Here is a 72089-nt window from a genome sequence, read left to right on the forward strand (position 1 = left end):
CAGTTTTTATTTTTAAACTGAACAATTCCTTTAAAACCTTCAGTTGTCCAGTGCTCAAGTAGTCGCATGAATCTCACACACCAACAGGATATCAGTGCATCCCAAGACTGCCATGCACCAAACCATTACTACAGCTTATACGAAAACCACTCTCAAACTGATGTACCAAAACATTACGAAGAAATATTATCAGATATCAATATCCATTCCATGGTGTCAAACTAATTTGTAGCTCTTAACGTACAAGCGCTTAGTAAATCGTTCTTGTTTCACGTGCCACTCAAAAGATGGCGAATTTTACACACCGGAATTGTTACTTTCCCTCTTCTTACGTAGGCCTTTTGGATATTCGTCAGCGCCTAGACACCGGAAGTTCAGACTGTCAGTCGGATGTTATGGAGCAGGCTAAAATGGCTTCGCCCAAGAGCGCCCCAAAAGATGCTCAGGTACAACAGGCGATGTTATCGTATAATGCGGTGTTAGTGTACACAGGAGGCGAGTGATTATACTGTTGTATTAAGCAGCAGCGTACGGGTGCCGGCCTCGGAAAGCTGCGTTCCTTCTCCACACTTTTCTTTCGCTGCACCAATGTGATTAAGTTATCAAATATTGGCCTATACATGAGCTGCAGTCGCACTGGTTTCCTCAGTAGCTTTTTATTTTGGCAGCTTGTGAGACTTGAAACAATGTAGCGCAAAGATTTAATCCGATCCTTTCTGCTACATTGTTTCTGGAGTCAGAATCTGAGGTGCAGAGATTATGAATAGTCTGATATATATGCTGCTGGCAGTCACAGTTACATTTCCAGTAAACTTTGCCACCATTTTATTGTGCGACATAACCTCTTTCATTTAGTTGGGTGCAAGAGTTGTGTAGATCCTGTGAGCGCATATATTTTTTATGTTTATTAATATGTCTGTTCATATAGAAAAGCATCACCAATGACGAAATGTATAACCGCAACACCTTAAACCTAAATTTTACTACATAACCTCACACAGGCAACTTCAGGCGACTATGGAAAATGCATCGCCTCGTGTGCATTAGCGCAGGCTTTTCATTGTAACCTATGGGAAAACACGCTGAGGCTGTTTGGGGAGATTGTCGCTCAGAAGACGAGGCGATTAGTCGCCAGGCGACAAAATCTCCCCGAATCTCCTCGTGTGAACTAAACCTAATTGGCATGAAAGCTTTTCATGTCACTGATTTGTTTGGAAAACTTGATGGAGCAAAATGTGATTTTCTTTTTTTTTTTTTTTTAATTTGAAGAATAACTGTACTGGTGTCTGTGGTGGATATGAATGATAAAAATGGGAAGGGAATGCAACATTGCTGTGCAGGTATCTTAGCGTTGGCTGTACATGGGCAGATAATGCTGCCAACCTGGCATGTTCAGATTATGCACAGTTTCCTTGTTACATAGCTACATAGTTAAATTGGGTTGAAAAAAGACAAAGTCCATCAAGTTCAACCCCTCCAAATGAAAACCCAGCATCCATACACACACCCCTCCATACCTTCACATAAATTCTATATACCCATACCTATACTAACTATAGAGTTTAGTATCACAATAGCCTTTGATATTCTGTCTGTCCAAGAAATCATCCAAGTAATTCTTAAAGGCATTAACTGAATCAGCCATCACAGAGTCGGACTGGGGGGCCCATCAGGGCTCCGGCCGCAGGGCCCCCTCCGCCACCCCCCTGCTGCACTGCCGGCCAGCTTGTATGCGCGTATGAGTGAGTGTGCATGTGCATATATGCGTGTGAGAACACGTATGTGTGTATGAGCGAGTGCACATTCTCAAGCGAGTGCACACAAGTGCACTGTGGTGCAAAAAAGGAAAAAGAAGGCAGGGTGAGGATTTGGGTTGGCGGGGCCCCCAAGAGCCTGGGTCCCACCCGGTTTTTTCCCGGTGTCCCTCCGACCCTGAGCCATCACAACATCACCCGGCAGTGCATTCCCACAACCTCACTGTCCTCACTGTGAAGAACCCCCTACGTTGCTTCAAATGAAAGTTCTTTTCTTCTAGTCTAAAGGGGTGGCCTCTGGTACAGTGATCCACTTTATGGGTAAAAAGGTCCCCTGCTATTTGTCTATAATGTCCTCTAATGTACTTGTAAAGTGTAATCATGTCCCCTCGCAAGCGCCTTTTTTCCAGAGAAAACAACCCCAACCTTGACAGTCTCCCCTCATAATTTAAGTCTTCCGTCCCTCTAACCAATTTAGTTGCACTTAGTCTCTGCACTCTCTCCAGCTCATTTATCTCCCTCTTAAGGACTGGAGTCCAAAACTGCACTGCATACTCCAGATGAGGCCTCACCAGGGACCTATAAAGAGGCATAATTATGTTTTCATCCCTTGAGTTAAAGACCTTTTTCATGCAAGACAGAACTTTATTTGCTTTAGTAGCCACAGAATGACACTGCCCAGAATTAGACAACTTGTTATCTACAAAAACCCCTAGATCTTTCTCATTTGTGTTTTTCCACTCTTTGTTTTAAAATCTAAAGGTTTATAAGTCTTTCTTTTAATTTGCAGGTGATGGCCCAGATTTTGAAGGACATGGGGATTACGGAGTATGAACCTAGAGTAATTAACCAGATGTTGGAATTCACATACCGTAAGTAATGCAAAGGGGCAGACACTGTTTTGTTTTTTTAACGCTTTGTAGTGTTTATGTGAGATTTGTTCGTTAAACAAAGTGAAATCTCTGGCATCTGCCTGTCACTGCATGTACAGAGGGGACCAGCCTTAAAGGAGAAGGACAATTGTTCTTGCAGTTGGGGGTGCCAAATGTTAGGCACCCCCAAGTGATTATATTTACTTACCTGAAACCCTGGGCCGGTGCTCCGAAAACTGCACCGGCCCGGGGTTATACAGGTGAGCACCACAGAGCGATCCTCTTCTGTCTTCATGTTTCTTCGCGCAGCTGCGCATGCACAGTAGAACAAAAAGCTGAACTTTAACTAAACAATCATCTATTTCGTTCAACTGCGCCTGTGCCTGCCCCAGGAAATTTGAAGAAAGAAGAAGCCGGAAGAGGATCGATCTGAGGTGCTCACTGGAATAACCCTGGGCTGGTGCAGTTTACTGCTGATAGGAGCACCGGCCCGGGGTTTCAGGTATGTCAATACAATCACTTGGTGATGCCTAACATTTGGCACCCCCCAAGTGCAAAGAGACTTTCCTTCTCCTTTAAAGAGAATTTTTGGTTGGTGCCATTAATGTTGATTATTAAAAGAACAGTTCAGTAAAAAAATAAAAAAACTGTGTAAATAGGCTGTGCAAAATAAAGAATGTTTCTAAAGTAGTAACCGGAATTAGAACACAACTTCCTTCTTTTCAGCTCTCAGTTAGTCATCAACTTTAAGGGGGGCCACGTGGGACATAACTGTTCAGTGAGTTTGCAATTGATCCTCAGCATTCAGCTCAGATTCAAAAGCAAACAGTGGAAACCAAGAGAGCTGCAAAACAGGAAGTAGTGTTCTGGCTATTATGTTACACATCCACTCACTCCAGTCTTTATACATTACATCTTTGTCTAACTAACTATATTGAAAATATTTTTTTATTTTGCACAGCCTATCTGTTGACCCAGTTTTATTTTTATATTGAACAATTCCTTTAAGTACTAGAGTCACACAGTATATGTTTTTTCCCACCAGCTGAGAGTGTGGCATTATACAAATACTTTATACCATCTTATTCAGGCTTTTAGTTTGTTGGGCATGGATTTGCCTTTCAGAATTAATATCGGTACATAAGGGATTCTAGGTTTTCAAACAGGTATGCACCTAATTCAGGATTCTGCTGGATTCTGTTACATTTTTGCAGGATTTCAGGTTGGGTGGATCCAGTGCTTAGATAAACTAAACCCAAACCCTAAAAGTCATATGACAACTAAAGGCAATGATTTTTAATGTATTTTATTAACTAAATACAAATTAGAGTTCACATTTAGTTCTGGCAAAGCTTCAGTATTTGGCTGAACCAAAACAATGGATTCAGTGTATCGGAGGTTGGAGGGAGGAGTGTTGTCATATTTTTTTTTTTTTATGAAAAGAGCAATGTGGGGCCATTTAAATGAAATTCTAATAAGTTACATTTGATTTCAGTGGATGCTGATACATTTTATAGGCACTATACTGCTGATTATACTGAAGTATACTGATTTTCAATTACTTGTTTAAAGCCAGAGTATTTTTCAATTTGTTTTATTTGTGTCTTTTTAAGGATATGTAACAACAATATTGGAGGATGCAAAGATTTACTCTAGTCATGCCAAAAAATCAGATGTTGATGCAGATGACGTAAGACTTGCAATTCAGTGTAGAACTGACCAGTCATTTACATCTCCTCCTCCACGAGATGTAAGTATACGATTTCTAGTTTGTTGTTTGTTCTAAGAACAATTACAAATAATGATCTCAAAAAATCCAATGGTTTTATAATTGTACAACTGTAATGCAGTATTTCTTACAACCACATTTTTAAACCTTTAGCTCAAAAATAGAGTTCCATAGTTACAAGGATGTTTAATATGAGGTATCCAGGCAGGTTCATTACTTACGTATGTATTACTATATTTTATAAAGTACTATTAGGATATGCAGTGTTGTATAACTTTACCATGTAGATAAGCCAGATCTATGTACTTGTTACAGGGATAAAAACTGATGTTTCTTTTCTGTTCATGCAGTTTTTACTAGATATTGCACGACAAAAGAACCAAACACCTCTGCCATTAATCAAACCATATGCTGGACCAAGGTTGCCACCGGATAGATACTGCTTGACTGCCCCAAACTATCGTCTTAAAACAGTACAGAAGAAGGTAACTATGCCCAATGCTAGGTGCTGCTTTTAGTTTGAGCAAATTTAGAGTCTGGACAGAAATTATTAAAATAAATATGCTGAAGATTTAGTGTCTTGCCTGTTTGAGCAAGGAGTTATAGAAGACAGCAGGTGGAAGAGATTGATAAAGAAGGAGGTAAAATGAGTCATGTACAGTATAGATTGATTTACTGTTTTCTTGTAAAGATGTTGCTATTATGCTTGGAAGTTTGTAGATTTAGCTCTTTAGAGAGCTTTTGAAAGCCAAAAGTATTCACCAAATACTATATATATATATATATATATATATATATATATATATATATATATATATATATATATATATATATATATATATATATATATATATATATATATATTTCTCTTGCCTACATTGGGGGACACAGGCACCATGGGGATGAAGATCCTGTTGCTTGGAGGATGGACACTAAACGGTTAATAAGCTCCTCCTCCTGCACTGGTTCTCATACCCTGCCTACTTCCTTTCCCCTCAGTTTTACTTTAGTGTCCTCAGAAGGAGGACGGATGCTACTGGCTGGGAGCAATGGTGCCGATTTATTCATGTGCCATGCCAGCAGTAGGGCCTGAGTTTACTTTCCCGAGCCCCCACCAGCCGAATAATGTTGTGCCCTGATTGCCTTCCCGCTCTACGGAGGTCTGCAGGCAGAGGCTCCCTCAACACCCTGGGGCTGCTGGTTCCCGCTCCACGGAGGCTGCACCAGCAGCCCAGAACGGGGTACGCACCAAAATAGGGCAGGAAGGCTGGCAACGAAAGGGGTAAGTGTTTATTGTCCCCTTTCACCCCCTTATACTTTCCCTTCATGTGCGCGTTCCCCAGCAGGAGCAGAGTCGGGTAGGATAGTTTTCTTACCCGCTCTGGCGTTAGTGTCTGTTCTCGCGTTGGGTCCGGCCGCCATCTTGGAAGCGTCGGCGGCCATTTTACTTGGGGGCATGCTGCGCGATCGTGTTCCCTCTCTTGGACGCATGCGTCTCTTCCGGCGGCCATCTTGGAAGAGGGCGTCGGCGGAGGTGCTCTCTGCGGCGGCCATTTTCTTTGGGGGCATATGGCGCAATAGATTTCCCTGCCCTTACCAACGCGTACGTCACTTCCGGCCGCCATCTTGGGACACGAGCTGGATCAGCGCAACTTGCTCTCTTTACCTCAGCAACCTGAGTAAGTACGTTTTCTGTACTTCCCTAGGCAGTCTACTTAGTTGATACTAAGCTATGTCATTTTCACCCATGCAGGTAGCCCTACAGGGACAGCCCAGGTGACACAGGACTTCTCAGTTCCCTGCCTGCTTCCTTTTCTTAAGGAAGGGCAAACTTTCTATAACATGACTGATAGAGTAGAGGAAATGCCTTCTGCTAAGCGACAGCCTAAGTCCCGCACCCCATCTCAAATTGCATTCCTTGCATGCTCGTCATGTAAAACAAAATTTGATATTGCCTCTTCTGACCCAAAGTGTGTAGCTTGTAGTACTGGTAGTATACCTGCTCCTAGCTTACCCAATGCAGCCCTACAATCCGGCTCAGCGATAGCTTCGGCTTCTCAGGCGAGCTCGGAATCTGAATTGGTGCGTACACTTTCCCTCTCACTGGCTGGTCTACAGAATCTAGCCAGGATTCCTGAGACTTTAGACAAAGTTTTGGAACACCTCTCTAGTCAGCCACAAAGGATGAGCGTGCAGGCTACTACTTCTAAGCGGTTTCGTTCCCCGACACCTGAGTCTCCTGAAGAGGAAGAGTCAGGGGAAGAGGGGCAAGTGTTGTCCGGGGAGGAGTCGGACCAGGAGCAGGATACTCCCAGGTCACAAAGGGAGGTAGAATCACTGATACAGTTGGTGTTACAAACATTAAACATTGAAGACACAGCAGCTACAGCTGAGCCTAGCAAGAATATTTTCAAAAGGCAGAAGAAAACTTCATATGTTTTCCCGGCTTATGAGCACTTAGATGACATTGTTAAGGCTCAGTGGAAAGTTCCAGACCGCAAGCTCCAACTGTCTAAACGCTTTTCACAGTCCTATCCATTTCCTCCGGAAAATACAGACCTCTGGTCCTCCCCACCAGTGGTGGATCCTCCAGTGTCACGTCTTTCTAGGAACACAACCATACCTGTCGCTGACGCAGCTTCTTTTAAAGACCCAATAGACAAGCGTCTAGAGGGATTCTGTAAGGCCATTTTCTCAGCAGCAGGAGCGGCGCTTCAACCAATCTTTGCCACAGCGTGGGTGTCAAGAGCAATAGAGATATGGGTTGAGCAGGTAGCACAGCTTATTGGGTCTGAGGACCCGTCTACGGATCTTTTATTGTCACAAATAGCTGATGCAAATTCCTATATCTGCGAAGCAGCATTGGATGCAGCAAAACTCATTGCCGGAGCTTCAGCACAGTCTATTGCAGCCAGACGTTTTCTATGGTTGAAGAACTGGGCTGCAGATCTCACATCAAAAAGATCACTAGTCAGTCTTCCGTTTGTGGGGAAACAACTTTTTGGAGCAGAGCTCGACAAGATTATATCACAAGCGACGGGTGGAAAAAGTACCTTGTTACCACAAAACAGACCCAAGCGCACCACATTTAAGAGAAGACCTTTTCTGCGGCCCTTTCGTCAAGGTCAGGGCCAAAGGCAGAGAACACAAACGGAAAAGCACCAATCTTCCAGCCGTTCCAGATACCCAATCAAACAAGGCCACAACTGGTCTTCAAACAGACAAACCGCCAAATCTTCGCAGGAGAAACCCGCCTCCGCATGAGGAGGTGCCCACCCCCGAGAGTGTCTTCGTAGGCGGACGCCTAAGAAACTTTCGGGAGGTGTGGGAACAAAGGGTCCAAGACCCTTGGGTCCTGAAGGTAGTCTCCCACGGCTATCTCATAGACTTTATACAAATTCCTCCAAGAAGATTCTTTGTGTCACGTCTGCCCTCGAGGGAACCAAAGCGTTCAGCATTTCGAAAAGTTCTCAAAGATCTCACGAGCTCAGGGGTCATACAGCAGGTTCCACCTCTAGACAGGGGCAGAGGTTTTTATTCCAACTTGTTCATCGTGCCCAAAAAGGACGGATCCTACCGTCCTGTGCTGGATCTAAAGGCAGTAAACAAATATGTCAAGCGTCAACATTTCAAGATGGAATCCATTCAATCGGTTCTGCTGTCCCTGGAGAAGGGAGAATTTATGACAGTTATAGATATCAAGGACGCATATCTTCACGTGCCAATACACCCCAACCACTACAGATTCCTTCGTTTCTTCGCTGCAGGAGAACATTGGCAATTTGTGGCGCTTCCATTCGGCCTATCCTCAGCCCCGCGAGTCTTTACAAAGGTCATGGCAGCAGCTCTAGCAGATTTGAGGCTGCAGGGAATAGGAGTCATACCATACTTGGACGACCTACTAGTCAAGACTCCGTCCCACTTTTTAACGACAAACCACTTACAGACCGTGGTAGAAAGATTGACCCAATTAGGTTGGATCATCAATTACAAGAAGTCGATGTTCAATCCAACGCAAAGGACAGAATACCTGTGTCTGATGTTGGACACGTCGCTGGGAAAAGCTTTTCTCCCACCTGCTAAGATATCCATCTTTCGCACAAGATTAATGATCATTCAGAAGGAGAGATATGTACCACTCAGGGTAGCTATGAGAGCACTGGGGACAATGGTAGCAGCTATTCCAGCTGTACCGTATGCCCAGTTACACACCAGACCATTGCAGAGACTAATTCTATTACATCAAAGAAAGATGTGTTCAGAGCTAGACCGCAGGATACTAATAACAGTTCCGGTTCAAGCGTCAATGAAGTGGTGGCTTCAACCATCAACATTGCAATCAGACAAGCTGTTCCCCAATCATACATGGACAGTAGTAACAACAGATGCCAGCTTACAGGGGTGGGGAGGAGTACTGGAACAACACACCGTACAGGGCAGATGGAGCCCAGCGGAAGGGTCTCTCCCAATCAACATCCTAGAGCTCAGGGCAATATGGCTCTCCTTGTCACACTGGACCCACAATCTCAAGGGTCGACCAGTGCGAATTCAGTCGGACAACATGACGGCAGTGGCCTACATAAACCATCAGGGAGGCACAAGAAGCCAGGCGGCGCTGGCCGAAGCACAAAGGATACTTCTTTGGGCAGAAGAGAATGTGCCAGCCATCTCCGCAGTACACATTCCAGGAGTAGACAACTGGATAGCAGACTTCCTCAGTCGGGAGACAGTAGATCAGGGCGAGTGGAGTCTGCATCCGGAAGTGTTCCAAGAGATAGTAAGAAGGTGGGGTATACCAGAAGTGGACCTAATGGCGTCAAGATACAACAACAAGCTGCCAAGCTTTATGGCAAGAAGCAAGGATCCTCTAGCAGTAGCAGTGGACGCGCTAGTAGCACCTTGGCCGTTTCACAGGGTATACGTGTTCCCACCTCTCGCTCTAATTCCAAGAGTCATCAGACGAATAAGGGAAGAGAGAGTAGAGGCGATACTGGTGGCTCCATTCTGGCCCCGCAGACCTTGGTTCGCAGAGATCATGCGGCTAGCAGCGGACACTCCATTTCGGTTTCCAGTCAGGGACGATCTGTTAACACAGGGTCCTATCGTTCACCCGAATTCTCCACGGCTGGATTTAACGGCGTGGCTCTTGAGGCCTTGATACTCTCCAGGTCAGGAGTTCCACAGGAGGCCTTACCTACCTTATTGAAGGCCAGAAAGCCTGTATCTGCACGGATTTACCATAGGATATGGAAGACCTTCATCTCATGGTGCGAGACTAACTCCAAAGACCCACAGATCCTAAACGAAGCAAACGTACTGTGTTTTCTGCAGGAGGGACTGGATAAGGGTCTAGCCATCAGTTCCTTGAAGGTCCAAGTATCTGCACTATCTATTTTCTTCCAACACCAGTTGGCGCTGCGGCCTAACATTAAGACTTTCATGCAGGGGGCTCTTCGACAGGCACCACCATACCGTCACCCGATACCTCCATGGGATCTTAACTTAGTACTCTCAGCAATGCAAGAACAGCCTTTTGAGCCTATTATGGACATTCCCTTACTTATTCTGACTATTAAGACAGTATTTTTATTAGCCATCACGTCGGCTAGAAGAGTGTCAGAGTTGGCAGCATTATCGTGTAAGGTGCCGTTTACAATTTTCCATAAGGACAAGGTAATTCTAAGGCCGACACCGGATTTCTTGCCTAAGGTGGTGTCCGAGTTTCATCTAAACCAGGACATCGTAGTGCCTTCCTTCTGTCCTCATCCCAAGACACAGATGGAGAAAAAGCTGCACAAGTTAGACGTGGTCCGTACGTTAAGTATTTATGTATCCGTTACCAAAAGTATAAGAACTGACAGTCTTTTCATCATTCCGGAGGGACCAAGAAAGGGCCTCCGGGCATCGAAGGCAACGATTTCCAGATGGATCAGGTCGGCCATCTCAAAGGCTTATGTAGCAAGGGATAGGCCTCCACCCTTCGGAATTCGAGCTCACTCGACCAGGTCGATGAGTACTTCCTGGGCAGTACGCCACCAGGCTTCCGCTGAACAGGTTTGTAGAGCTGCAGTGTGGTCTTCAGTACACACTTTTTCCAGGTTCTACAAGATACACACTTTCTCCTCAGCTGAGGCAAGCTTTGGGAGAAAGGTGCTACAGACAGTTGTAAGCTGAGCACTGGGGTGCAAAGTCCCGCCCTCATGGGTAGCTTTGGGACGTCCCCATGGTGCCTGTGTCCCCCAATCTAGGCAAGAGAAAAATAGATTTTTGTACTTACCGTTAAATCCTTTTCTCTTGTCCTACATTGGGGGACACAGGCCTTCCCTCCCTGATTAGGTTAAAAATTTAAATTCTTCTAGCACACTGTATAGGTGTGAATGTATATAGTTCAAGGGGGTGTGAGTTCCTCTTCTGTTTGCACGTGGTGATAGTAGGGTTGTCCTTCCTTCTTCGGCCCGAAAACTGAGGGGAAAGGAAGTAGGCAGGGTATGAGAACCAGTGCAGGAGGAGGAGCTTATTAACCGTTTAGTGTCCATCCTCCAAGCAACAGGATCCTCACCCCCATGGTGCCTGTGTCCCCCAATGTAGGACAAGAGAAAAGGATTTAACGGTAAGTACAAAAATCTATTTATATATATATATATATATATATATATATATATATATATATATATATATATATATATATATATATATATATATATATATATATATATATATATATATATATATATATATATATATAAATATATATATAAATCTGAAAATATTTTCTGAAAACTACTCCGATCAAATCCGCATGGGTATTTTCCCCTTATTTATCTATACATTTTTCCGACAATTACCTGTGCAGGGAAAAAACAATGATGCATCGAAAATCCAATGATGCAAATTTTTCAGATTTTCTGCCCGAAAAATCCATAAAATCTTTGGATTATTGCACGAAACCCAGCACAGATCAGGATATCTTCGGGACTTGTCCCACTGACTCCTACATGAACTCAGCTGGTCTCAGTTGAAGTACTTTTTTATTCGAACTTTTAACCCCCTCTGGGTTTAATAAATTCCTAAAAATGTGAGGTTTTTTTTCCCACTAAAAATTTGGATTTTATAGTAAAAAGTTTTTGGCTTTCAGACTTTAATAAATAACCCCCTAAATCTTGTTTTATAATTAACCTGCCAAAAAGAATTATTTATTAGTAATGCTGGATACTGATACATAACTGTAGCCTGGCTTGATTTATATTTTGGTGGATAGTGTTTCTAATAACTTCTAACTAACTCTTCTATTTTTAATAGATTTCCTCTTCAGCAGGAAGAATAACCGTACCAAGATTAAGTATGGGGGCTGTAACCAGCAGACCAAGCACCCCAACTTTAGGTATGCTATTTTCTTGGGCCTGCTAATGCTTTTGCTTCACGAATTTCACGATTTTATCGGAATTTTCACCCCAAAACTTTGGGGTATTGCACAAAAACCCAGCGCACATCAAAAAATCATTTGGACTTCTCCCATTGACTTATATGCAATCTTGCCAGATTTTCAGATTCTGGGTTTAATCAATTCCAAAAAATTTGCGAACACATTTTGAACTTCCTTTTTTTTTTTTTTTTTTTTTTTTATAAAAACAAGATTTGCTTGAATAGTTAAGAAGATATAATATATGTGTGGTAATATAACAGCTGGTGATGAGAAATGCACAGTTCAGGATTTGTTTTTATTTGCTAACTTCATGAATGAACTGTTGCAGTCCTTAGTTATTTATACAGGTTAGTGAGATAAAATAGATCCATTCATACATATTAAACGGGTTGTTCACCTTCAAACACTTTTAAAGGTTTCAGATTGTTCACCAGAAATAAAGACTTTTTCAAATTACTTTCTATTTGTGACCATTTTTCTAATATTGAAGTGTAAAGCAGCTTTGCGGGGGTTTTGCAGACACTTTATCTGTTCTAAATTGATACATTTAGTTGATACATTTCCTATCTTTGTCCCTGCTGAGCAGAATCCCTGAGTTCCATTAAAGGCTGCTGTTAGAATTGATACAATAGTTGCTAATATTCCACAGATGCTACTGAGAAATGTAGCAACTAATTGTATCTATTAAATGTAGCTACTGTAATTTTATCAGTTCAGATGCTTCTGGAATACTGAGCTGCTTTTTTTTTTTACAGGTGTGAATAATCTGAAAACAAATTAACTATATAAACGGCTTTAAGAAGGGGTTGGATAGCATTTTAGCAAGTGAGGGAATACAGGGTTATGGGAGGTAGCTCATAGTACAAGTTGATCCAGGGACTAGTCCGATTGCCATCTTTGAGTCAGGAAGAAATTTTTCCCCCCTCTGAGTCAAATTGGGGAGGCTTCAGATGGGGTTTTTGCCTTCCTTTGGATCAACTGGCAGGCAGGTTATATATAGAGACTTAAAAGGTTGAACTTGATAGACGTGTGTCTTTTTTTCAATCTAACTTACAATGTTACTATGTTAAATTTTAGATGTACCTTGGTTGTATATGCTTATGTGAAGTACAGCACATGTATTCAGTACTATAATTTGTATACATCTAGGAACACCATCTGCACAAACCGTTTCTGTTTCTAAATTGGGCACGCCTGTGTCACTAACTAGTCAGAGGTTTACCGTACAGATCCCAACCTCACAGACATCAGTTAAAACAGGTTAGTAACATTTTTATTTTATTTTTTTTCTTCAATGACCGGAAATAATACAGACATTATAGTGAATAGCGTTGTGCTTCCTTATTATACAATTCTGCTATAGTTTTCTTGTTTAAGACAATGGTGCCAGATGTGGATTTCGGCCATCATCAGTGGACAAATGCCGTAAATCACACCATTGTGTGCAATAAGCATTTATTGTTACATTCAGTGTCGGACTTGGACACCAGGGGCCCACCCAAAAACCTTAGCATAGGGGCCCACCATAAAACCTTAGCATAGGGCCTACCATAAAACCTTAGACCAGGGGTCCACTCTCATTACTAATATTCTTTATCTCCTCAATCAACCTCTATTCTCCCAGTTTGTTTTCTTTACATACTATAATCTATTATTCCATCTATTTAGCCTCTTTGTTCTCATAGAATAGGGAATGGCCAGGAAATAGGCCAAAAGTTTCGCAGCATGAGGGCCCGCTGACACCTGGGCCCACCGGGAATTTTCCTGGTATCCCGGTGGGCCAGTCCAACACTGGTTACATTTTATTACTTATCTTTCTATATACTTCTTGTCTTAGGGCTCTTACTGACGAGCGGTTGAAGCTGCGCTCCCCTGTGTTCCGTTTTTTAGCGTTCAGCCGCAGGGGGAATGCAGCCCCAATTTTCAATGGGGCTGTACTTACACAGGCGCGTGTAGGCGCCGAAGGCAGGAAAAATGCAGCATGTTGCGTCTCAACCTGCGTTCGGCGCCTACACGCGCCTGTGTGAGTACAGCCCCATTGATAAAAGCTAAATGTGTCTATTCCTGCACTCCCCTGCGGCTGTACGCTGAAAAACGGAACGCAGGGGAGCGCAGCTTCAACCGCTCATCGGTAAGAGCCCTTATACATATCTGTGTATCTCATTCAAACCACTGCCTGGTTGTTAGCCTAAATTGCACCCTAGCAGCCAGAACACTGTTGAAATCCCAAAATGGAGAACTGCTGAACAAAAAATGAAATATTTCACAAAAAAAAAACTCAATAATAAATGAAGTCAAATTGCATATTGTCTCAGAATATCAGTCTACCCAAGTGCTGTCCAATTGGTGGCCCACAACCTCCTCCTTGTGTGGTCCCTCACATGAAAGTCTGTCCATTGTGATTCCTTACCTTTTGTAAATTGAAAAGGGTATCAGTATTGAGATTAACTGCTCCCTCCATTGTTTACACCTCAAATTCAGACAGTAAACTCCTGCATTGTTCATACCTGTAATCCCCTCCTTTATTATTCACACTTGTAACACCTCTATTGTTCACACCCCTAAAGCCCTGTACTGTTCACATCACAGACCGAAACTGCCCACATTGTTCACCACCATTTGTTTTTTCTGGTGTATTACCACCAATAATGTGGACACATGAGTGTGGGTTAAATGGGCGTGATTTAAATGGGTATGTTCTAAAACAGGGAAAGGTCAACACTAGCGTCCATTATCGGCCCTCCAGCACGTAAACCAGAACAATTCCGGCCCTTCTTACCACAAAAGTTGGACAGCACTGGTCTACAACATACTAAAAAATTCTAAAAGTTCATTTAAAGGTGAACGACCCCTTAAAAGGGGAACTCTACAGAAAAAAAAGACCAGTTTCAAATACGCTTTATTTCTAACTTCTTTGTAATTATTCATATGTGTTTGTTCTTTTCTAGCTACTCCAACTACTACCACAGTTCAGAATGTTCTCATTAACCCCTCCCTAATTGGCTCAAAGAATATTCTCATTACAACAAACATGGTGTCATCACAGAATACAGCTAATGAATCCAACTCGCTAAAGCGCAAACACGAGGATGAAGAAGATTATGATGCAATGTAATAAGTTATTTAATATTTCTGCTTTTTTTGTGGGGGGGGTAATCTGGACAATTTTTTTGAGAGCACTATATTATTACTATAATCAGGACTTTGCTGGATGTGGACGGGAGAAACATTCAAGGGAACATCATTTAATGAATAATGCAAGTGCTTGTGCATTTTGTAGAAACAAATACAATTAAACATTCTTTTTTTTTCTGTTTGAGGTTTTTGGTTTTATGGAATCATGTCCTGTATTATTTTCTTTATGTGTGCCACTTTTTCAGCCGTCGCTAGAAATAAGTATACGGCTGTGGCGTACTCTTAGTTATGGAACATAAACATAATAAAATAAGATGCCCAGTTGACAGCTGGAAATGGACATGTTTGCTTGAGACCTCGACCTGGAACTTGTGTCCTTTTCAAACTTTATTTTAATTTAAATATTTAAATTTAATATTTCCCATGCAGCAAAACAAATTTACTTTTACAATAATTAAGACTGAATTATAACTGCCTTTAAAAGCAAGGCTGTGTGGCAAAATGTATTTTCTGCAACATTATATTATTACCATTTTAAGTGCAAGTTTTTAAAATATTCATCTAGTGTTTATATAATATATGTGCTAAAATATTCAGCAGTGCCTGACAACAGAAGGCATATGACTCATACTGATTACATACCAATACTGACGGAGAAGAGGGTCCTACTCATTACGTCTTATACTCCAAAAGATGTTAATATATTATACATAGAATTTGGCTAAACATCATTAATTGAACTAGTTCCTGTAAATTAAGCACTGATGTAAATATTCAACCTAACAGCCCTTAGATGGAAATGATGGTGATTTTCCAGAAAGGATTTTTTTTATTATTATTTTTGTCAGAGAAATGATAATAGCGGCATCCACTCAAACAGATATTAAAGTGATACTGACAGGGAGTTAGATTTGGGCAGAGACTTTATGGCAACATTTTAAGAAGCATGCAAAGTCAATTTTATGGTAGATGTTAAAAAAGGTTCAATTTCTAGTGTCACTATCTGTCGCTTTCTACATGAGCCTATGTAGTAGTAGTATAGTGTATATCTCCTTTTTAAGGCAAACTAAACATTCTGGAAAAAAAGATAATTTGGCCATTACTAGGCTATAATCAAAGAATCTTATCAAATTGGAATGTACATGTCTGGAAGGATTCTAAATATAACACTGAGTGTAAAAGACACAGGTCTGTCTGTTTATTGGGTAATAGAACCATTTCTATTTCTGTGGTGTTTATACAAAGGGCCTGTAGGTGTCACTGTGCACAAGAGTTATGCTGTGTACAAAGTACTTTCTAGACTGTTAATACTGAAAGTATCAGAGTTTAAGTCTAATGGCTGCATGAGCCTGCTAATAAAGCACAGTTATACTCTACTCATCCTCGGCTACCCAAAACATAGCCATTTGCGACAAGATGTCTCTTCTACCTCTGCAGCAGCCCCCTGCACCTTTTCTTCCAAACCCTGGTGAGCCTACCATTCCTTTTACTGCTTGGATTTGTATGTTTGAAAATTACATTATTGCTGCTGACCAAGGGGAGATTTCTGCTGCTAGAAAGCGTGCTTTACTTATTCACTGCCTGGGAGCAGAGGGACAGCGTATATTCTATACATTACCATTACCTGATGATATTTATAAAACTGCTTTTACTGCTATAGAGAACTTTTTCGCGCCAAGAGTAAATGTGGTTGCTGAAAGATATAAATTCCTCAAATGTGGACAATGTAATGGTGAATCCACAGAACCTGAGAGTTTGGGAATCTAAGAGACCAAATAGTGGAAAAAACAAACTCACCTCGTGTTAGAGAGAGACTGCTCCTAGAGCAGGATTTAACCCTTGCAAAGGCTATTACAGGTGCTAGCCAAATTGAAACAGCAGTGGACTCTCAATCAGAGAGCTGCTGGGAATGTACAGACTGTGAATTCAGCACTGTGGCCTAATAATTCACAGGCAAAATACAGTGCTAAGGAAATGGGTTCACCTACACTGTAAACTATGCAGCAAATGCAAATAAAAAAATACTGCTTTCGCTGTGCTTCAACACAACACACTGCAAATCATGTTACATGTCCCGCAAAAGCTGTATAGTGCTGCAAAACATAATAATTTCCATTTCATTTCTGTGTGCTTTTTTGTTTGTGTGTGAACCCCTACTCCTACATATTTGTCATGCCTGAGATTAAGGTGGTCATGTGCGTTACAACAAACTCTTTATCTGATGAATCAGCACTATCAATGACCGATGATTGAAGGCACCTGATCAAAAGATCGACGAGATATCCACGTCTTCTGCAGATAATCAGCTCATCTCCTGCCATACAAGCACCGAATATCTTACAAAATTCGTTTTTCGAATGTTTTATACAATATTATCATTGCGTTTATGGCCACCTTTACTCTACAAGAGAGAGAAAAGAAACAATGTTTAGTAAACCACAGCTTGTTATAGAAGCCTTTCAAGTATGTCAGATTTATAGTGGTGTAAGTTAACAGGTATTAATCTGACACTTTTACTCTTCATGGGAACAATTCACAAAGTAGGGAATGAATGTTCTTTAAAAGGAATCTTTACAGCACAACTATTCTGTCAGATGTTCTTGTGCTATTGGTTCACGTTTCATTTGCCTAATAACTTTCTTAGAAGCAAATACTAAAAAAGTACCTAGCAGAACATTTTTGCACATTTAAAGGGCTTGTTCACCTTTAAAATAATGTGTAGTATGACAAATAGAGTGCTATTCAGAGACAATTTGGAATTGATCATCACTTTATATTATTTAAGGTTTTTGAAGTATTGAGCTTGTTGTTCAGCAGTTTTCGTGTTTGGAATTTTAGCATCTCTCTGGCTGCAGGGGTCCAAAATACCCTAGCAACCAGGTAGTGGTTTGAATGAGAGACCAGAATATGAACAAAAGAGTGCCTTAATAGAAAGATAAGTAAAAACATGTAACAATATAATTTTATCAAAGAGCAAAGCATTTTTTGGCTTTTGGGGTCGGTTACCTCCATTTGAATGGTGAAAAGTGCCAGAAGAGAAAAGCATATAAATCAAACACTGAAAGATGAAGACCAATTGAAAATTAAGAATTGGCCATTCTTTAACATACAAAAAAAACATAAAGGTGAACTACCTCTTTAAATGGTGTATACTTCTTTTAGGTGCCAAGGTCACTTTAATAACTACTAGCAAACGGATACTGTCCCATCCTTTTGTTGTTTAGTTGCATAGTGTTAATGGTATTGCCTGGCAATTTGATTAATGAAGTGATATGGCATGTGGAGGAGCTCATGCTTCCTTAGTTCTTCCTTGCTGCATTAGAAGATGAAGTAGAAAAGCAGCAACTTTTTTAGGTCAAGTTTTCACAACTCAATTTCACTTTCACGTTGAAGAAAATGAAAAAAAATTGTCAGAATCAAGCTGACCTTTAGAAATGCAGTGCAGCAGTTTAATCTTGCATCGTTTATTGCCAAATAGAGAGGCCTCATGTTAGAAGAACCAGGAAGAACCCACTACTGAAACATAAGAGAGCCTGACTTGAGTTTACAAAACACACATGAACCAACTTCAATCCTTTTTGGAGAATGTGCTATGGATAGATAAGACAATAGTCTCACCTCTTTTTTTTTTTAATGAAACCTTCAAAGAAATGGAAACTGTCTCTACAGTCAAACATGGAGGAGGTTTGCTTTTTTGGGGGGGTTGCTTTGCTGCCCCTGTAACTGGTATCTTAAGTCTGTTTATGGCAGGAGATTACCAAAGCAAGAACCATGTCCAGATCTAAATTTCCCTGAATGCTTGTGGAGAGATCATTCTCAAATCTGAAGCAGTTTGCAAAGTAAGAGTAAGCCAACCTTTAGTAAAAAGATGTAGATAGTGCTTGAATGGCAATATGAAGCACTTGTTTTCTTGAGGGTGTGCAACCAAATATTAAGTGCCAATCTCCGCTGGACGAAAAATGTCGGGACTCTCCACACATGAAAATCGTACGTATCCTCGGATCTTTGCGTCTATGGCCATCTTAACTGCCATTCAGGCTGGGACCCACTCCAATCGCTCACCCAAAGGGGGGCAGCCTCACAATTTTGGAATCACTGCCTCACCGGTCAGTTGTGTCATGGCCTTGCTAATTTCTTGCAGCCTGATGAAGTATTTTCCTGTGTGGGAATGGCTACATAGTAATATAAAGGTAGGCCAACAGAGATAAATTGTATGTAGTTTTGTCTCCAAGGATTGGATTGGTGTATGTGAGCTCAGGAGACCCCCAAACACTGACACAATGTGGCTCATTATATCAGGATCATCTACAAATTACTTTCTCCTTGCATGTCTGGGTAAGAAAAATAGATGTGTTACCGGTATATGCCTTTTTTAAGGGATGTAAAAATGCTAGTACAGTGTATCAGTCAAACAAATAAGATCTTAAATCTGTATTTCTATACTTTGGATTTCCAGACTTTGTTGCAGGGTGATTTTAGTTCCAGTCTGAATATGTCTTTGAGTAAAAAATGAAATCCAGTTATTAAGTATGGGGTTGGATCTTGTTTACACTATTAATTGTTCAGAAACAGTGAGTTTCCAATACATTAACATACTTTCTAATTTATATGCATGAAAACGGTTGTATACAGTTCATAGCAGCAAAATCAAATATAAGCACCAGGGGGCAGTATTATACTGCTAGATCCTTCCACCTCTTTCAAACGCTGCAGTAATTGCATCACATTTTATGTGTAAAACTGCTCCATTCATTAAAAAAAAAATATTCATGTCTATATAGACCATGGCTGAAAAAAAATATATTTTGAATATTTAGCTTTGATAATACCAGGCAGCAGTTGTTAAGTAAACATTATTTTGGATTAAACACCTTCTCCCAGTAATTAAATCTGAGATCATGTAAAACCTCTTTAGCATGTGTATATGTGTTAAAAATTCTATTGTGCTCTGGGAAAAAAAGGGGCATAATTGGAAGCCAGCAGTAATGTCAATAAGTCAACTCCCATTTGCAGAAAGGTTAGATTTTTGCTATTTAATGCCGATCCTGTGGCAAAGGGCAGTTTTGCTGTTTATGCTGCAGAAATAATTTGTTTAAAGAATGACATACAAAGGCCTGTTCTGTATTCCACTATATAACTCCCAGCGAGAGGAAAACAGTAGGATAAAATCTACAATCTGTCTAAAAATATTTTTCTTCCATTTCGGATGATACCGGGGAGGAGAAAATAACCCGTCTCAGGGTCCACCAAATAATTCAGCTTGTGTTTCTTTGCCTATGGGGTGTTTGCTTATAATGCATTCCTCTCTGTGTGCTCTCTAATGAGTGTGCTGCAGACTTTGCAGGACGTGTTTGTGACTTTGGGTGTATGTTATTAACATTGTCGTACAATGGGCTCTGACACTGGATTTCATGCAGATGAGTAATTGCAAAGCCAACACACACATCCCAACAAGCTTAATACAGATTCTAATGGGAAACTAATGGAGCCATTATCCAATTAGTTCAAAATAGGCTTTTCAAATTAAGTTTGTTTTCATCAGAAAGGGCACCTCTGTGGGGATTTGATTCATCTGAAAAAAAAAATAAATCTGAAAATTAAATAGTTGCAGTAATAGAAGAGGCAATTTTCTAGGGAACTTTTTATTCCAGGGGATTAGGTACAGGGAGAAAGTAAGGGCTCTTACTGACGAGCGGTTGAAGCTGCGCTCCCCTGCGTTCCGTTTTTCTGCATTCAGCCGCAGGGGAGCGCAGGAATAGACACATTTAGCTCTTTTCAATGGGGTTGTAATAGTTTTTTCAGGCTGGCTGGCCACAAACTTCCTTATCATCTCCCAGAAAACCTTCAATTCTTTTACAATTCAAAGAAACAAGACACCATTATAGGAGCATGGCCTAGCAATCGTACTAGGCACTTTGTGCCATATTACCTTTAATGGAGAAGGAAAGCTACCGAAGTAGTTTATTGCCAATAGATTAGTCAAAAAAGCGCAAGTTATGACACTATACTGTATTTATTCTGCAAAATGCTTTACCATAGCTGAGTAAACAGCTCAAGAAGCTCTATCTTTTTGATTAGGATAGCAGCTGCCATATTAGCTTGGTGTGACATTCTCCTGCCCTAACTAGAGTTTTCACCCAGCAGCTTAACTGGTAAAATACCAGCAAAGTCTGGGGCTGGTATTACAAATTTATTAGCAATGTACTTGCCAGTAATTTTGTAACAACTATTCCATCTCCCTCTGCCTGCCTCCTACTCTTCCTAATCTCCCCCCAGTGCCTGAAGGCTCCAACCCTACTCATCAAATGGCTTCCTGATTTGGCCCTTGATGTGATGACTCTGCCCCTTTGCATCGCAACTCTTCCCCTATATGCCACATGCACGCCCCTTTGCATCCCATCCCTGCCCCCTCATAGCTCTGTCCTGTTCCTGCTGGTAGAACAATTCTTAAAAGTTGGCAACCCTAGCCCTAACTAAGGAGGAGGTCTGATATAGAGCAACAAGATCATGGCATGCTGCTCCTCAAACAGTACCCTGGGCTGGTGCTCTTTAAATACTTGGCAACCCCAGTGATTTTACCTGTCCTGGTCCTTTAAATACAAGAATGCATCATATTCTACAGACACAAAATAATTAAAATAATTGCATTATTACCTATTTTTTATATGGTTGCTAAAAACTAATATGAAAATGGTATGCAGGTATTCCATGGGTGGTATAAATGATTTGTAGCTGTAGTTGAGCATAGACACAAAGTTACAGAAATGGCAAACAGAAGCTAAAGAATATTTAATAAACTGGTGGTGAGGGGCTTGTGTTTCCATTTGACATTCGACACAGAAGGTCAGCAGCACACAACTAATTGCTCTGTATAATAAGTGTATTATGTTTTTCAATTTGGTTAGGAGAATCAATTTCAGTTTTTCTACAGCCAGCATTGACATTAATTCTTCGTGGAATTATCTCGGCCATTTCAAGCGAATGCCGTTGATTCCTATTTGTCACTGTGTCAGCTCTGTGTAATTCTCATGCGAGTGACCCTTTCATCTGCATATCTGAACCATTCATTTTAACATTTGACAAGAGTCATCATTTATTTGGAAATAAACAAGAATCATTATTCAGCTTCATTTCAGTTTATTACATTCTGTTAAAAAAACCTGACCTATAAATCATGTCTGTGAGTTTGGTCTTATGCAAATTAATATTAATAGTTGCAATTATTCCATTAAAATGGCAGATGTTTACAAAGTTTGAGGTTTTCTTCCGCCCCTTGTTTTAAATTGATTTTTAAATGTCTTCAGTGTTAATTCAAATCATAGATTTTCCCTGCTCCAACTTAAAGAAGAACTAAACCACATTTTAACTATTAAAGGAGAAGGAAAGGCTAAAATTAAGTAAGCTTTATCAGAAAGGTCTATATAAATACACCAGTAAACCCTCAGAGTGATGCTGCTCTGAGTCCTCTGTCAAAAGAAACACAGCATTTCTTTCCTTCTATTGTGTACACATGGGCTTCTGTATCAGACTTCCTGTTTTCAGCTGAAACCTCCAGGGCAGGGCTTGAGCATGCTCAGTTTGCTCCTCTCTCCCTCCCTCCTCCCATCCCTGCTGCAATCTGAGCTCAGAGCTGTAAGTGAGCAGGGAGAGACTCAGGCAGGAAGTGATGTCACACTAAGGTTATTTGGCAACTTCTATCCTAAACAAACAGAGACAGTGTCTAGAGCTGTTTACTCAGGTATGGTAAAGCATTCTGCAGAATAAATATAGTGTTCTGGCTTGCACTTTTGTGGCTAATATGTTGGCAATAAACTGTCTTGGAGCTTTCCTTCTCCTTTAAACAGACCACATTTGCCCTGTGCATGAATGGGAAACACAGATATTGTATGTACAGAATGGTGGACAGCTGCCGTTAGCAACTTGCTTTTATTTCTTTCTCACTTACAGAATTTTGCTTGAGTCGGCCATTTCTTAAGCAGCTCATGACTTTTATCCGCACATCTTGCCTCGCAGGTTTGATTTGCAAGAAAATCTGGCCCATTGTTTTCATCTTATATTTGAGGTTCCTTTTCTGTTTTAACATTAAAGTAATGTAAAGATCCCAATGAATTCAGTTTAGGATGTTTTTTCTCCTAACATCTCCGTAACAAGCACCAATCACAACAGAAAAAAGTATTTTCATACAGTATGATTTACAGTATATACTGTATGGTAAAACAGATATCCAGAAAGCTCCGAATTACGGAAAGACCGTCTCACATAAACTCCATTTTATCCAGATAATCCATATTTTAAAAAACAATTTCACTTTTCTTTGTAATAATAAACCAGTATCTTGTACTTGATCACAACTAATATATAATTAATCCTTATTAGAAGCAGAGCCAGCCTATTGGGTTTATTTAATGTTTTCTAGTAGACTTAAGGTATGAAGATCCAAATTACAGAAAGATTATCTGGAAAGCCCTAAATCCCGAGCATTCTGGATAACAGGTCCCATACCTCTATAAGGGACTGGACAAGTCTTGAATTCACAAAAGTGGTGATATTGAGACAAAATAAATGTGCAGATAAAAATGTCAGATTTCCTACCAAATTCACAAACCTCTATCTCCACTTTTGTGAATTTGTCTTTTAAACGGACAGTTATCAGAATATATATTCTGTCTTTTGCACGACATTTTGTCTTTTGCACGACATTTTAAAGACATTTTTTCTGAATTTGTCTTTAGCTCTTACTTCACCTGTCAGTCTGCCATCAAGATTTGGGGGAGGAGGTTTATTTTACCTAGAATATACATAATTTTTTTTCAGGATAACCATGACTTTATAAATCTGCCCAAATCTTTGTGTAATTCCACTTCTGTAACAAGATATAAAGGTTTAAATACAAGAAATGGTATTTGCATAATATAGGGATTTGCATCAGAAATATGTTTTATCATCTTAGGTCAAGTGTCTAATTGCTGCTAAAACAGACAAAATGCCTGGGAGGCGTTACTTTTCCTTATAAAGTGTATATATATATATATATATATATATATATGTCTATCTATCTATCTATCTATCTATATATATATCAAAACAAAAAAGTCCAGACCAGTGTAGTGAATAAAAGAAAATTGCTTTATCTGAAACTCTGCAACGTTTCGAAGCTCCCGCTTCTTTGTCAACAGTCATATTGGGTAGGAACCAGTAGTACAGGGGAAGAACTAAGGGAGAAGGGGGAAAGGGAATAACAGACAAAGCAAGAACACGTTACCTACTAGAGGAAATCATATAATTGAGATTAGCATAATTAATGTATGTATAACAATTATTACATTCTATCAACAACCCGTAAGGTAAATTGTAAACCAATGTTTGAGTTCCAGTAGCAATGGTCTTTAGTGTGAGTTGGTAGTTTAGTTTGGCAGGGGTATCTCCCTTGTGTCACTATGTGTTAGGATCAAGATATTGTATCCAGAGGCGCCAAGTGGCCCAGTGTTTTAGCATTTTTTTGTGAGATTCTGCATGGGTTTCTTCAAATTTACATATCTCTTCCATATCTCTTCCATTTCCAAAAGTGCTGGATATTAGGGCAATCCCAGAAGATGTGTAGCATAGTACTTGGTTGTTGTGTACATCTCCAACATTTATTTGTTGTGCTGGGAACAGGCCCGGATTTACAAACGGGGCACCCCTAGGTGGTGTCTGCTCATCTCCCCCTCTCTGTATCACTCTCCCCTTCCCTTCCGCATCTCCCTCCCCTTTCCCTTCCACATCTCTCTTCCCTCCCTGTCCTGCTCCTCTTCTGATACCCCCTCACCTTTCTGCTTCCCCCTTCCGTGTCTCTCTCCCCGTCCGCTTCCCCCTTCCTTTGTGCGGCAGTGCGCATATATGCACAGCTTAAATATGCGAGGTTGTGCATGCGCAACTGACTGTAATGCGGCTGGGCGGCATGCCGCCCCTGAATTTCTGCTGTCCTAGGTCCGGGCCTATGTGGCCTTGCCAGAAATCTGGGCCTGGCTGGGAAATAGTTTGTGGAGCATTGAAGGGGTGTTGTATCAGCGAGAGAGGATTTTATAGTTGTTTTCCAGTATTCTACAACCTCTTGGACCGGTAAATGTTTTAGTGATGATATTTGACTCCCTTTTTTTTAATTCTTTACTGTGTATTGGTATATAAGAATGTAAAATTATAGTCCTGCAATCTACCCAAAATAACATGATAGCCTGTGGCATGGACTTGGGGGGAGTATTTGCAATGGAATGTCCTGAGGCACCAGCAATAGTAGAGAGTAGGCGCAGAACTGTTATATTAATAATAATAATTATATTAATATTACAGGCAGCCATAGAAAGAGCATTCAGGTTTTTACAAACCTGTATCGAGAGTAAACATAAAACATTGTGTAGTGTTGTCATTCTTTTGAGGTCATAGTGCCTTTGTAACGTTCACAGCGGGAAGCCGCTGTAACGGGAGTAAGTCTCACACTTGGTAGTGGGTGTGGAAGCCCAGGGAAATAGCCATAAACAAATACAAAGTCAAAACAAAGTCTTTACCAGGCAGGCAAGGAAAGCTGAAACAAAATCACAGGAACAAGGAACAAAGGTTATCCAGGAACTGACGAATACAATCAATGACTCAGCAAGTTGTCAAGGATTAGGTAGGGGGCGCTGTAGAGTCTGAAGGGAAAGGGCGAGTCCTTGAGGCAGGGGCTGTATGTGCCAAGGGGAAACTTGAAGGGAAGCAGGAACAGGTAGATGAGGGCGAAGAGTCAGACTGGAACAGGACGGATAGGACGACGATCAGGACTGGACAAGACAGGAAGAAGAGGGCGACGACTCAACAGGAAAGGACTGGACGTGGCAGGAGTGGAACAGCTTGGATGGGACAGGACGGTGCGGGCGTAGATCAAACTGGGGGATAGAGTGCAGAGGGAGACAGGAGCGGATAGCAAGACAGGAGCAAGATAGCAAGAGAGGACTGGAGCAAGAGAGGGAGACTGGAGCAAGATAGCAAGAGAGGGAGACTGGAGCAAGATAGCAAGAGAGGGCTGGAGCAAGATAGCAAGAGAGGGAGACTGGAGCAAGATAGCAAGAGAGGGAGACTGGAGCAAGATAGCAAGAGAGGGAGACTGGAGCAGGATAGCAAGAGAGGGAGACTGGAGCAGGATAGCAAGAGAGGGAGACTGGAGCAGGATAGCAAGAGAGGGAGACTGGAGCAGGATAGCAAGAGAGGGAGACTGGAGCAGGATAGCAAGAGAGGGAGACTGGAGCAGGATAGCAAGAAGGGACTGGAAGCAGGATAGCAAGAAGGGACTGGAAGCAGGATAGCTAGAGAGCTGGAAGCTGGATAGCAAGAGAGGAGTACAAGGTAGGGTTGGAACAAGGTCGAGGCTAGAAAGGTACAAGATAGGAAAGGTAAGCAGGACAAGAAAAGGCAGACTAACAAGGGAGAAGGGGCAAGAGCTAGAAACCTAGTTAGGGGCGATGCCGCAGTACTAGAAAACCATGCAATGCTCTGGCAAGGAGTGGTCTGAGAGCTGCCCTTAAATAGGGAAGAGGCAGCCCTGATTGGTTGATTAAGATAGGCAGCAGCTGAGCTGGGGCTGGAGAGGCCAATCAGGCGGCAGCTGGGCTGGGACTGCAGAGGCCAGGTTACACACAGTGAGTAACCCTACAGGCTGCTCACCTGGCCAAATGGTTAGGGTATCGAGCCAGAAACCCAAAGGTCCCCGGCTCGACTCCCAGCAATACCTGACAGTATCCCCCCCCCTCACAAGGCGACTCCCAGGCGCCACAGTGACCAACATTTTCGTGCACCTGGGGAACTGGCAATGCTATGGGCAGAACTAACCACATGGGTGCCCAACTAGAAGGTAATGCTATTGTATTAGCCACCCTGGAACTTGGCAGAGCCACCCTGGCGGGTGCCCTGATGCTCGGCAGAGCCACCCTGGCGGGTGCCCTGGGACTCGGAAGAGCCACCCTGGCGGGTGCCCTGGGACTCGGAAGAGCCACCCTGGCGGGTGCCCTGGGACTCGGAAGAGCCACCCTGGCGGGTGCCCTGGGACTCGGAAGAGCCACCCTGGCGGGTGCTCTGGGACTCGGTAGAGCCACCCTGGCGGGTGCTCTGATACTTGGTAGAACCACCCTCACGGGTGCTCTGATACTAGGTAGAGCCACCCTGGCGGGTGCTCTGGGACCTGGAGGAGCCACCCTCACGGGTGCTCTGATACTTGGTAGAGCCACCCTGGTGGGTGCTCTGGGACTCGGAAGAGCCACCCTGGCGGGTGCTCTGATACTTGGTAGAGCCACCCTGGCGGGTGCTCTGATACTCGGTTGAGCCACCCTGGCGGGTGCTCTGGGACTCAGAAGAGCCACCCTGGCGGGTGCTCTGGGACTCAGAAGAGCCACCCTGGCGGGTGCCCAGGTGTTTGGCAGAGCCACCCATGCGGGTGCCCTGGGACTTGGCAACAGTATAGGCAACTCCACCCTCGCGGGTGCCCTCCACATGAGTGCCTGGGTTTTGAATGTTATTTTAAGGGTTGGTACAGTCACTGTGTTAAGACACTGCAGAAGCCCCACCTCTGAGGGCACAGGACAAGGCAGAAGCCCCCCATCTCGGGGCACAGGATCAGGCAGAAGCCCCACTTCTGGGGGCACAGGATCAGGCAGAAGCCCCACTTCTGGGAGCACAGGATCAGGCAGAAGCCCCACTTCTGGGAGCACAGGATCAGGCAGAAGCCCCACTTCTGGGAGCACAGGATCAGGCAGAAGCCCCACTTCTGGGAGCACAGGATCAGGCAGAAGCCCCACTTCTGGGAGCACAGGATCAGGCAGAAGCCCCACTTCTGGGAGCACAGGATCAGGCAGAAGCCCCACTTCTGGGAGCACAGGATCAGGCAGAAGCCCCACTTCTGGGGGCACAAGATCAGGCAGAAGCCCCACTTCTGGGGGCACAGGATCAGGCAGAAGCCCCACTTCTGGGGGCACAGGATCAGGCAGAAGCCCCACTTCTGGGGGCACAGGATCAGGCAGAAGCCCCACTTCTGGGGGCACAGGATCAGGCAGAAGCCCCACTTCTGGGGGCACAGGACAAGGCATGGGTACAGGAGGCAGGTGCTGTTGAGCCGGCACAAGTGCAGGAGGCAGCCAGTGGGGAGCCAGTCGCCGGGGAAGCCTAGCTGAAGCCATGGGCAGCGGAGGCTGCTGGGGAACCGGCTCTGGAGCTGAAGGCAATGGCGGTTGCAGGGAAGGCCCCACTGGAACTGTAGGCAGCCGATGCTGCTGGGTAGACCCCTTTGGAGCTGTGGCCAGCCGATGCTGCTGGGTAGGCCCCTCTGGAGCTGTGGCCAGCCGATGCTGCTGGGTAGGCCCCTCTGGAGCTGTGGCCAGCCGATGCTGCTGGGTAGGCCCCTCTGGAGCTGTGGCCAGCCGATGCTGCTGGGTAGGCCCCTCTGGAGCTGTGGCCAGCCGATGCTGCTGGGTAGGCCCCTCTGGAGCTGTGGGCAGCCGAGGCTGCAGGGGAAGCAGTTGCTGAGGGGTGGCAGGCCCGGGAACCGAAGCAGACTGCAGAGGGATAGCCGGCCCTGGAACTGGAGCAGACTGCGGAGGGATAGCCGGCCCTGGAACTGGAGCAGACTGCGGAGGGATAGCCGGCCCTGGAACTGGAGCAGACTGCGGAGGGATAGCCGGCCCTGGAACTGGAGCAGACTGCGGAGGGATAGCCGGCCCTGGAACTGGAGCAGACTGCGGAGGGATAGCCGGCCCTGGAACTGAGGCAAATTTATCTAGGAATGCCAACAGAAACTGAGCAGTATCGTAGATTATAGGGGATTTACTGCACAGTAAGTTCTCGGCCCAGTAACGAGCTTCACCTTCTAGCAGGAAGAAAATGATTTCCGAAACTTGCTCGACTGGAGGAGCACTTAGAAAGTGTTTTTTCTCTGAAAGGAGCAGGACTTCCTCTAGAAAGATAGGAATTTTACTTGGGGAGCCATCACAGTATCTGCGGGTCAAAATAGAATATTCAGTCTTTTGGGAATCTGGTCAGAAGGCACAGGAACAGCCCTTGCAGACTCTTTTGGCCAGAGCATTCTGTCAAGGATTAGGTAGGGGGCGCTGTAGAGTCTGAAGGGAAAGGGCGAGTCCTTGAGGCAGGGGCTGTATGTGCCAAGGGGAAACTTGAAGGGAAGCAGGAACAGGTAGATGAGGGCGAAGAGTCAGACTGGAACAGGACGGATAGGACGACGATCAGGACTGGACAAGACAGGAAGAAGAGGGCGACGACTCAACAGGAAAGGACTGGACGTGGCAGGAGTGGAACAGCTTGGATGGGACAGGACGGTGCGGGCGTAGATCAAACTGGGGGATAGAGTGCAGAGGGAGACAGGAGCGGATAGCAAGACAGGAGCAAGATAGGACTGGAGCAAGAGAGGGAGACTGGAGCAAGATAGCAAGAGAGGGAGACTGGAGCAAGATAGCAAGAGAGGGAGACTGGAGCAAGATAGCAAGAGAGGGAGACTGGAGCAAGATAGCAAGAGAGGGAGACTGGAGCAGGATAGCGAGAGGGAGACTGGAGCAGGATAGCAAGAGAGGGAGACTGGAGCAGGATAGCAAGAGAGGGAGACTGGAGCAGGATAGCAAGAGAGGGAGACTGGAGCAGGATAGCAAGAGAGGGAGACTGGAGCAGGATAGCAAGAAGGGACTGGAAGCAGGATAGCTAGAGAGCTGGAAGCTGGATAGCAAGAGAGGAGTACAAGGTAGGGTTGGAACAAGGTCGAGGCTAGAAAGGTACAAGATAGGAAAGGTAAGCAGGACAAGAAAAGGCAGACTAACAAGGGAGAAGGGGCAAGAGCTAGAAACCTAGTTAGGGGCGATGCCGCAGTACTAGAAAACCATGCAATGCTCTGGCAAGGAGTGGTCTGAGAGCTGCCCTTAAATAGGGAAGAGGCAGCCCTGATTGGTTGATTAAGATAGGCAGCAGCTGAGCTGGGGCTGGAGAGGCCAATCAGGCGGCAGCTGGGCTGGGACTGCAGAGGCCAGGTTACACACAGTGAGTAACCCTACAGGCTGCTCACCTGGCCAAATGGTTAGGGTATCGAGCCAGAAACCCAAAGGTCCCCGGCTCGACTCCCAGCAATACCTGACACAAGTGCACTGAATTGTCCAGAAACACAAGTCCCAAGAGTTCCAGTCCCGGGCTGGTCCTTACAGCCTTCAGCTGGCCTGGCAGTTATGGTTCAGTTAATCATATACTACTCAGGCCATTGTGGTTTAAACCAATTTGCATGAACTATGACAGATATGAATGCTTCTTTTTCTGAGTGCGTCTCTATAAATAGAAGGGATAGATTTCTCAATGAGGAGAAACTCAAAATATGTTTAAGAGATTTGCCAGATAATAAACAATGTCAACAAAAGGATTCCTTTACTGTTAATCCTAATGGATTAACACTAAAGGAATCCATTTGAAACTTTATTAACTTTATTAACTTGAATATAATATTCATCTTTACAACTGACAGTAGTATTCTATTTACGGGCCAGTTCTTGCAGTTATTCTTCTAATTTCATTATCTATTTTGTATGTTTTTGAATGATTAGCCTTTTTTTTCTATCACTCTCCAGCTTACATTAATGTTTTAGTTTGTCATATTTTTTTATTGCTAATCTTTCTATTGAGATTAATTTTTCATTCTAACTTCCATACTACTCCCTGGTTGCTAGGGTAGTTCAGCTGTTGCAAACAAATAATTCACAAAAAAGAACTGTAGAACAAAAAAAGTCCAAATCATTTGAAAAAAACAAACTAAAAAAAAATAGTTAAATATATTGAAATATAAATGACTACATCATTCTAAAAGTGTATTTATGGTCAGCTACAGCTGTGTATATCTGTATTCTTGCTGATTCTTCTCAGACTGCTTTTCTCTTTTTCTGTAACAAATGAGTGTTTAAAGGATTTCTGTCACAGAAAAACTGTTTTTTTAAACAAAATGCATCAGTTAATAGTGCTTCTCCAGCAGATTCCTGCATTCAAATCTATTTTTTAAAAGAGCAATTGGATTTATTATATTGAATTTTGAAATATGACATAGGGCTAGATGTGCTTTTAGTTTCCTAGGTGACCTCAGCCATGTGACTTGTGCTCTGATAAATTTCAGCCACACTTTACTGCTGACTAGGGTTGCCACCCACCCTGTATTTTTCCGGCCTAACTGTTAAAATACCTGTCAAGGCCGGTATTAGTAATTTACCGGCAATGTTTAGCACCTGGCCTGCTCCCGATCTGCCCAGAATTGCAGCGTAAGTTTTGGTTTTTCTCTTCCCTGATGCCCCTCAAAGTGTCCGTGATGTCATAGCTCTGCTCACCTGCTCCACTCCTTAGCACCTCCCCCTGCCACTGGAAAGTAAATTCATTCCAAAAAGGTGACAATCCTACTGCTGAAAGCTGCATTGCTAAAATGCTCTCATGCTCCTCCAAGTAGTAGATAGTAAAACAACAAAGTCCTACCATGACTCCTCCAGTTACAGTGAGTAGCAGTAACAATATCTGAAAACCGTTCCATTGTGAAGTGTCCAATCTTTTCTAAAGCACAGGATGTACACACAGAGGCAGATTTATCAAGGGTCAAAGTGAATTAGAGGGAATTTTCGAAGTAAATTCTAAGTAATTTTTTGGATACTTTGACCACCAAATAGGATACCACGACTTAGAAAATTAGATTTGAAGTAAAATAGTTCAAATATTCGAATATTCAAATGTTCAATAATCTAAGTACTATCTCTTTAAAAAAACTTAGACTTCAATAGTTCGCCAAATTAAATCTGCCGAAGTTCTATGTTAGCCTATGGGGACCTTTTAATGCATTTTTCGAAGTCTTTACACATCGAAGTAAAATTGTTCGGCCGTACTCGAAAATCGTTCGAATTGTTGGATTCGAGCGATTTAATTGTTCGATCAAGCGATTTTACATCGATCGTTCGATAGGCACAGTCTGCAGTGAATGTTACTTAGTGTGAGCACACAACTACTCTGAAAAAAGATTGGGGTTCCATTACTGTAATAAAACTGGCAATGAATAAAATGTATTATGACTTATAACTTCCAACACAGACAATAACTGGATTTATAAATATATGCAATACTTTAACAATAAATATACTTATTTATTATTTATATGTTTTACCTTTAGTTACTGCTTTTTTAAAGCAAGTACGAAGTATAGGGTGCTCTTTTGCTTAAGGAATCTACCTCCTTGCACCACCAGCACATTTTGGCACAGCTCAAGGATAGAGGAGCACAATTAGGAGCAGATACTTTGAGTGTGGTGTTTTAAAAGGAGCAGTTGTTTCCACCCCAATATTTGCACCTATTATTTGACCTAGTCATAGTGAATGAGACTTTCTCTTTTTTTTTCCACAAAAACTCACAAATTCAATTTATATTTTCAAAAACTCAAATGATTGGTATTTATTAAGCACAAAAAAACCTGAAAATGTAAAACTTCAGCATCTTAACCGGAGTTGAATTTTTAATCTCAAAAATTCAAAATTTGTACTTTTTTTTGCGATTGTACTCTCACAAAGTTCAAATTTTTCGAGTATTTTGAGCTTGTAAACGAACACATTAAACTTTTTTGAGTTTATTTCACAATTATATTCAATCGAGCTTTTTTGTGCTTAATAAATACCAATCATTTGAGTTTTCGAAAATATAATTTGAATTTGTGATTTTTTGTGCAAAAAAAAAAATAAGAGAAAGTCTCATTCACTATGACTAGGTCGAAATAAACAAACATTCAGGTTTTTTTAAATGTGAGTTTATTCGAAGTAGAAAAAAACTCTAAAACCTCACAAATTAAATTTTTGATCAATAAGCCCATAAATGTCTATTTTCCCAAACATTTTTAAAATGTTTTAGCAACAGTGTCACACATGACTGCATTATAAACTTTCTACTGTCATATTCTGGTTTGCCCCACTTCCTCTCACACTTTCCCTGTTTTCTACTCTCTGTTCTTTGCTTTTCTATTTAATTCTGTTTCTATTATATTCTATTCTTAGCTATTAATATCAATATTTAACAGAAACATTTTAACAGAATGTGATCCAAAAGCCATGCAGACATTCTCATAGTTGAAAGGCTTGCTCTTAGTCATCTTTATATGACTACAGTAATATACACTTCTCATTCTAACAATCCTTGGCTCCCAACTCTCTCCTGCTATGTGCAACTAGGGATGTAGCGAACGTCGGAAAAAAAGTTCGCGAACATATTCGCGAACTTGCGCAAAAATGCGAGCGGTTCGCGAACGGTTCGCGAACCCCATAGACTTCAATGGGAAGGCGAACTTTAACATCTAGAAAAGACATTTCTGGCCAGAAAAATGATTTTAAAGTTGTTTAAAGGGTGCAACGACCTGGACAGTGGCATGCCAGAGGGGGATCAAGGGCAAAAATGTATCTGAAAAATCTGCCTGTGTGTGCTTGGAAGAGATAGTGTAGGGGGAGAGCTGTTAGTGATTTCAGGGACAGATGATAGTAAGTTTGCTGGCTAGTAATCTGCTTGATACTGCTCTGTATTGGAGGGACAGAAGTCTGCAGGGATTTGAGGGACATTTTAGCTTAGGTAGCTTTGCTGGCTAGTAATCTACTGTTCTCTTTAAACAACTGCCATACGTTGACCTTGTAGGCATTGTTTGCCCAGTTTTTTTGGACGCAGCCACTGAAGCACAGTTGCCAGAAAAAATATGCCATATAAATGCTGAAAATAGTCATTTTTCGCCATACGTTGACCTTGTAGACATTGTTTGCCCAGTTTTTTTGGACGCAGCCACTGAAGCACAGTTGCCAGAAAAAATATGCCATATAAATGCTGAAAATAGTAATTTTTCGCCATACGTTGACCTTGTAGACATTGTTTGCCCAGTTTTTTTGGTTGCAGCCACTGAAGCACAGTTGCCAGAAAAAATATGCCACATAAATGCTGAAAATAGTCATTTTATGCCATATACGTTGAGTCAACGTATGGCAAAAAATGACTATTTTCAGCATTTATATGGCATATTTTTTCTGGCCTCTGTGCTTCAGTGGCTGTGGCCAAAAAAACTGGGCAAACAATGCCTACAAGGTCAACGTATACACTACTACAGCGGTGGATACGGATTACGTAAAATATATTATGGCTGCTTGAAAAAAGTGACTCCGGTGTTTTTTCTGGAGACGGTAATATTATGGATATTTAGACAGAATGGGAACAAGGTCACACAGCTCGATGGCGGGTTGAAGAAAACAGTGTGCAAATAATGCCTACAAGGCCAACGTATACACTACTACAGCGGTGGATACGGATTACGTAAAATATATTATGGCTGCTTGAAAAAAGTGACTCCGGTGTTTTTTCTGGAGACGGTAATATTATGGATATTTAGACAGAATGGGAACAAGGTCACACAGCTCGATGGCGGGTTGAAGAAAACAGTGTGCAAATAATGCCTACAAGGCCAACGTATACACTACTACAGCGGTGGATACGGATTACGTAAAATATATTATGGCTGCTTGAAAAAAGTGACTCCGGTGTTTTTTCTGGAGACGGTAATATTATGGATATTTAGACAGAATGGGAACAAGGTCACACAGCTCGATGGCGGGTTGAAGAAAACAGTGTGCAAATAATGCCTACAAGGCCAACGTATACACTACTACAGCGGTGGATACGGATTACGTAAAATATATGAATGCTGCTTGAAAAAAGTGACTCCGGTGTTTTTTCTGGAGACGGTAATATTATGGATATTTAGACAGAATGGGAACAAGGTCACACAGCTCGATGGCGGGTTGAAGAAAACAGTGTGCAAATAATGCCTACAAGGCCAACGTATACACTACTACAGCGGTGGATACGGATTACGTAAAATATATGAATGCTGCTTGAAAAAAGTGACTCCGGTGTTTTTTCTGGAGACGGTAATATTATGGATATTTAGACAGAATGGGAACAAGGTCACACAGCTCGATGGCGGGTTGAAGAAAACAGTGTGCAAATAATGCCTACAGGGCAAATAATGCCTAAAAGGTCAACTTATACACTACTACAGCGGTAGTAAAATAAAAAAAAGTAAAATAAAAAAAAAATGAATATTAAAAAAAAAAAATTAAAGTTGGTGCTGCTGAACTACTAGGAGCAGCAGATTAGCACACCAGTCCCACTCCCCAACACTGCTAGACTAATAGCACTGGGCTCTTATAGTAGTAGTAGTAGTAGTAGTAGTAGTAGTAAAACAACAAAAAAATAAATAAAAGCAGTCCTTACAAGGACTACTGTTATTGCAGCAGTCAGCAGATGAGATCAGAAGCAGGACAGCTGCCCACTGCAGCTACATACAGAGCACTGCAGTAGAAGGTAGATTACTAGCCAGCAAAGCTACCTAAGCTAAAATGTCCCTCAAACCCCTGCAGACTTCTGTCCCTCCAATAACAGAGCAGTATCAAAACGATTACTAGCCAGCAAACTTTCAACTGTCCCTGAAATCACTAACAGGCAGCAGCTCTCTCCCTACACTATCTCTTCAGCACACACAGGCAGAGTGAAAAAACGCTGCAGGGCTTCGGTTTTTATAGGGAAGGGGAGTGGTCCAGGGGAGAGCTTCCTGATTGGCTGCCATGTACCTGCTGGTCTGGGGTGAGAGGGCAAAAAAAAGCGCCAACAATGGCGAACCCAAAATGGCGAACGTCGCGCGACGTTCGCGAACTTCCGGCGAGCGCGAACACCCGATGTTCGCGCGAACAAGTTCGCCGGCGAACAGTTCGCGACATCTCTATGTGCAACCACCAGAATGTCATTATGGAAGCTGATTGATAAGTTAGACAGCGTGAAATGAAAGGTCAATAATAAAAAATTGACCAAGCATTTAGTAATGTCATAGCTATTTAGCAAACTGCCTCAAAGATATACTATTATGGCCACACAACTTGCATTCAAAACACTCAAACCCAGAGTTTAAAAACTTCTATTTCTAGAAACAGGCAAGCGTTACTCTGCATAAAGTCTTATGTGTCCTTTGGGCACTTGGGGGCCGATTCACTAAGGGTCGAATATCGAGGGTTAATTAAACCTCGATATTCGACTAGGAATTAAAATCCTTCGACTTCGAATATCGAAGTCCAAGGATTTAGTGCAGATAGTTCGATTGAACGATCGAACGATAATTCCTTCGATTGAACGATAAAATCCTTCGAATCGAACGATTCGAAGGATTTTAATCCAACGATCAAAGGAATATCCTTCGATCAAAAAAAGTTAGCCAAACCTATGGGGACCTTCCCCATAGGCTAACATTGACTTTGGTAGCTTTTAGATGGCGAACTAGGGGGTCGAAGTTCTTTTTAAAGAGACAGTACTTCGACTATCGAATGGTCGAATAGTCAAGCGATTTTTACTACGAATTCTTCGATTCAAAGTCGTAGTCGAAGCTCGAAGTAGCCCATTCGATGGTCGAAGTAGCCCAAAAAAAACGTCGAAATTCGAAGTTTTTTTACTTCGAATCCTTCACTCGAAGTTAGTGAATCGGGCCCTTAATTTGCAGTACCACACTGTGCACTCTTTGAAAGTAGTGATGGGCGAAAAAATTCGAGAAACTGTGGTGACAAGGCCCCTGTGAAAAATACGCCGCGTCAAAAAAAGATTGATGCGTGTCATAATAATTTTCGCACATCAAAATTATTCGGGCGCCTATTGACTTTAAGGCATTTGGACCAAATGATCGCACGTATAAAAATTGTCGCTCGTATCAAAATTGACGTGCATCACAATTATTTTGACGCCCATTGACTTAAATCATTTCACTAATTTTTGCACAGATTCGCCCATCACTATTTGAAACTTGAGGTGGTTTTCTAACCCATTGCTTCCAAGATTCAACAACAATTGAAGATACTGTATCTACTCTCTTCTTTATTATAATACTTTCAACACATCCTTCTCCCATCAGTAACATATGTGCCCTTTTATACAGTATATTCAGCTGAAAGAAGAAGGAACTATAGGACCTTATATACAAACAAAAACTATGGTGATGTAAGTCTACGGCAATGATCCCATTGTTGGACCATCTTGCCCAAAATATTTTAACAGTACTTCCCTTGACCTGCTTAAAATATCCATATATCTTTTAGTAATTGCACATTTAGGGCCATATTTATTATGCTTTGTAGAAAAACAGTGGGATAATACACCACACTTTGCCAGGCTACGCAGTGTAAAATGTACATTTTATATGTGTTTTTTTGTAGAGTGACTTCTACTGGAAAAAATGACGTCAAATCTGGCGTTTGCAAGGTTTAAAGTTTAAAGCCCTGTCTAAATGATTCAAGTAAATATGCAAGTGCATGTAATTTTGAAACAGGGTTTTTTTTGTTACAAAGTTATGATCATAATATTGATAAGCCACCATACCACGTCAAGGTAAAACCCCACATGGTGGTCCCTAACTTATTTATCTTTAGTCATAGTAAAAAAGGAACATTACCTCTCTGTGTAGTAACAATTCTTTATGTAAACATCTCCAGTGCTTTGGTTTCAAACTCTGTGCTAAATCCTCCCCCGCCAACTGCTAAGCGGCTTTTAAGAGGGAGAGACTGCCTTAACCAACGCCCATTTTAGAAAAGTAGAAGTCAGGTGTTGTAATTGAAAACAAAGTAGAGTGATATGTGCAGTTGCACAATAGTGTGTATACATGTGTAAGTGAAATGTGAAGGTGTGTATGGTAGTGGTAAGGGAAAGTGTATGTGTATTTGGGAGTATGTATGAAAGTAAGCATAGAATGAAAGGGTGTAGAAGAGAAATAAATGAAAGACACAATAAGTGTGTGTACATAGAGAAGTGTCTAATGGGACGTTGGTTTTTTCACGGCTAGATCCTCCCATGCCGCTAGCATCTATGGCTTTTAAAGGAGACAGATTGCACAAACCAAGGCACAACAAGTGAGGGGGACCACCAAAAGTAAAAAGGGGGGGTATGAGGGTGCAATAACCACATGAGCTTAGCCAAAGCTCCTGGCAAATACAAGACTAGGGGAGATTGTGGATGCACACCTAAGGCCAATTTCAAAAAGTTTAAAGCCCTGTCTAAATGATTCAAGTAAATATGCAAGTGCATGCAATTTTGAAACAGGGTTTTTTTTGTTACAAAGTTATGATCATAATATTGATAAGCCACCATACCACGTCAAGGTAAAACCCCACATGGTGGTCCCTAACTTATTTATCTTTAGTCATAGTAAAAAAGGAACATTACCTCTCTGTGTAGTAACAATTCTTTATGTAAACATCTCCAGTGCACATATCACTCTACTTTGTTTTTAATTACAACACCTGACTTCTACTTTTCTAAAATGGGCGTTGGTTAAGGCAGTCTCTCCCTCTTAAAAGCCGCTTAGCAGTTGGCGGGGGAGGATTTAGCACAGAGTTTGAAACCAAAGCACTGGAGATGTTTACATGAAGAATTGTTACTACACAGAGAGGTAATGTTCCTTTTTTACTATGACTAAAGATAAATAAGTTAGGGACCACCATGTGGGGTTTTACCTTGACGTGGTATGGTGGCTTATCAATATTATGATCATAACTTTGTAACAAAAAAACCCTGTTTCAAAATTACATGCACTTGCATATTTACTTGAATCATTTAGACAGGGCTTTAAACTTTTTGAAATTGGCCTTAGGTGTGCATCCACAATCTCCCCTAGTCTTAACATTACACATACCTTGATAAACTCGCCGTTCCTTTTACACAGCTTTCTACACAGTTTTTTCAGCAAATTTCCTTTTACACAGCATAATAAATATGCCAGTAAGGATAACTTGTTAGTTATTGTCTTAATGGTGTCAGGAAGCATTCTGGAAATAACCTTGTACAGCAGTCTAGCTCAGTGGCACATTTATATTCTGTGGCAAAAAACAAGGAAATATGTTCTGCTTCCAATAAGTAAGCTTAGCTGCACAAGGTTAAGCTGCAAAAAAAAAAAAAAAAAGAATTAAAGAAAGAAAACTGAAGAAATCAAATTTGAAATATTAAACTGGAGATTCCCAAATCCGCACTGATTTCCCCATCCTTGCAGTGCTAGTTTTTTTAGTGTGCTGTAAGCTTGACGTGAATAAGTAAAGGTGAAGGCAATAACATAAGATTATTTCTTCAACTATATACAAAACAAACAGACCTGATGATACTGAACTTTACTCACATATTATAGTCTTATCTCGGTTATAATATCAGGTGGGCTATTGTGCAGGTTGAAGGGCTAAAGACAAATGAAGAAATCAAGCGCCCATTCTCACTAGAGCATACAGTATAGGGTATGGGAAGAGCCTTGCATACTTATCAGTCCCGTGCCATCAAGTCCTTGCCATCTCAGCTGATAATTCTTCAAAGCACCGTGTGTAATAAAGCAAGAAATTAATGGGGCAGCTCATGAATATGCAAATGGGTTTTAGTGAAATAGATAAGTGAATAACAGTAACGGAAATAAACTAATCCTGGGATGCAATTACAGAGGCCTTGGCAAAATGTAAATGTTATGTCTTGCCCCCTTTCCTTTGTAAATTGCTACTAGAGAGGATAATGCAATACAAAAAGATAAAAGGGGAACTGTCATTATTTAAAAAAAATCATTAAAATGTGGTGGGGGTGTAATAATGTGCTTTACATATTAAACATCTCTCATTTAGATTTTCAAAGGAAAACTAACCCCCGGTTTACATTTTAACTGTATGTAGAGTCGCTCCTTCCTGAGAACTCCAGGCAGGGGAGGCAGTGCGGTGACATCATGGGGTAGTACCGTTAGCCACACATTTACTTAGGGTCGAATATCAAGGTTTAATTAACCCTTGATATTCGACTGTCGAAGTTAAATCCTTCGACTTCGAAGTCGAAGAGTTTACCGCAATTCGCTCGATCGAAGGAAAAATCGTTTGAGCGAATGAATAAATCCTTCGAAACGAATGATTTGAAGGATTTTAATCCATCGATTGAACGATTTTCCTTCAACCAGAAATTTGTTAGAAAGCCTACGGGGACCTTCCCCATAGGCTAACATTGATATTCGGTAGGTTTTAGTTGGAGAAGTAGGGGGTCGAAGTTTTTTTTAAAGAGACAGTACTTCGACTATCGAATAGTCGAATGATTTTTAGTTTGAATCGTTCGTTCCGAAGTCAAAGTCGTATTTGAAGGTCGAAGTAGCCAATTCGATGGTCGAAGTAGCCAAATTGAAATTGAATTGAAATTCGAAGTATTTTTTCTTTTATTCATTCACTCGAGCTAAGTAAATGTGCCCCTTAATGTCAGGGGCATAAAATGCTGATTTCAGGGGTGGGGCTAGTGACATCAGGGGCAGGCTTATAATGTGCCAATCAGTGACTGGCCGATTGCCACATCAATCAAGGGAGTCCTGTCGGGATTTCCTTCTTTGGAAAACCGGGCAGACAGTTTTGACCCAGAAATCCCCTTGTAGTCATATGTATGGGGCCTATGTATGTATGAATATAATATATCGTTCCTGACATACGGTGCCTAAAATTGAAACACTTTAATGACAGCTGTATACATCCATATATACATTTTTTAGTTCCTGACTATTTTAAAGGATTGTAAATACAGTAACTCCTAGTCATGTAATAGACGTTCTGAGTTTTATGACTACTCCAATGGATCACCCATTCCTGTATCTAATCAAATATAAAATAAGTTAGGTCCTTCTAGCCATCTGGAGAGGGTCTTTTACATTTCAAAATGGAACTGTTTGTACAGTTGTTATTGGTAAAACAAAATCTAAGGAAATGACCTGTTTGAATGAAATAACAAGACTTTTGATACTTGATTAACTTGTTAGCCAATCAGAACTCATCCTTATTTTGGGCAGCGAGACTGTAACTTTATAACTTAGGTAGTTCTTACATGGGAGAGGTCAGAGTGAAGACTTCTGAAGGCTGTTCCATTTATAGTATATCCTGTGGGCATGTTTTGAAAAACCTTTTTTTTACCATTTTCTGTCCCTGGGCTAGACAATCTTAATAAATTGTTTTAACACTGGGAATGAACCTGTTGTTTTATCCATTTGCCTGGCTGTTGTAAATGGTGAAATCTATATTTCATACACTATACGGATATACATCTATAATCCACACAACATGCTGTCAGGGTCAAAACCAGGCAAGTGGCAACCCGAAGGGGGTTACATACTAAAATCCAATTTTTTTCACATTATTTTATTAAAACAACTTCGATCAAACTCCCATTCACAATTTTACCTTATTTATTAATAAAAAAATTCGAAATAATTCAGTCCAGAAAAAGACTCTATAAACTCTTGATAAAATTGTGAAAAAATTGAATTGTGCATTTTTTCAGATTTGACACCTAGGGGCAGATTTATCAAGGGTCGAAGTAAAAAATTCGAAATTCAAAGCAATTTTATATACCATGACCATCGAATAGGATACTACGACTTCGAATTTACTTTGAATTCGATTCGAAGTAAAATAGTTCAAATATTCGATAATCAAAGTACTTTCTCTTTAAAAAAAACTTTGACTTCAATATTTCGCCAAATGAAACCTGCCGAAGTGCTATGTTAGCCTATGGGGACCTTCTACACCATTTTTCTAAGTCTTTACACATCGAAGTAAAATCGTTCGATCGTACGCTAAAATCGTTCGAATTGTTCGATATTTAAAGTATTTCAATTCGAGGGTCGAATTTCAAAGTATTTATCACTTCGAAAATCGACCCTTGATAAATCTGCCCCTTAAAAACAAGAATTTTTGGATTACCGTACGAAACCCAGCACATATCATGATATCTTCCGATTGAAAAAGGGACATCTGCCATTGACCTCGGCAGGTTTGAGATGGAGTACTTTTTTAATATTATTGACTTTTTGCAGCCCTAGGGCATACTTAATCTTGAAAAATTTTAGTTTTTTTAAAGACTCCAACCAGAAAAAATTGGAAATTTAGCAAATAACCCCTTAAACTGTTTAGTGTGTGTACTTGGAGAAATGAGCACACACTCCTGAGACACAACGATGTGGATAAAACTCAATTTTATTCCATGAATTAAAACAGCTTTGTCCTACAGTCACCCCAACAACTTTTTGAACCATACCAAAATGACTCTCCAAGACAGCCCTTCTCTTCCATACCATGTCAACAAAGCAGAACTTTGCCTTGGGGTTGGCAGATGTCATACTTGACTTCATGCTGACTGTTTTTGGCTCCCAAGGCAGGAGAAGATCAGCTCGGACTGTTTATTGGACAAACAATATAAGTGGAATGAGTAATAGCTCTGGGTTTTACAGTCTGCTGTAGCAAAGAAGCCGCTGCAGAGAATGCTGTCAACAGAAGGAATACTGCACGCTCTTTGTAAACATGAAGCAGAGTAATTCCATTTAATCGGTTTTTAGAATTTGCTGAACCGGTGTGATAAAACTGTTGTTCTACTTGTCTATAAAAGTATCATAACGTTCATAATTTGGTGAATGAATACTTCATTAAGATGAGATAGCGAGTATTGCACATTTAATTTGCAGCATTTATTCTACAGATTCAGCTATTATTGCACTACACATCTCCGGCTCCAAATGATCTCTTGTTCCAAAAAGGCTCTCTGTACTGTATATCTGCATGTTCAGTCTGTCTGCTGGGCGACCGCAAAAAAACAACAAAAAACCAAGAGTGCAAGACAGCAAATACTCTGTAAAAATAAGAGAAAATGTAATTATGTGATATATTGGAATTGTATCAAAGCCCCAAATTCTCTGTGACAGGCTGCAGGCAGCAATGACTGCACAACGAGTCTGATATTCTTGCAGTAATGTGAAACTGTAGCTGTGACGCTGTGCTGAAATCTGGATGTGTTTGTCAATACAGTACTTGTATCTCAGTTACTATTTTCTTATTCTCATTTTAGTCCTGCAAACTAATATGTTAAATATTAATTATGAAGATATATATACTCAGTTATCTATCTATCTATCTATCTATCTCCATCATCTACATCATATACAATACAGTAATAGTATCTCAGTTACTATTTTCTTATTATCATTTTAGTCCTGCAAACTAATATGTTAAAAGATATTTAATTATGAAGATATATACTGTATACTCAGTTATCTCTCTCTCTCTCTCTCTACGTATCTCTCTCTCTCTCTCTACGTATCTCTCTCTACGTGTATCTCTCTCTCTCTACTTATCTCTCTCTCTCTCTCTCTCTCTCTCTCTCTCTACGTATCTCTCTCTCTACGTATCTCTCTACGTATCTCTCTCTCTCTCTCTCTCTCTCTCTCTCTCTACGTATCTCTCTCTCTACGTATCTCTCTCTCTCTCTACGTATCTCTCTCTCTCATCTACCATCCACATATCTGTATAAACAGTGAGAATTACAATGCACAACTTGTCCATCAAATGCAGTGGCCACGGGAGCTACCATGAAAGTAATCTTGAATAAACAAACATAAAGATAAATGGAGCACTCGTGGGACTTAATAAATGGTGGTAAATATAAAAAAAGGTTTATTTAGTTGACGTTCATATTCCTCAGGGGAACGTTCCTTTGTTTATCTTGAGAAAGGTTCCCCTGAGTGACCGAAATAAAAAATGAACTAGTATAGATGACAACAAGTAAAGTCATATGGCAATTTTATGAGTGCATTTGTGTTTAGTTTAGACAGAATTCTCATTATACATCTTCCACTCACTAGTAAAGTCTGCAAACATACTAATGCCAGTATGGGATCTATTATGCAGAATGCTTGGGACCCGGGGTTTTCCAGATACGGGGTTTATCCATAATTAGTTTTTTGTTTAAAATGGAGTTGGGAACTTTCTGGATATTGGTTTTCTGGAGAGGAGATCCCATACCTGTTCTCACATAATAATATCTTTAATATACCTTAACCTGTAGGTAATTTAGCTTCCTTTAGATACACAAGGTTGAACACATTCATAGGTCACAAAAATGAGAGGATTAGTTGTTTGCTTTTAGTTTAGTACCAGAACTCCTCTTATCAGGATTATATTTAATTGTGGATGGAAAATATGGGAGTTTGGGATTTAGGTCTCATTCAGCAGATAAATATATTTTGGTGTCTGGAAGAGACAGCTCTTGCAGCACTTTATTTATAGCCTGCCGCAATTAACTTAATTGCTTTTTTTTTGCTATTTGACCCCTTTCTATTTAATTAAAAGCATGATCAGTGCAGATTCTGCTTAGTGCAGCCATGATAACAAGCCAGATTACTCATCATTTTAGCCTATGGATGTACTTGTTCAAGCAGAGAAACCTTGGTCTCTTTCTTTGCCTGTTATTGAATAAAAACAACATGTCACTTATAAAGTAGTATCTGTAGTGCAGCCTACAGTATGGAGATAGTGGAGATCTGACTGCTCCTTCTGCATCCAGTTATTCTCCTTTCCCTAGTGTGTGTGTCTATATGAGGGGTTTCTTTTGTGAATTCCTCGGACCACTTGTGCTCTACTCCTCACCAATGAATCCCCCATATTGGTACAATTATTATCCTTTATATAGCGCTAACATATCACACAGCATTTTACATCAGTCTCCTACTGTTTACAATTTAGTTTACAATAGGGCTTCTATCACATAAAAACACACTATTTATTTGAATCCATTATATAGAAAGTGAATGAACGTAAATATGACCTGAAAGAAATGTATCATCATATAATATATATACAGTTATATCTTTAAAACTGTTCTGGGATATAATTCCATCACAAAATAAATTATCTGCTGTGTCCTCCAAAATTACCGCTAATAAAAGGCGTATAAATGATAGGTGCTGTTATACAGCAAATGATTCTGCGGTGTGATGCAAGCCGTAATACTTCAAACAGGAACCTATGGCTGGAGCACAGTTTGATATACAAGATCTGGTAATCTCTACTCAGCGGGACTCAACATTCTAGAAATAGAAGCTGGTCAGAGATGATGATTAACGTTATCTAGTGCTTGTACAGGAAAAGAAATGACACAACTGGATTACCTGCAGAGGGAGGATTGAAACATATCTGCTATGAGAAATGTGTGTCTAGATAGAAAATGAATTATAAAAAGGCCCGTAAATGTATGAATCACAATAGAAGTACTTTTTTAAAGGGCACAGCAAGCAGACCCTTGGCTTTAATATGTGTCCAGTTGGAATAGTCTTAAAGGAGAATTCAACCCCAAAGTTAAAAAAACCCTACCCCCCTACCCTACATAGACCCCCTCCCTCCTCCACCCCAGCCTAAGGGGCAGATTTATCATGGGTCGAAGTGAATTCGAGGGAATTTTCGAAGTAAAAAAATTCGAAATTCAAGTGATTTTTTGGATACTTCGGCCATCGAATAGGATACTACGACATCAAATTCGATTTGAAGTAAAATAGTTTGAATATTCGAATATTCGCTAATCAAGGTACGATCTCTTTAAAAAACGTCGACTTCAATAGTTCGCCTAATTAAACCTGCCGAAGTGCTATGTTAGCCTATGGGGACCTTCTAGACCATTTTTACAAGTCTTTACACATCGAAGTATAATTGTTCGATCGTACGCTCGATTCGAATGATTTTACTTTGATTGTTCAATGGCCAAATTCGGTGAAAAATCCTTCGATATTCAATCACGAAGTATTTTAATTCAATGATCGAATTTCTAAGTATTTTTTTCTTCGAAATTCGACCCTTGATAAATCTGCCCCTAAGTGTTACTCCTGGCAAATGCCCTTAACGTTTTACTTACCCCTTGGTGCAGATTCAGGCATCTGAGTTCATGGGCGGCATCTTCTCTTCCTCGGAAATGTTCGTAACGAGACCGGCTTGTCGGTGCATGTGCAGTTGGAGAAATTTTCTGTTTCACGACAACTGTGCAGGCCCCAAAAAGATTCATTCCGAAGATTACCGGCTGAACACGGCGCCCGTAAACTCTGATGCCTGAATCTGCACCGAGGGGTAAGTAAAACATGAGCATTTTCCCAGGGTAACACTTAGGGGCAAATTCACTAAGATTTGTAGTTGCGCCAGGCGTAACTTCGCCGCACTTCGCCAGGCGTAGTTTCGCCAGTGCTCCGCAAATTCACTAAAATCCGAAGTTGTGCTCAGGGGTAGCGTAAGGTTGCGAAGTTGCGCTAGCTTTGATTCGCTAAGCGAAGCGAAGTTACGCTAGCGATGGTTAATTTGCATACGGCGCCAAATTCAAATTTCAATGGAGGAATACGTACAATCACTACAAATGCCTGGGAAACCTTCAAAACATCAAATAAAATTATTTTTTTGCCCTACACATGTGCCCACTGTATAGTTAAGTTGCCATGAGTTAGGAAATGTAGAGGGGAAGGAGGGGAGCCCCAAAAAATTTTTTGATCTTTTTCAGCCTATCACCCATAATATAGAAAAAACGCCAGCGTTTTTTGGGACTTAGAAAAAATTTTAACTTCTTTTGAAGCAATCCCTATCTACTCTATTGCGCTTCGCCTGGTCTGAGGTGGCGAAGGAAGTCTAGCGTAAAAGGTAGTGTTCAGTACAATGCGCGCGTAAGTGAATTTGCGTAGTTACGTCCATTGCGAAAATTCGCCAGGTGTAAGGGTGCGAAGTAACACTAGCGAATTTATGCCAGCGTTCATTAGTGAATTTGCGAAGTAACGAAAATGACCAATGCTAGCGAATTGACGCTAGCGTTAGGTGCTTCGGCGCTTAGTGAATTTGCCCCTTAGGCGGGGGGAGGGGGTCTATGTAGGGTAGGGGGTAGGGGATTTTAAATTTATGGTTGAATTCTCCTTTAAGACTATTCCAACTGAACACAGGCTAGAAATGTACTCACTTAGAAGTGTACTTCTTGAGCCACAACAATTCCTTGTAACTGTTACCAGCCTTTGAGATGATGTTAATTTAATAACAGGTGCAAGTATGCTTCCCTAACAACTAATGAGCAGGAACATTTACTGGTCTACAATATGAAGGTATATGTCAGATTGGCTGCCATCAGTTCATAGAACTAAAACACACTTTACTCCTGATATATGAATATGTTTAACAGTGGCAGCAGAATGGTATATCAGCATCAAATACCATTTTTTGGGGCTTTATTCACATTTAGTAGACAAGTGAAGGTATCTTGTATACCCGGCTGCATATTGGAGCCCATAACTTTTTTAGTGAGAAGCCAAATGAGTAATAGTGCCATAAACCCATGTCATTTTCAGTGTGTCACCTAAATAAATAGCTTAAAAATATTATGTTTTAAATATTTAAAACATATTTAAATATTTGTTTTAAAAAAGGAATTTAAGGTAAAAAAATTAAATTAGATTTTTCCGTTAAAAATTTAAATTGTGAACATACATTATATTATTTGTAACAAATAAAATTAAACTGTAAAAAAAAAAGACACACATTCATCATGTTAACCTTTTGCAAAACAGAAAGTTTCCCTACAATTTGATCTAAAATAAGTTAAACTAAAAAATAGTTTCCAATCAAGCCAGGGGAAAGAGATTTATCCAGACCCCCCTCGTTGGTTCATATTCACTATAAATACATAGCTGGATTTAACACAGTTATAAACCTTGTGCAAATCTGGGCACACATTTATAAGCAACCAATCAGAATTTTCCCTTTTTTCCAGGCAGCTGCAGGTTGAACAATGAAAGTAAATATCTGATTGGTTGCCCAGGTGCAAATTTGCCCAGCATTTATAAATGATCCCTTGTACCATAAGCTTCAGCTTAAATGAATCAGACTGTCTAGCATTTTGCTTCAGTACTTCTGCACGAAGAAATTGTATTTTCATTTAAGGGTCCTATTTTTCTTTACAATTGACGGTGTATTGGTTCTCAACATAACATATTCATTCTGTTGTATGAATTGCCCAGTCATGAAATGACAAACTGACATGTGATTCGTGCTCACAAATTGCAGCAATACAGCCTTAGAATTTTGGAAATAGAAAAATTTGGATAGCAATATGTACGCAGAGCCTGTGCCAATTTTCATGGCTTCAGAAATGAATGAGCTTGCCGAGAACATGCCAAAAGTTTAATGTTCTATTTCCCTACTCAGTCTTTGTTGGACTGTCCCAGCAATGCACCGTAAAAAAAAAAGAAGCTGTTAAAGCCATTACATTGTAAATATCAATTTTTACTATGTAATGTAAATCTCAAAATTCAGATTTAAAAATCCAAACAAAATTGTGGTAAAAATCAAGGTTCTAAATGTCATTTACACTAATAAAGGCAGTATGCAAAGTGCACAAACATCAATAATCATATAATTATTATAATCATATAATCATCAATTTTTTTCACTTTGCTCACTGGGGTCCTGAATTAACATGGTCTCCATACTTTATCTATGAAAACCTACTGCCCTAGTGACTGTGTTTGGCAACACTGAGGCAACACATGAGGTACAGGAGGCAAGTAGGTTGGGTTAGACATAAATTTAACAGTCAAGGTATGTGCATTCCAGGGAATATCAACAGAAAAGATGTAAGACTGAGCCAAACTTATGGCATTTTGGGGCTTCAGTGGGTGAGACAGGGATGGAACAAAAGGGCTTTACAAAATACAGCAAGTATATTTGCCAGTAAAATACCATCCGAGTGGCAACCCTAGGGGGCACATTTACTATGGGTCGAATATCGAGGGTTAATTAACCCTCGATATTCGACCATCAAAGTTATATCCTTCGACTTTGAATATCGAAGTCGATGGATTTACCGCAATTCGTTCGATCGAACGTTCGAAGGAAAAATTGTTCGATCGAATGATTAAATCCTTCGGAGGATTTTAATTAATCCTAATCCTAATCCTAATTTAATTAATCCTAATCACAAATTGCTAGGAAAGCCTATGGGGACCTTCCCCATAGGCTAACATTGGTGCTCGGTAGGTTTTAGGTGGCGAAGTAGGTGGTCGAAGTTTTTTTTAAAGAGACAGTACTTCGACTATCGAATGGTCGAATAGTCGAACGATTTTTAGTTCGAAACATTCGATTCAAAGTCGTAGTCAAATTTCGAAGTAGCGAAAAAAAAATTTGACGTTTTTTTCCTTCTAATCCTTCACTCGAGCTAAGTATATGTGCCCCTAAAAGTAGGTAAGGTCAGGCCTCTGCCCTACAGCAGTCAGTAAGGAGAGGGTTGGCCTGCTCTGTCGATACTGCATATTTTTTTCTGCATATAAAGCTGGTAGGTGTCTATAGAAGCCAGTGAGAATTGACTTTGGATGTAGAAGAACCAATGGCTGTCCCTGTGTCGCTGTGATATTTAAAAAAAAAAATTGAAGCATTATTACAGGTGAAAACCAAGGCTGGGCTATACCTAAAATATATCAAACACAAAGAGCATTATATATATATATATATATATATATATATATATATATATATATATATATATATATATATATATATATATATATATATATATATATATATATATATATATATATATATATATACAAAGAGCATTATATATATATATATATATATATATATATATATATATATATATATATATATATATATATATATATATATATATATATATATATATATATATATATATATATATAACCAAAATCTGGCTGTAATGAAAAAAACCTTTCCTGGTCTTAAGATCTGCACCAAAACAATTACACCTTGTAACTAAATGTCTGATACATAATTTATATCTGTCAGGGAGCAGAAAACACACAAGTCAATTTAAATGTATGAGTTTACCTTGTTTCACTGGAAGCTTTGATTAGAATAGTAAAGAGTCTGCTTTTACTCTATGAGAGGAACTAAAAAGGAAATCCCTGAGTTGCATTTTAATGGTTTTTGCCTTACAAATTGTATTGTACAATAGTATTGTGAAGGAAAAAAAGCTACATTTACAGTAGTTTCAGATGGTCAATTGCATTCTGTAGGTGTGAAGGAGCAGAGGCATATAGATGCTTCAAGCAGCTGGAAAACACTATACAATGGGTGGACTGATTCACAGGTCTATCTTAAAGGAGAACTACTGTAAATCCTAACTAAAAACATAGTATATAAAACTGTCATGGGAATAAATGTTTTTTTCAAACCTAACCAGTTAATAGTGCTGCTTCAGCAGAATTCTGCATTGAATTCCATTTTTCAAAAGAGCAAACACTTTTTTTTATATTTAATTTTGAAATCTGACATGGGGCTAGACATATTGTCAGTTTCCCAGCTGCCCCCAGTCAGGCGACTTGTGCTCTGATAAACTTCAGTCACTCTTTACTGCTGTACTGCAGTTGGCGTGATTCCCCTCCCTTTCCCCCCAGCAGCCTAACAACAGAACAATGGGAAGGTAACCAGATAGCAGCTCCCTAACACAAGATAACAGCTGCCTGTTAGATCTAAGAACAACACTCAATAGTAAAAACCAGGTCCCACTGAGATACATTCAGTTACATTGATTAGGAGAAACAATAACCTGCCAGTAAGCAAATGCCCAGGCAAAATGACCTGAGATGGCTGCCTACACACCAATATTACAACTAAAAAAAATACATTTGCTGGTTTAGGAATTCAATTTTATATTGTAGAGTGAATTATATGCAGTGTAAATAGTGTAATTTAGAAATAAAAACTACATCGTAAAAATCATGACAGAATCCCTTTAGCGACATTTGCAGTGCAAATAGAGATTCTCACTCATGTATATGAATATGCACAGGGCACATATGTTCATTGTGTGAATCATTTTGCGTAAAGTTTATGTCACGTATGGCAAACCGAAATCCCAGGAGAGTGATTGGATTCCTGTTCCTGTAGGCATGCCTATAACAATCACTTTTGGATTTCGGCTACTTGGGTGCTGCCAGAACTTACCACACGAGAATCCAGTACTCCCACTGGGACAGGAAGGGGTGTCAAACATATAATGTAAGGAAGGAGCTGGGCATAGTCAGACAGGCTGGGTCACAACCATATAACAGGAGCAAAATCGTGAGACAAAATTAAGGTCAGGAACAATCTGGGGGTCAGAACCAGAAAGTCACACAGGGGACAGGAGTCAAAGTCCAAAAATAACTGGGAACAAAGCACCAAAGACCAAGCACGCTTGACCTATAACAGACAAATTGGGGCTCATTTATCAACACTGGGCAAATTTGCCCATGGGCAGTTAACTATAGCAACCAATCAGTGATTAGCTTTTTGAAGGCAGCTGCAAGTAGAACAATGAATGCAGAAATTTGATTGGTTGCCATAGGTTACTGCCCATGGGCAAATTTGCCCAGTGTTGATAAATGACGTCCAACGCGTCAGAGCAGGGGGTTATGTAGTCAGACTAATGTATAATACTGATCACCTGTGTCCATATGGAAAATAGGTGAAACAAGGCATGCTTGGTTCAGTGAAGCAGGACTGTAGCTGTCTGCTCATATAGAGAAGAGGCAATGCAGATAGCATAAAGCACCAGGTCACTGGTTCAACTCCAGGCAGGATATTACAATTTATAAATGAGCCCCTGGGTATTCAGGAGTTAAGGGAAAGGGAGAATCTCTTAGATTATCATAGGGAATTCTAGATACAAACAGAAGCTTCAGAGAGAACTTTTAGTTAAAAATGAGACAAGGTCAGAAGTAGAGTGACTAAGAAGTAAATTTTGAGCTGGGGTGGGTTTTTTTTATTGTTAAGGGTCTCTGTTGTTAAACAGCTGCCCCCAGTAACTATGAGGACCACATTTCCATTTTTTCTTTTACTAGAAATCCTGTTCAGTGTACTAGCGATACTACAGCATCAGGTTTGCTGCCTCAGGTAACAGCGCCAATATCTCCTCTGATGTGCTTAAGTAATTCTAGACCATTTTCAAAATCCTTGATATATATTAAAATTAAGTTTCCACTTAAGACACCTAAATTGCAAAGAATGCTGATACTGAAAATAAAACCCAAGCAATGACAAAAGGGCAATCGACTATAATGCATTTGGAGTGAGAAAAAAATTGTTGTGGGCGTAAAAAATTGTTGCACATAAAACATTTTTTACGCCTATTGGTTTCAAGGGTTTCTTGAATTTTTTGCACATTTTTCTGCAGTTTCGTGAATTATTCGGTGAAGCAGAATGGGACAGATTCTCTCATCACTATTTGCAAATGGTTGTATTGCCCAATGGACAGCTGTGCCAGTCTTTCCTTTTTTGCAAATTTGCATAGGAACATATTGTAAAATGGCTTGCAAATAAGATGGGTGTTTGTGTAAGCGAGACCACTATGCAACGTTGTTGTGTCCGAATATAGCCCTGATGGTAATTTAAATTCACAATTGGAAAACTGTTTTGGGAATATTTTTTTTGAGACCAATGTCATGGCGTAACCCGAACAAAGAGTATGCGCATCAATATTCAAAATTTGTGATTATGCTATATTTTAAAAGCTCTTAAAGGGATACTGTCATGGGAATAAATGCTTTTTTCAAACCTAATCAGTTAATAGTGCTGCTTCAGCAGAATTCTGCACTGAAATCCATTTCTCAAAAGAGCAAACAGATTTTTTATATTTAATTTTGAAATCTGACATGGGGCTAGACATATTGTCAGTTTCCCAGCTGCCCCCAGTCAATATGTGATGTGCTTAAGTAATTCTAGACCATTTTCAAAATCCTTGATATATATTAAAATTAAGTTTCCACTTAAGACACCTAAATTGCAAAGAATGCTGATACTGAAAATAAAACCCAAGCAATGACATTTTTTTGTTGTTCACTGATGCATTCTATTATAATTAAATACAAGTAACAAATATATATATATATATATATATATATATATATATATATATATATATATATATATATATATATATATATATATATATATATACTGTATAAAACTGTAAATTGTTTCCACCTGGAAGATCTTACTATAATTACAAACAAGAAATTACACTTCAGGTGACCAGGTCCACTAAATGTAAATTGTTTAAACACACATGCTGTGCCTCTGTCTCTAGAGATAATATATAAACCACAATACATGGATTCATTACAAGAGGAGTATCTCTTAAATTTGCATTGAAAGAATTATGTCAGTGTATGTAAGACTCCTTAGGGGTAATTTCAGGCCCCTTAGTGCTACAGATAAATTGGGGGCAGGAATTTCAGTGGAAATACAAAAAGAAATGTTTAACTAATACACATTAACATTTAAGGGGGCATGTCATCCTAAGAAATAATTCTACATTCTTTTCTGTCATGTTAGTTGAGCAAAATACACTTTGCTCACACTATATTTATTATTTAAATTCAGTCTTGGAATTCACAATCACAGTAAGCAGGCAAGTGCCATTTTGTAGACAAAGTACGTTGTGTATCTCCCCAAAATCTTGTTTATGCTTAAGAATGGGGGACCTAATGCCCATGGCAGTGCCCTACACTATTATAGAGTGTGGGGAGTGATGGGGAATGGCAGGAGTTCAGTGATATCCAGGAAGTACTGAATAGAAAGTGGAAGTAAGTGACTGCCCCGCCTTTATGCCTGAGGCATAGAAGAGGGGCCAACAATATATGATTAACAGCAGAGACTTTTGGATATTGGATGGTATGGATATTTTAAAGAAAAAAAGAATTTGGGTTTCATGTTTCATTTGCAAAGGACTTTCATTATACAGTTTTTTATGTCTGAGTGACAGGTCTGCTTTAAGTGCAGGTTGCTCAGTGGTATATGTTTGTAGAGTTAAAACATTACAGAATGCTTGAAACCCGGGATTAATTACCATTAAGTGCAGGTATGGGATCCGTTATCCAGAAACCCATTATCCAGAAAGCTCCAAATCATGGAAAGGCCATCTCCCATAGAAACCATTATAATCAAATTAACCAAGTTTTTAAAAATGATTTCCTTTTTATCTGTAATAATAAAACAGTACCTAGTACTTGATCCAAACTAAGATATGATTAATCCTTATTGAAAGTAAAACCAGTCTATTGGGTGTATTTAATGTTAACATGATTTTCTAGTAGACAGAAAAAACTGGAAATAATATATAAAAATTTGAATTATCTGCTTAAAAATGACTGATTTCTAAACTTTCTGGATAGTGGAATTCTGTGGACTTCTTGGAGTCTGAAATCCTTTTCAAGGTACAGTATATATATATATATAGTTTCAGAAACAAGTCAGTGGTAGAACAGTCGGTGATACATTGTATATTGATTTTAAAACAAATGCACATTTTATTTTTTTTGTTAACTTTTAGTGATGAAAGGGCTCAGTAGTATAAAACAAACAGCACAACAGCAAACAAATAAAACATACAAAGCACAAACCTGGAAATGAAATTAGACAAAATCATAATGAAACCATTACTGTACATGCCAGGGTATAAATAGAAACTCTCTGCCTGAGCGCTTCATGCACTGATCTATCACAGAACATTACATATTTGGGTTATACGATTGTTATTGCCAAATCTACAGCAGGTGAGGATAGTATTTATCTTTACAATAGGGGCAGTTTTAAATAGCTTCTAATAAGCTTGACATGAATGGCAGGTAGGACAGGTAAACAGCTACATTTTATAGAAAGTCGCTTGGAGCCCCACTCCCTTTCCCCCAGTGGATGCAGAAAACTATTTACCAACCCAAATGCATAAATAGAAGAGAAACTGAACATTAAATTAAATTATTTAAGATTATTATAACTCATTACTGTTTTGCTTTATACTTGTACTTGGGGAGTAGTTTATTAATGTTTGTATGTGTTAGAAACACATCCATTTTGCACCATGACTGGGGGGGGTCTTAAATAAGATTTTTTAAGGATTATTTTATGTGTTGGGGTCTCCTTGTCTCACAAATGTCTGAACTTAAGGCAGTTGCGTACGCTTCTGGGTTAGGAGCGGATGTGACGTCACACGCCACTTGCCATGCGTAGGGAGATTATGGAGGGCATCACAAAGGTATTTAAACCTATTTGCTGGATACATTCGTTCTGCCTTTTTAGCTTTTTTGCAATAATTTATGAATTTTGCCCCTGATGAAGACCACGCTAGTGGTCGAAACGCGTAGGGCCAATACTGGGCCATGGGCCAATATTGGGCCATAGCTGAAAATGTAAGTGTATTTTTGTAAATGTAATAAAATTTTGCCTTTTTAAATTTGAGTGTGCAGTCCCTATATTTATCTTTATACTTAAGGCAGATGATGTGAATTTAAAGATGGTTGAGTTTATAATTCTGAATACTAGACTCTCCCCCAGCAACGCTTAGATTTCAGTCAATACTTTTGTGTGTATTCATCTACTTGGCACAGCCCCATTCTCGGCTTTGCCATGTGGGCAATCATGTTTTCGCACTGCTTTGTTTGAGTTGATTCAGTTCAGATCGTTCATTGTTCTGCCTCCGCTCATTTGGTTCAGTGTTTTCATTGTATTTGTCAGTGTGCATAGCATCAGTTATCCTTTTGCAATGTATGAGAAATGGCAGACTTTCCTCATTGCATTTCTAAATATCTATTGGTTCTGTATACAGATTAATCTAGTGTTCTCTCATACTCACTGTGTACTGCTGAGTGTTAGAGGGGACTATGTGTTTATGTGTTATGGTTATGCTCTGGGAACTCATTTTATTTCTATGTTGAAAACATGAACATGTGCTCAGCTTGCATAGGCACCCTCCCACTCAAATTAGGCACATTTAACTGGTGTGTAGGTGAAGTGTAAGATTTACATATTTCTAATGTAAAGACAGAGCATTTCCCAATCACATTTTTATAAAATTCCCAACAATATTAAATATTAATTATGACATTAGTTTAAGACAATGCAATTTGCAGTACCATCTTTCCATTGTCCCTCTGCAAGTGAGATACTGTATGCTGAAATATTGAGGACACTTTCTTATGCAAATATATCTTTTAATACTTGCTGCAGGATATTATAAACCCAAACACCCTTAGTATCACCTTCACTGATGCAAGCTGCTTTAGGTCTGCCATCCGCTTCTATTTGGAGAGATGGAAAATCTTAGTGGTGTATTGTGCCTGTGGGTAAAATGAAAATCTGTTGGTGAAAATATGGTACTCCATGCCTGAATGCTGAAAAGTTCTAAATATCCAAGCGTGCATGTTTTTGTACTTTCAAGTTAACAATTTTTATTTCATTATTTAATTTAAAGATTCTTTTGAACAGATTATAGATGAAAGTTAAAAGATGCTACCATCCATTCATTTTATTCCTTGCTTTTCTGTTGCTTACTATTGATATAAATGCATGTTTTAAAAAATGTTGTGTGGTGTTGTCCCATGTATTGCAAAACATGTTTGAGCTAGTGAGAAATAATGCTATTTTTAGTCAGGGTGAAATAGGCTATTATCCCAATAGCGAACAGAGAATCCTCTTTCTAGCCTGCTACAAGCATCTCTCTCTCTCTCATGGTTGTTTGGCTTAAGGTCTATAACACAAAATTGTCATCCAGGTAAATAATAGTTCCACGGGTGGCCCACAAGATCCTTGGCCTCGCTCCCTACTGATTTCAGTGGGAGTCAGTTGGACCTGTGGCTTATAAATACAAATATGTTATCCAATGGCCTGAATAATCATATTGCAGAGGAATAGTGAGGGATTTACATTTTATAATATATTATAATGTCAGGCTGGTCAACGGGTGTCATCACAGGGCAACTGAATCCATTTGCGGTGGCCAAAACTGCATCAACGTGCATTGAACTGCAGGGCTATATAAATTTTATGGATATCAGCTGGTTCGATTGAGCAATTTACAATTAAAACTTAATAGCCATAAAAAACAAAACCATCAAACAACTTAATGCGCTGCCTCCATTAGTTCGTCTCTGGGTCATAGGTTTCTTTTAGAAGGGAAGAGCCTTGTATGCTGTCATGTTTGCGATTGTCTTCGTTGGGGAGCATGTAAAAAAATAGTACCCGTTCTGTTTACTATGTTGAGTGGGGATCATAGCTAGTAATCCTGCTTAGCTCTTATTTGCTCAATAACCCGTAGCCATTTCCCATATCCCTTTATTTAGCTGGAGAGGAGGGCACAGGTTATACTAGCGGGGGCAATTTATTGTATCCATGAAATATTATTTCATAGACCCTCGTCCAGAAACTTTTTACTTTGGTACATTACCACCATATGTGACACATCATGCCCTCGTCTCCACACCCTCTAAATCATTGGGAGTCATAGTGGTTGTTTATTTTATGTAATCTGGCTGGTACAAGGTACCACCTTATTAAAACCTTATACCCAGCTTTAGGTAGAGAGGTTTTGATTGAGGCATGGGCTACTGAGTCCCATATTTAAGCCATTCTTTCTTGTCCAAGGATCTTCCAAGGCGTCCTTCCCATACCTGGACATGTGGCAACCTTGGTGGGGAATATTCAATATAGGTGAGCTTATACACCTCTAGAGTACGGGTATGTGGTACATATTGTTTCTAATTATGATGAAGGTGGTAAACCTGCACCTTTATATTTGGATTTTAGGAAATGCTGTATTTGTAGAAATCAAAACCATTCTTCAGGAATGGGGGAATGAATCTGTTGGATTCTGTCCCATTGCAATGGACCAGATAAGCCATAAAAGTGTTTCAATGCTGTAAAGCCTTTAGAATTCCACCACTGGAAGGCATTCCCATCTAAGCCTGGTAGGAAGTCTGAGTTGCCTATAATGGGGGCTGCTGGAAGGTGGTGGGATAGTAAGTTTGTTTTATGTTTTATTTTGTCCCAGAGATGTAAAGCCTGCTCCAACATTGGGATCAGGTTATCGTGTCTTGTCACATAGTTTAATTAGTTGAATCAATGATTCCTCCATTGTTACCCACTTTGGGGGTGGGTTGGCATACAGTAGTGGAATACTTGATAGTTCGGCAGCTTGTAAATATTTACCAAAGTCTGGTACTTTTACATTTTATATTGTGCTTTTATTACAAGTTATCACTAACATATAGAGCAACATTTATGTATCTACAACTTTTTTTCTGTTACTGATTGTATACTGGGTGCATAGAAATCACAATGGCAATGTAAAACTGAACCTGTAATTCCTGCCATTTTCTGCTTAAGAAAACAAAAAATCCACTTACCAGCAGGTACGTGCAATGGCTATAAAACAGCAACTAAATGACAATGCCTCACATTTTTAGATATCAGCTAATTTGACTCAGTGCTTTGTGAAAACTACAGATTTCTAATCACCTCAGTAGAACTGGTAGCGGTTTAATCTGCAGCATGTTCTACCATTTCTGCATGTTAATAAACTTTGTGTATGTCTGCTCATCCTCTGAACTTCATTCCCTTTCTCCATCACACACTAAAAATTGCATTAACAAGGCTCCTTCAATATTATTTGTATGATACTCCTTTATGCACTAAGCTGCTTTATTCTTCATAAAAGATAATAAACTGCTCAGGATTACATCTTCTATAATTGAAACAGTAAATTTAAATATTGCCTCCCTACTTTAAAAATCAGCTTGCTGAAGAAATGAAACAGGGACATTCCATGCAGCCATATTACTGTAAATGTACTGTTTTGCTTAGCCAAAAATGGATAGTGTGTGCCATAATGGTGTATGCGATTTATCATCCAGTGTGTGAGGAACTGATCTAGCACTTGCATGACAGGCCAGCTACATCAACATGCAGTTCTGCTCTATTTACATAGTGATTCTGTTGTCAGGTTGCTTTACAAATTATATTTGCCAATAGCCTTTCAAGTTTATTTTCCACAATAACTCATCCTTTTGACTTTCAAATGGAAACATGTTGTGTGTATTTGTCAAGATGAGGCCAAAAAGCCTGGCAGCAAAAATGCTATCAAGTGTAAAGAGCAAATAGTTTTAAATATATTTCTAGAATAGTTTATTTAATCGTGCAACCGCAGTTGTGCAAAGATGGCTGCAGTCGTTGTGTGACCTGGCATTATTACGTAGAGCCAGGCACTAGTGAGGTTCGGGCCGACCTCGCACTCTTTTTCGCGGGTCACCCTCAAATGCAGGCTTCCTACTTCCGGGTTCTTCTTTTATAGACGCTGCATCTATAAAAGACCCTTTTGTGATGTCATTGGTGGGGCGCAGGTCTATAAAAGCAACCCGGAAGACTGATGCAGGCACGGGCTTTGGAAGGGCGGGTTAGTGTCGGGTGTAGGTTGGTGAAATCCAGACCCTCACATTACTACCAGATACCCCTTGGTTGCTGAATAATGTAACTATTTGTGCACACACACACACACACATGCAGCCACTAATTCCCTATACCCACTGCATGACTATTTATTATACCCAACATTAAGGAAAGACTTGTAATGTGGAGAAACCCAGAGCCAAGCATCCTGTGTCAGAGATCCCATAAATACATTGGCTTTTGCAACAACCTGAGCAGCTTTCATAGAATTAAAGTAATGTAAAGGTCTTAAAGCAGAAAGAGTAAACTAAATGAGCACTGACAAAGTATGCAACATGTAATTTAGCATGCAACTACCAATCTTTTTACCCATAATTTTGCATTTTCTCCGTAATTAAAGCATAATTGTGATGGTCAGTAGGCAATACCATGATGTGTCAAAATTCATGCAGTTGTACTAAAAATCTTTGGTGTTTGGATTTCATCAATCTTGGTGCTCAGCAACAAAACTACTTCTATGTCCAATTTTGGAACTCTTGGAACCTTGGAGCTACTCCAAGCAAGGATTTTTTTGTGCAACTGACTTGACAAACTCAGGATATGGTTCATAAAGCTTAAAAAAATGAATCTAAACAAGGGCCAGGGCCAAATAGAATACACTCCCAGGTTCTAAGAGAGCTGATTTCAGTTTTAGACCAGCCCCTATTTCTGATTTTCTCAGATTCACTTTCATCTGCTATGGTACCTATGGAATGGAGGAAAGTTGATGTTATGTCAATATTTAAAATGGGATTACAATCTCAGTCTGACAATTATAAGACAGTAAATTTGACATCTGTGGTGGGAAAATTATTTGAAGGATTGTTAAGGGATCACATTCAAAATGTTGGCCTAGTGAATGGCATTATCAGCTTGGCTTTATGAAAGATAAGTCATGTCAGACAAATTTGATTGCTTTTTTACGATAATGTAAGATGCTGGACAAAGGGGGGAACAGTAGATGTGATCTATTTGGATTTTGCAAAAGCGTTTGATACCATGCCCCAAAAATGACTGCTTTCTAACCTAAGGTCTGTTGGGCTTAATTAACACATTTACACATGTAACATAGTAATATAGTAAGTTAGGTTGAAAAAAGACACATGCCCATCAAGTTCAACCATTTAAGTCTATATATAACCTGCCTAATTGCTAGTTAGGAATTGATAGGAAAATGGCTACAGGATCAGGTACAGAAAGTGGTTGTTAATGGTAAATTCTCTTATTAATTAATTAACTTGTTTATTAATGACTTAGGGGAGTATTGTAAGTAATGTATCAGTTTTTGCAGATGACACAAAACTACTGTATATACTCGATTATAAGCCGTCCCGAGTATAACCTGAGGTACCTAATTTTACCTCCAAAAACTGGGAAAGCTTATTGACTTGAGTATGAGCCTAGGGTGAGAAATGCAGCAGCTTCTGGTAAGTTTCAAAAAATTGAGGCTTTCTGCTCCCATTGGAGGTGCCGGTATCTCGTTTTTGGACGCCGAAGACCATTCTTGGATGCTGGCGACTATTCTTGGGAGACTTTTCTTGGATGCCAGCGACTATTCGCTGTCGACTACTCTTAGATGCCGGCGACTGTATTTGCTCTTGACCCGAGCATAAGCCGAGGTAGAGTTTTTCAGCATATTTTGGGGGCTGAAAAACTTGACTTATACTCAAGCATATACGGTAAGTATCAGATGAGATTCAATGTTGATAAATGTTAAGTCATGCACTTGGGATATAAAAATATCCAAGCCACTTATACCCTTAATGGGACTGCACTAGACAAATCCGTAATGGAAAAGGTTTTTGTAAATAATAAATTGGCTGTAGCAAGCAATGGCAGCAGCTTCCAGGACAAATAAGGTCTTGAGCTGTATTTAAAGGGAATCATAGATTTGTGGGAGGAGGGGGTTAATCTTCCACTGTATAGAGCACTGGTAAGTCTGCATCTAGAATATGCCGTACAGATTTGGTCTCCAGTGCTCAAACAGGACATTATTGTATTAGAGAGGGTACAGAGAAGGGCAACTAAGCTGGTAAAAGGTATGGAAAATCTTAGCTATGAGGAAAGACTGGCCAAATTGGGGTTGTTCAAGCTGGAGAAGAGGCCCTTAAGGGATGATATGATAACTATGAATAAATATATAAAGGGATCATATAATAATCTTTCTAATGCTTTATTTACCAGTAGGTCTTTCCAACTGACAAAAGGTTTTTTTAAAGTGAGAGCTGTGAAGATGTGGTATTCTTATACTATATAGAATTTTCCATGTCTATTCTCACCCTAACTGACCTGCAGGCTAAGCCCTCCCTTGTCACTGTTCCAAGCTCCTCCCAGGGGTGCCAGGGTCACAATTCAGAAGCCCCACTGAATTACACTGATGCAAACAGTGTACAGTATATATATATTCATATTCATTTCCCTATATATTTCTATTCTTAATAATTGTCTAATATTGACAGCTATTCTGATATGATAAAAAGTAATGGCTTTTTTCTTTAAGCATGGAAGTTATTATTTCATTAAAAGGGAAGCAAAATATACTAAGAAAAGCTGGATTAAAACAGATATCTAACAAAGAGATCTACGCATTTAATTATTTACTTGTTATTTTGCTGTTTTCTAAAATTCTAATGTGAGTTTTCAAAACAAACCAATTAGTGTGAGGATATACACAAAAAGATAAACAGTTACATTAAAACATAAAACTATTTTGTATAAAGGCACAGGAGTGCAGTAAATAAAAGTTATAAAACTTTTCATGGATGCCTATACCTAAGGTAAATGTTTAGTCATTTAATATAAATGATACTGTTACAGGGAAGGCATATTGTATGCCTGTACTATTTCCTCATTTATGTCTTCTGTGAATCATTACTTTTGCTGATCTATTATTAGTTGTTATCATAATATCCTGTGTATAATTCAATGTGGAATTTATAGCAAGGTTGATTACATAGTGCTATAAAAAATCCTTTGATCCAAAGTACAAAAAATAGGATTTATGGGATTTCTAATGTAAATATAGATGTCACAGGGGATATTAAACATGTTTTAATGTTCCCTGGGGTACGATCAATGACACCACTGACGTTGTAGTTTGTCATTGAAATTTACAGATGATCAGGAAATCTTTAGAGAGAAGGATTCATTTGGAATTGAAATATAATTAAGAGGGAGCGAAGGGGTTAGATTAACACGTGTCCTTCGGCTTTTCATTAAACTTTAACTGTGCTTTTAATTGAGTTTTTTTATTTGTACTAATGCACAGAACTGAGGCAATGCACTTGGGCTCTCTGGGAACATGAAACATTGGGCACCAGGTGCATTTTTTAATCAGGAGAGAGAAGAAAATATATTGTAAGTAAAAAATTATCTCAGCCAAGTAAAAAAAAAAAAAGGCTAATACAATTTCCAAGACTGTCACTGTACTTAATGTGTTACTAAAGAATCTGCACAGACAGAAATATGAACCTCCGCTAAAAAGCATTCTTTACATGAAAATGAGCATCAAATTATATCATTTCAGCTACCTATCAATCACAAAAATATGAAATATAAATGAAGAGCCTTTCCAGTGCCATTTTATGCTTGTAGATGACTCAATGATTAGGATATAAAAGGAAGAAAAAGATGCACACCGATAAACCGAAAATAGCCATTTTTCTTAGATGTAACCATTTGAGCAAAACTGCCTTATTAACAGTAAATCATTTCAAATTTGCAACTGCAATGAACCGTTATTTTCTGAAGAATTTCAGTATGGTGTGATATTGTTTATTGTGAACACATTCATTATAACAATGCCAACCTAAATAATATCTTGTTGAATTATAGCCTTGTTTGTAAATGAGTTCAGCAAAACAAATAAAATATTTTCTACTGTATTTTAAAGAACATTATATATATATATATATATTTAGTAATAGAATGTATGCACACCAGGATTTTTCTTTAAAATTTGCTTACTTTATTTAATCGACGTTTCGGTCCACGTCTGGGACCTTTATCAAGACACCAGACGTGGACAGAAACGTCGATTAAATAAAGTAAGCAAATTTTAAAGAAAAATCCTGGTGTGCATCAGCATTCTATCACTATTACCCAGGTATAAGTTTATTTAAGTGTGTGCTCAAGCCTATATATATATATACACACACACACACACACACACGTATATATATATATATAACTACAAGAGGTCCTCTGCACTCAACCCATTATCAATATATTTAAGACAAAGACATTTTGTGCATACTGCTACTAAAAAATGCCTTACCCTTTAAACAAAACAGGGACTGTTTGTCCATATATTGCAATATATTTAAGCTGGCCAACTACGTCAAAGTCATCCCATATCTGGCCAGTCCTATGCTTAATTTTCATCTGATTCATTAAGAATTCAATTGCTTAATTATACATTTTACAAAGGGACTAAGTTTTACCTGCAACTTACTTGCTGCTTTCAAAGTAAAACTCCCAAACTTGGCTGCCCTTTTATTAGACACCAGTGGGATCACCTGACTATAGCTGGGAAGGGTGGGAGCTACAACATGGAGCTGGTCACTGCTCCTGTATAACTATAAAAAAACTTTCCCTAAACTTTTCCCCAAATCTCTACACGGTTGACGAATGCTCTACAGGGAACCATACGAAGCTGCTCGACTTCTGGGAAGTAAGGTGTTATCATTTCCCTGCAGAGCAGCTAGGGACCATCTGAAGTTTCCTATCTGCAGCAGTCAGAGAAAGTAAAATAATTGGGATATTTCACTGCATACAGTCAGGTTTCTTTTAAAAATGGTACACATTTTCTAATTAAACTATAATGGAGATAGGTTTCTTTTTCATTGAAGAATGCAAAAATGATATTTTATTTTTTGCCTTTACCTCTTTTTTATCCTCTTTATATGTGGACAGGAATACAGTACAGTCAGATCCTAACTTACATAATGGTTTTACCTTTATTATGGTTCATATTCATAGTATTATGATTTGAAATGCATTTTAATAGTTTAATCCTTACTTTATTTAAATGGTGCAAGGCAGCTCTGTTCGTATTACCTGCCATAGGACAGGCAGTAAGTACAGTGCTCTTTTGACTGCAGTTCCGCAAGTAAGCAATACTAACTGTTGTACAGGTATAAGATCCCTTATCTGGAAACCCGATATCCAGAAAGCTCTGAATTACGGAATGGCTGTCTTCCATAGACTCCATTTTATCCAAATAATCCAAATTTTTAAAAATGATTTCCTTTTTCTCTGTAATAATAAAACAGTAGCTTGTACTTGATCCCAACTAAGATACAATTTATCCTTATTGGAGGCAAAACCAGCCTATTGGGTTTATTTAATGTTTAAATGAATTTCTAGTAGACTTAAGGCATGAAGACCCAAATTACGGAAAGATCCGTTATCCGGAAAACCCCAGGTCCCAAGCAGTACAATAAATCGTTAATATAGAGGTCACCAATTTTTTTACCTCACAATATTCGGATGGGGGTGGCATCATGGTATTTCCCTGAGGTGAAAATCATGAAAGTGACTGGGGGATGGCTTAAAAATGAAGAACATGAGATAAAAAAGGTAATTACTTAATTAGTGATCTGTTAAGTGAATTTTCCTCAATAAACCAGTGGCTGAGCCTTTACTGAACTCAGCTGGTCATTACATGGAGAACTAACTCTTGTGCTTTCACCAGCCTGGGAACTCTGAACAAAATATAATATCACATTATCTTCCTCTTCACAAGTATTTTTCCTTAAATATATCTCAGGAAGCAGACAGTTAGAATGCATTTTGTATTACTTATCAAAGTGAGAATCTGTTTTATCTGGCTAACTCAAACCAAAGTCACTGTATGGTTAAATGTGAAAGCACAGTTCGGGCAGGGACTGCATTGAGCCTCTTGTAAATGAGTAGCTGCGCTTCTTGCTGCCTTCCTGGCATATACTTCACTAATCCCTATCCCAGTTGGAGGCATAAATGCTAAATTGTAACTCCAGCCAGGATGCCCCTTGCTGGGATTTGTTACAGTTATCTGCATAATTATTATGGAAATCATTGTTTGACGTTGTAAAAACAACCCTGTTAAGTTGCTAATACATGTTTTCTTTTTGTTTTTGGCTCGGAAGATAAGGGAGTTCATTATTAAATCTTCCATTTGTCCTGAATTAATGATCTGTTTTAATGTAGACACAACAATTGTTTCAAAACAATGCCCAGTTCCATAAAATAATGTTTGCCATATTTATAAAAGGACTTTTCATGCTTTTCATTACAGCTTTAACTGGTATTCAAAGGCTATTATGGTCCTTTCCAGTTTCCGAAAAATGCTAATCTCTGAACGATTATGTTTGCAAATTAAATTTGTTTAATAATATTTAAGTTACAAGAAAATGTGGCATTTATCTTAACCCATAGGGTAAAATACTGTATTACTCACTTGGTGCCCTAGATACTACGGAAGCCACATACAGTATATGTAATGGAAATGATCATTAGATAAAGATTTTGCCACTCTGGAGAGACTGAATGATAATTTGCCAAGCATTGACAAAAGAAAACTAATAAAAAAAAAGTGAATAAGTATATTGTAAACACATAGGGGCAGATTTATCAAGGGTCAAATTCCGAAGTTGAAAATACTTCGAAATTCGACCATCAAATTTAAATACTTCAAATTCGAAGTTTTTTCAGCGTATTTAGCAATCGTTCGATCGAATTAAAATTGAGCGATTCGAAGGATTTCAGCGATCGATTGAAGGATTTTAATTCAATGTGTAAAGACTTGGAAAAAGTTTGTAGAAGGTCCCCATAGGCTAACATAGCAATTCAGCAGGTTTAATTTGGCGAAGTATTGAAGTCAAAGTTTTTTTAAAGAGACAGTACTTCAATTATCGAATGGTTCGAACTATTTTTACTCGTATTCGAAGTAAATTTGAAGTCGTAGTATACTATTTGATGGTCGAAGTATCCAAAAAATTACTTTGAATTTTTTTACTTCGAAAATTCGCTCGAATTCACTTCGACCCTTGATAAATCTGCCCCATACAGTACTTTGAAACAACTGATGAGTTAATGGAGTGATTATCATCCTATTTTACTTGGGATCATGTATAAAATTAGTTACTTAATATTTTGCTACCATGGCTAGAGGACGTGAGTGATTATGAGAGGGGGTGGTAAGTCGACAGCAAAGTCAGTGAACTGTTACCTGGGCTGTGATTTGTTCACCATGCGAGTAATGAGCTGACTGTGAATATAAATTAAACTTTCACAGTTTCATACACTAGAGACAGAGAGCGTAAGTGCAGAAAGTTACGTGTAAATAAAAAATCAACATACAGATAGCAATGGTCATGTGTCATAAAAAGGCAGAAGAAGAAGAAGAAGGATGTCAGTTCTATTGAAGAATATTAATGGCATCAGCTTGCTGTCCTGCAGCAAGCTATATATAGCTATTGGGTTAAAAGACATGAGATCATACAGGCAAACGTCACATGACTTCGACTTCTGACTATATATAGTGTTTTTGGTCTATGCATTTCAGAAATAATTCAGATGCTGTGTTATTGCTCCAAGAAGTGGGATTTAAGTGGGACTTTGAAGAGATTAGGACAGAGTATGTTTGAGCAAAAAAACGTAATTTATGGTTTATAATCTACACTGATTTTGGGGGATTTTTTTGGGGAGATGTCATCGCTGACACATGGAATTCTGCAAATAAAACTAATAGTGCTCATTACACTGGGAAACCTGCTCTGGTGCAGTAACAACCACTTGCATTCATTTTTCTACTTTAGATAACAAGTCAAAGCTAGTTGCTCATTGGTTGCTATGGCTTTCTGCAGTAGGACTTTGTCCAGTGTTTGTTAGTAAAAGATGCATATTTATTTTTATGGGTAACACTGCTGCAAAAACAAAAACACACAGGTTACCACACAAAAACAAATAAGAATGCAAGTATTATATAAAATTCAAAATATAGAAATGTATTTTTCTACCCCAAACTTCTGACCTGCAAAAAATCTTGGGTTAAAAGACATGAGATCATACAGGCAAACGTCACATGACTTCGACTTCTGACTATATATAGTGTACATGATTATTCAAGCAAAGTGGAATGTAAAAACTCCAAAATAGTGAAAATAAATATTCATGGTTTAAACTTCAACCCCTACAAAGAAAAGGCCTAAAAGTAAAGGGACGATTTATTAACATTTGTATGTTTTTTAATTTCCAAGTAGAACTTTTTAGAGCTAAAAATCATATTATAATTAGAATAATTACTCTAAACTATGAAAAAATTTATAGAAAACGTTGCCATCTAAAAGCTGGTGAGGTAATGTAAAATTCAATAGCAGCTGTCCTTTTCCAATTGTTAAAAATCTTTGGTCTCCTGCAGACAATGACTATAATCTGGAATCTGAGATTTAGGGTTAATCCACCAGGTATCTGTGATAATTAACCACAGGGGAAAAGTGTGCATTATTGACTCATAATGCCTTGCACTTTAGTTGTTAGCTTAATGCAGCAATCACTACTTTTTTATCCTCAAAGACTGCTGATGCCTAATATAATCTTTGAATTCAGGAAGATAATTTTAAGGGCCAGAAAGGAAAAATCCAATGGTGTTTCTAAAGGCCTTCACACACTCTAACTAATGAATTATTTTTACTTGCCCTTTAAAGCATCTTGCCCATAACATAAAACATTTGTTTCTAGTACAAGACTTTCAAGCTAGTGTTTGTTTGGAAATCATATTCTTGAACTGTATGACCCTAATAATGACTTGAGCAAGTGAGTTCAAGGGATTAGATGTTTCTGACACAGGATATTACTTCCTCTCAATTATCTAAAATGTTGGACAGATATCAAGGATATTTTCTAAAAGGAACAATAATTGTATTCACATATAAAGAGACTACTAAAGGTAATGTGCTGGTGTGCCCTTAGCAGTGAATACTTGGCTGGAACATCTTGATATACGAGCAGCTATTTTTACAATAGTGAACCACTAATGGCGAAATATGTTCAGTTCAGAAAGTAAAACATTCTCATTGTTTTTAACTCCTACTGTATTATGCCTACTGGGATCCTACTATGATATGTGTGTTTAACATGGGCATCCTACGCTGCTTCTGAATGTTGCTGGCACTCAAACCAGCCTTGGATACAAAGAAACTAAAACATCCATTTCTGTAGCTTAGAGGTGTAACTGATGCACATTCTGCAATACAGACATGCTGATGAGGTTTGGCACATGTTGTCTTTGACATTCCAGCCTTTATTGCTGGTACATTCAGGTGATTACCTCTAGTCTTCTTAAAAACAAAGTTGATGATGTATTTAGGTTCTAACTTTCATCCATTAATAAATACAATTCTAAAATCCCATGGGAATGAATAGAACGTTGGTGAGTTTTTATTTATTATTATAATATATATTATTTATTTAAGTCTAAACTCACATTTTGATAAATGTATATCTTATACAGGTATGGGAGGTGTTATCCAGAATGCCCGGGACCTGGGGTTTTCCGGATAACGGATCTTTCCGTAATTTAGGTCTTCATGCCTTAAGTCTACTAGAAATTCATTTAAACATTAAATAAACCCAATAGGTTGGTTTTGCTTTCAATAAGGATTAATTATATCTTAGTTGGGATCAAATACAAGCTACTGTTTTATTATTACAAAGAAAAAGGAAATCATTTTTAAAATTATTTGGATAAAATGGAGTCTATGGGAGACAGCCATTCCATAATTCGGAGCTTTCTGGATATCGGATTTCCAGATAAGGGATAATATACCTGTATATATTTATTGTGTTGTTTGTCCTTTCTGTGTGTTCTTTTGTATCTTGAACGGTACTGCGGGTCCTTACCGAACTTTACAAATAAAGTTGTACATACATACATTCATACATACAGCTGTCTTTTCTTGAACTTTTTGGAAAGTAGTCATAGGACATACAAACGTTCATCCATTTTGATTTGTATCATCCATTTGATTTATTCATCCATTTTGATTTGCTTTGGAGTAACACTGCACCAGTATTATAAACAAACATGCACATTTCTACTCACATATAAGTTCTGGTTACCCGTGCCTTTTATTTTGCGAAAACTGCAGTATGCCCTTTTATTAAATAAAAAAACACCCTAAAAATGTTAGAGCAAATGCACTTAGATGTTTTCTAGTGCTTTTTCAGTTATGTTATTAAAAAGGACAACACTGGATGTGTTAGAATGGTAACCCCCAGTGAGGAGAAAGCACCATGGTCAGTGAAGTACTAAAGAATTGGATGTGTTGTTTGGGGCTCATGTAGCAGACAAGGTGAGTCCTAAAGCAATGTCTTTGGGCAAGGTTTGTGTTCAGGAGGAAACTGACAATGTGGGTTGGAATGCAACACCTGGGACACAGATTTGAGACCTATAGGTAATTTTGCTTGTCCCCACGGACATAGTCTTGCCCTTTCAATACTCCCATGCTGCCTACTTTGTGTGGGTATTGGTAACAATGGCATGGCAATCTCAGCTTGTCTGCTGCTCATCTATTTGTGCTGTCAGATCTTGTATCAACTGATGGTTGGTCAAACTGATGGCAAGTAGATGCCAATCAGTTCAAGCCATCCCCCACCTCTATCCAAGATCATGCAGGTGGCAGTACCACTTTAAGGGTGATATTTATAAAAAATATTAAAATTCAACCTTACTCCCAACCATGTTCTGGCTCAGATCAAAAATGGTACATGCGGGAAAAAAATCTTGCAACAATTCCAGTCCTCCAACTTTTTTGAATTGCCACCTGAAAAACTAATTTATCGGATTATGAGACTTTTTGAGAACATTTTGGATCTGTACTTGCACTTTTGTGCCATTAGAGCAGTTCCCACACACAACAATGGAAAATGTCTGGCAGAGGTCAGGTACTTTGAACAAGGTGCTTTTCACAGCAGCTTGAACATTTTGGATACAATTTATTGGTAAGTACCAGTACCAATTCGGAAAACAATTCTCCAAAACTTTCCATCTACAGATCCCGAGTACTGACACTCATTCTGACAAATTGACATATCTATATGCTTTGATAAAAACATAAACTTTACTGACAGTCAGCAGAGTGTCATAAATATCAAACTTTCTGGGAATTCTTCTGGGTCCCCCAGTTTGGTCTTTAATAAATCTGACCAAGTGCCATAGCCTGTGGAATTAGTAATTATAATTTGTGGTGAAATACGTAGTGATAATATTATGCTGCCAGGCAAGATGTTTAAGCTGTAAATTGTAATTAAAACTCTTGTAGGATACATATAATGTGTTGTCCAACGAATGGTTCCACATTCTTGAACAGACGGCATCTTGCAAACAACTTGTGGCAATTGCCAGTGGAATTAATGTGTTCATTGATGGGATCATTTACAGACAATCTGTTCTGTTTTAAAGATAATCAGATGGAGATACTGAAAGAAACCCAGCATGTGCTGGTGATTAACCTCACAATGCTAACAGCCACCATTGCTTTCTAAAGGTTAAACTTTTTTTTTGCAGGGAATACTATAACAGTTCATGCTGTACAGTTCTTGAGTTATGGCCTTTGGGTTTTGGGGTTATCCAAATTTGTTCTACATAAATTCTTGCATCATGGGTGATTGAGCTGCTTTTTATTCATGTATATGATCAGTTTTCAACTCTCTCAGAGGCCCTATCATTCTGCACCTATCCTTATAAATACAACACTGACAAATACAAGCTGCCATGTTTTTTCACTATAAGCAACTGTGGCCATTGGTCACTGGTTCTTGTGCTCCAGAATGGACCTGTTTGTGAAAGTGCTGCATTAGAGGTATAATTTTCCACCCACTAACTTACGTATCATATAGAAGGCCAAGGTTAGGGAGAGGTGACAGGTGCAGGGTGCAAAGGATGCCGTGTACTTACCATCTATCCTATGGCTACTAACATTTAAAAGGATTTAGTAGAAATTTTGGCTATTTTGTCTAGCTGTAAAATGGAAATTTTCTCCAAAGCAAATTGCTACTCAATTCCTTTTTGTCTAAGTATAACCTCAAAGAAAATAAATTAAATGTTCACATCATGTTATTTGAAATAATTTTACTTTTTTAGTAACCAACAGCAAGCAATTCGGAATTATGTTTGTTTACCCGAACACTGAAAGTAAGATGATGATGGGTAGCAAAGGTCCTGCATAAGTCAATGGGGAAAGTCCCAATGTCTGCGCTGATGTCCATACTGATATCCGATGATTTTGGGGTTTTGACACAAAAAATCTCAGAAAAATCGTAGTTTTTGCAGAAAACTCCGAACAATTCGAAGTTTTCGGGGAAAGCTCCTAAGTTTGCCCTGCCCTATTTTCTTCATAAATAAGGTCCATTCGGGAATTCGAAGTTGCTCCAAGTAAATACTGAGATAAATTCGGACCTTGATAAATAGCCCTTTAAGTGTTATTTTGCAAAAGTTGTTTAGAAGCAATAGCCAAGGCAACTTCTTAGGTTTAAAGCATAGCAAGAATTGCAAAATTTCATTTTTGAATGAAAATCTGATTTCTATAGATTTGCCACTTTGGCTAATTTCACATTTGACTTTTACGTTGTTTTACTGCATTTTCCTATTCTCTTGGGCTGTCTGTACCTACACTGTCCATGGTGCTGTTTCCCCTATTATGATGTCAATGGTCCATGATGTCCATGGTGCTTATCATAAAGCTATGTATGTTACCTGAGTAAATGATGCCCTATGGTTAGTTCATAATTAGCCACATTATGCTCAATTTTTAGCGTTCAAATGCTCTTCCACAGAAGCTTTGTGTGATTTAGCACCCATATAAAGATTTCACGTAGAAGTGGGAAAAAATCATTGAAAAGTGCAATTTCAGAAAGCTAATTTCCTTGTTTACCCATAATGCAGCATTTCCCCTCAATTTAAGTTTAATTGCAGCTAGTGTCTGACTGGGACACCACGGGGGTTATTTATTAAAGTCA

At 39.4% G+C, this 72089-nt stretch overlaps 1 protein-coding gene across 1 annotated transcript; it reads left to right on the forward strand.

Moving 5' to 3' along the window:
• Positions 1-366: 366 nt before the first annotated feature.
• Positions 367-15094, forward strand: taf9b.S (TATA-box binding protein associated factor 9b S homeolog). The gene is given in 7 exon segments (NM_001097047.1): positions 367-446; positions 2545-2626; positions 4240-4376; positions 4706-4840; positions 11655-11736; positions 12928-13038; positions 14727-15094. Coding segments are annotated over 7 exon segments (765 nt in total). The 5' UTR covers positions 367-395; the 3' UTR covers positions 14894-15094.
• The last annotated feature ends 56995 nt before the right edge of the window (positions 15095-72089 follow it).

Source organism: Xenopus laevis, chromosome 8S (genome assembly GCF_017654675.1).
Source record: "Xenopus laevis strain J_2021 chromosome 8S, Xenopus_laevis_v10.1, whole genome shotgun sequence".
NCBI lineage: Eukaryota > Metazoa > Chordata > Amphibia > Anura > Pipidae > Xenopus > Xenopus laevis.